The following is a 72,089-nucleotide window of genomic DNA, read 5'->3' as shown; positions in this document are numbered from 1 at the left end:
CTGTTCGCCGGACCCGCTCCGCGGGTCCCGCTTCACGAGGGAAGCCAGCAGGGGCTGCGGCGGCTCAACGGGGCTGCGAGCATGACGGCAGGGACTCCATTGACCAGGAGTCCCTGCGAGGCCAATTGGTGACACCTGGCCCGCTCTCCCCGGAAGCCACGCCCACAGCGCACCGGACCTGAGAACACCATCCCTCCTCTGTCCAACTGGTGGGACTCTTCTGTCTTATTGCACAAAACAACCGGAGCAAGGTTCTCCTGACTTGCACAAACCTCCTCCGCCCCGCTTCCTGACACCTGCGGAAACTGTTCGCCGGACCCGCTCTGCGGGTCCCGCTTAACGAGGGAAGCCAGCAGGGGCTGCGGCGGCTCAACGGGGCTGCGAGCGTGATGGCAGGGACTCCATTGACCAGGAGTCCCTGCGAGGTCAATTGTTGACACCTGGCCCGCTCTCCCCGGAAGCCACGCCCACAGCACACCGGACCTGAGAAAACCAGCCCTCCTCTGTCCAACTGGTGGGACTCTTCTGTCTTATTGCACAAAACAACCGGAGCAAGGTTCTCCTGACTTGCACTAACCTCCTCCGCCCCGCTTCCTGACACCTGCGGAAACTGTTCGCCGGACCCGCTCCGCGGGTTCCGCTTCATGAGGGAAGCCAGCAGGGGCTGCGGCGGCTCAACGGGGCTGCGAGCATGATGGCAGGGACTCCATTGACCAGGAGTCCCTGCGAGGTCAATTGGTGACAGCTGGCCCGCTCTCCCCGGAAGCCACGCCCACAGCGCACCGGACCTGAGAAAACCAGCCCTCCTCTGTCCAACTGGTGGGACTCTTCTGTCTTATTGCACAAAACAACCGGAGCAAGGTTCTCCTGACTTGCACTAACCTCCTCCGCCCCGCTTCCTGACACCTGCGGAAACTGTTCGCCGGACCCGCTCCGTGGGTTCCGCTTCATGAGGGAAGCCAGCAGGGGCTGCGGCGGCTCAACGGGGCTGCGAGCGTGACGGCAGGGACTCCATTGACCAGGAGTCCCTGCGAGGCCAATTAGTGACAGCTGGCCCGCTCTCCCCGGAAGCCACGCCCATAGCGCACCGGACCTGAGAAAACCAGCCCTCCTCTGTCCAACTGGTGGGACTCTTCTGTCTTATTGCACAAAACAACCGGAGCAAGGTTCTCCTGACTTGCACTAACCTCCTCCGCCCGCTTCCTGACACCTGCGGAAACTGTTCGCCGGACCCGCTCCGCAGGTTCCGCTTCATGAGGGAAGCCAGCAGGGGCTGCGGCGGCTCAACGGAGCGTGACGGCAGGGACTCCATTGACCAGGAGTCCCTGCGAGGCCAATTAGTGACAGCTGGCCCGCTCTCCCCGGAAGCCACGCCCACAGCGCACCGGACCTGAGAAAACCAGCCCTCCTCTGTCCAACTGGTGGGACTCTTCTGTCTTATTGCACAAAGCAACCGGAGCAAGGTTCTCCTGACTTGCACTAACCTCCTCCGCCCCGCTTCTTGACACCTGCGGAAACTGTTCCCCGGACCCGCTCCATGGGTCCCGCTTCATGAGGGAAGCCAGCAGGGGCTGCGGCGGCTCAACGGGGCTGTGAGCGTGACGGCAGGGAATCCATTGACCAGGAGTCCCTGCGAGGCCATTTGGTGACACCTGGCCCGCTCTCCCCGGAAGCCACGCCCACAGCGCACACGTTTATATCCTGACTCACACCCGCGCACGTGGAACGCACGCGGGACGAAGCGCGGAGCGAAGCCCGGGCAAAGGGCAGGCCGTTTGTGGCCGTTAGAGACCGAGCGAGACCGGACCGGGCCACCCCTCTTGGTTTAGAGCTTTGTAATATTACTATTGCCCTGACCTTTTTAGTTCATTGTGGGAATCAAGGAACAATGTCCATGCGTGAAAGCAGAAGCAGGGCAGCTAAAGGGAAGCAGTTAAATGGGACCCTCGATGATTTTATAACCAGGACTAATACAGCTATAGATGTGGAGATCAACAAAATGCAGCAGAGAGTTTCTATGGAACTTGATGCAGCTAGAAGAATGTCCGAGGAGTTGACAATGGCTAAGAAATCCTCTTTAGGTCACATTGCATCTGTTAAAACCCCCGAGCGTCGGACTGGCCCAGTATCAATTATGACGCAGGCGGATGTCCATCATACCTTGGTCATAACTTCCCCCTTGCAAGTCCCTAATTTGGGGTTACCCCATCCTTCTACCAATCTAAGTCCATCTGTGGGTGGGGTGGATCCGTCAATGGGAGTTCCCACAGAGAGAACCCCTAAGGCAAAGGGGGCGTGTGGGAGGAATCTGTGTGCTATCAAAGAGGGTGCTATTCAAAAATGAAAGTGCAACACTACATCTGCCTACTCTAGGAAGAAGGCTAAAGTAGCTAAGGCCCAGTATTTTATGGGCGGGAAGCCTACTGTAGGAGGGGGGTGGCTTATTTCTTCATGAGCCCCCAGTTATTGAAACAAACAGTCCGAATGCCAATGAATCTAGCCTAGTTGCAGCAGAAGGGGAGCAAGACTTAGTAATTGAAGGTGAGAATGACGGGGTACCAGTGTGTGTGGTAGAGGGAAGAGATGTGGAATTTTTGAAAATTGTTTGGGAAACGTTAAAAAAACTCCTAACCCCTCTGGAAGTTAGATTGTCGCGCATAGAAAACCAGCTGCTCGAGGCAGAAAAGAGCATTCTAATATTAGCAACCCTTAGTATAGTGGAAAACAAATCTAATAGTACACCCAGTGTAAATAAAACCACACCAGCACCCCTTGTTACTCCATCCACAATACCTCTGATTAAACCCATACCTAAACCCCGGTCTAAAGCCTACGAAACCAAAGTTAATAACACAGCAACGGAGGTATCTAAACAGTTGCCTGCACAATCTGTATTAACCCAGAAAGATACCGCTGCCCAGAAGGTTAAAGAATCTAAGACACACCAACATAATCTACAGGGGGTCAAATATAGTGAGAAACAGCGTGGGGGTTTTATAGATCATCCCCCAGATGTAAGGCCGTATGTAGTGGTGCTAACTGGAGTACCGGAAATTGCTAACCACTACCAGGAACATTTTGGGTCATTGAGGAATAAGGTAGTACATTGGCTGGATGAAAACAGGCCGCTACCCAATCATCTGAGAAGCAAAATTCTAATGGTGCGAAGGGTACCATGGATAGGTACCTCACATAAATCTATTCCAGGTGATTGTATTATTGTCTCATTTGAAGACCCAAACACGGTACACCATATTTGCTCATGGAACAACTATGGGGGGAACTCGCCCATCGGAATTAGACCACTTACTTTCTTTTATCCCCCGTGAATACGCTGCAACTACGGGGGGAACTGGGCATCGGCTAGAAACTATGTGCGGGGTGGGACTGGAAATGGCTGGCAGGACAATCAAAGTTGGTGGAATGGGGCACCAACCTACAATAGATTTAGCTGCCTTGAAGAAGTAGATTGACTCACCCAGAAGATAGCTTGTTCAACCTCCCTTGATGGCACCTTCTCTACATTCTGCTCTAAACCCACGTTCATTCCATGTACCCATGAAAATAGTAATCCATCTGCTAGTATGGAATCGATTACAGGGGGGGAGCTTCCAATTGTCTAGATTTCGATATAGTCCCCAAGCACTCCAGTGACAAGATAGGCCTGGTAGTACCAGTCGAACATGGTGTGAAGGGTAATCTCTCCCAAAGGGAGGTGGATGAAATATGTAGATTGCCCCATGATGAGATCACTTTTCCGGTGCTACCTTTATCGGATGTAGCCACCCGAAATGAAGGATCTCCTGGCAGCAATCCCAACCCGCTATTCTTGTTGAGTAGGAGGGGGAGCCTGCCCGGCCCCCCTCGGAGGTCCCTGAGGGGGAAGCTCTATCTTTGATCCAGGATGAGGCCCCTATCATTGTTTCTGACCCTTATGCGAGTGATCATGTGCCGGGTCTGGGAGGAGTTGGTGGCGAAGCCATGAAGGTGCTTAGCTGGAACATAGCGGGCCTTGCAAGGAATATTGACATACCCGATTGGAACTCATTTGTTGAATCCTTCGGGATTTGCTTATTCCAGGAAACCTGGTGCTTGGAACCACGCCATAAGGTGGGCTATACCACCTACTTTGTGCCTGCGTTACAATCGCCCGGAGGAAAGGGCCGTCCCTCTGGCGGCCTACTAATTTGGGCGAGTATCTCCCTGGGTCTCTCCATTAGGCCTATAGCCACCAAATCGCCTGACCTACAGAGAATCTCAGTTAGAGGGCCATGTGGGGGGAGGAAGCTCGAATTTTTTAACATCTATGTCAGAGGAACAAGGAGTGGGACCTCCACACAGTCCCGCACGGGCATTGTGGAGGGTCTTAGTTCTTGTGGTTCTGACTCCCTCGTCATACTGGTCGGGGACTTCAATTGCACATTTGAACCCCTGGCTAGGGAGGATATATTGGGCACTAGGGAGCATGATGCTAGGAGAGGTATCCCCCCCCCTTATACTAGCCCCTATCAGAAGCTGGACACAAAATGCCATTGACCTTAATGCCCTCTGTTTGGAATATGGCCTCAGGGCAACCAATGGCAGATCAAACTCATATTCCACAGGGGCACATACATTTAATAGAGTGGGTCACTCCTCGCGAATTGACTTCATTTTTTTTAACTATAGTCTTTGGGCTCACTTGATAGACATGGTGGTTTTACAGTCCACTGTCAGCGACCATAACCCCTTATCTTTGTCTCTGTCCTCTTTATGGACGGATGTGACTTCAGCCCAAACCCCACATGTGTGGAAAACAATGCATGAAGTATGTCCCTCTAATTGTGGCAGGCGCCTAAAATGGAATACAATTGCTGCAAACGAGTGAAAGATCCTGGGTGTAAAAACCATAATGTCTAATACTGCATTGCGATTAGACTCCCTTGGAGTCAGCATGCATTAGGTTTCAACTTTGTTTGCCGAAACAATAAACGCGTTAGGCGAACTGTTCATGGTTCCGTCTCAAGGCACTAGGGCCAATGCAATAGGTAGACCCATGGGTAATGTCGGCTGGTTCTCCTCTGCCTGCCGTATTGCCAAAAGGGAGCTAATCAAAGCAGTGAAAGCAAAGGAGGGGGGCCAGATTAGCATCGCTAGGAGTAACTATAGACGGACTTTGTCGAAGGCAAGGGCCGAGCATGAGAACCAGTTTTGGTACGATTTGAAGGTGGCAAGCTCAAGGAAGGACTCCAAGGGTTTTTGGGACCTAATAAGAGCTAGGGACAAACCCGCGGACTCTCTCATAACTTGCAATATAACTGAGGGAGTGTGGTTTGATCATTTCTCCAAACTTTACACAATGATCGCGGGTTCTGAGGCTACCCTGGTGGAGCAGCACCCCATAGTTCGCACAGAGTTTGATGAGGAATTCCTATTCACACCTAAGGAAGTAGAAGGGGCGATTAAGTGTCTCATCCCCAACAAGGCAGCGGGCCCTGACGGCCTTCCGGGAGACCTGCTCCGCGTTAACCCAGTTGAGTGGGGGAGACTTATTGCCTCCTTAATGAATGCTGGCTTGGCAGGTGCGTCTCTCCCGGATTCATGGAAGGGCGCAGAGGTCGTCCCGATCTTTAATAAAGGGAGTCGGGACGACCCTGCTAAGTGTCTCGTCCCCAACAAGGCAGCGGGCCCTAACGGCCTTCCGGGAGACCTGCTCCGCGTTAACCCAGTTGAGTGGGGGAGACTTATTGCCTCCTTAATGAATGCTGGCTTGGCAGGTGCGTCTCTCCCGGATTCATGGAAGGGCGCAGAGGTCGTCCCGATCTTTAAGAAAGGGAGTCGGGACGACCCTGCTAATTACCGCCCTATAAGCCTCTTGGATTCCACACAGAAGGTGGCAGGCAAAGTGGTTTTAGGAAGGGTCTTGCAGTGGGTTGAGGAGAACCATATTCTTTCAGACTCTCAGGCTGGTTTTAGATCTGGTATGGGGACGATCGAGCAAGCATTTCGGCTAATGATGCTCTTCTGGAAAGTGGTTGTACTGGGCAAAGGCAGTTTGTACCTTGCATTTATAGATCTAAGGACTGCCTTTGACTTGGTCCCACGTAACCATCTCTGGAGTGTACTCGATGCATTAGGTATTCCCCCATACTTACTAAATATGCTGATAAAGTTTCATGCAGACAACTTTGCACAGATCAGGTGGGGTAATCAGGGACAAAAAACAGCACGAATACCTGTAAATAGAGGTGTCCGCCAGGGCTGTGTGCTAGCTCCCACTCTGTTTTCATTGTATGTTAACGGAGTGGTGGAACATTTGCTGCAACATCCAGCAGACGCACCATCCCTGGCTGGCAGAAGAATACCCACCCTCTTATTTGCAGATGATACCCTCCTGATCTCCAAATCACCAGCGGGCCTGCAAAGTCTCCTAACCAGCTTTAAGACCTTCTGTGACTCAAGGGGACTAGTTATAAACACAGGGAAGACTAAGTTCCTGGTTCTAAATCCCCCGAAGAAGTCAGTTAAACCACCTACCCTAGACTCAGTTCCACTCGAGAGGGTCAATGAGTTGGAAATCCCATCACCAAAAGATGCTGCTGACCCACAAGAGGGTGGTGGGGGCCCACCTTAAGGAACAACGTGCCTCTTCCCTTAAACCCATTGCACCGGTTCTCGATATCTACAGGGCACGCGGTGCCAGTGCAGCTCTTTATGGGGCAGAACTATGGGGTGTACAGAACGTGGACCAGTTGGCTCGCACTGAAAGCAAATTTCACAAGGATCTAATGGGCCTTCCTCACAGCATACCAACTCTTCCTCTTCTTTCGGATATGGGCACCCGTCCCATTAGTGATCAGGCGAGGTTGCGCCCACTTCTGTTGTGGGCACGTATTTGGAGAGTCCTAGAAATGTCCAGCTACGCAGAAGGCTTAAAAGAGATCCTCCTAATGCCTGGCTGGGCTAAGATCCATTGGCTAAGGGAAGTTAAGCGCCTTCTCATAGATATGGGCCTTGAAGATGACTGGATTGCCAGAACTGCCCCGCCCAAGTCAATTTTGAAGAAGCTATTTTGGAGTTAGGTGATTGATGGCAGGAATAGTAATGCCAACTTGTGCAGGTCCACGGTGGAATTTCTTTTGGTCAAGGAGGTGCACTTCTGTGAGCCGTATTTGGACACTATCAACATCACCTGGGACAGGGCTCTATATTTTAAATTTAGGGTAGGCTTACTTCCAGTGGGGAAGCTCACTGCCAGTTGGAATGTCCCGGCGCAGACAACTCCCTTTTGCCCTTGCTGCCTGATTAGAATAGAGTCAGTCCCGCATCTATTGTTCGAATGCCCGGCCTACGCAGTCCCTCGCCGTAGATGGCTGAAGCCACTTTGCAGAGAACTTGGGACTAGATCCCATAAGGAGGCCTTAAGAATTTTAAAAACGGACCCACGGCCCCTGTTTGCAAGTGGACTGGCAAAATCTTTAGGCTGGGCATGGCGTATTAGATCTAACAGGCTTCTGTACCTTGTCTGATATGTATTTTAGATTGTTTTTATGCAACTTCTTATGTAATTTGCTGTATGAATTGTATGTTATTACTCATGCATTTGCTTTTATTGTTTTTTAATGCAGATGTATTGCTTTTATGATATGAACTATATCGAAATAAAGCTTATTACTTACTTACTTACTTAAAAAAGGATAGGGAATGGAAAGAAAATAGCATTGACAGAATAAACAATTGCGAGCCCTTGCAATGAAATAAACCTCTTTTCTAAGTAGAAGAAAACATGTGATCAGGCGAACTGCTGTCACTCACCGTGCAACAAAAACAATAATAAAATGGGCTGACCACTGCTCTATGCTGTATGCTGTAGGGGTTGAATCAGATGTGAATGATAATTAAATAGACTGTGTAGAACATATATGTATTTGTAGGAAGCTGACTCTATATAGGGAACTAAATCAAGTGCATTGTGCAGAGAGTCAAGTGGATCCCAGATTGGTATATAGAGGAAAAAGTAGATAATACTAACGCTCTATTTGTGGTAGTGTGGGGGAGCAGTTGGGCTTGTCAGAGGGTAGTGCTAAGCATTTAATGTACTCACAGAGGCAATAAATGACAAAAATACCCAAGAATACATCCAAGACCAATTTGGAAAAATAATACAGTTTTTTATATCATTTAAAGACCAAGAACTTCATTCACAGGCAAGTACGTTTTAAGCCATGATTTTTCAAAGTTCCGAAAATATTGCACAATTGTGCGCAATTACGATCAATTGAAGTCTATGGAGAAAATCACAAAATGCATATAAATCCTACAGTTGGTTCTCAGAATTCACCTTCTGGATTTAGTATAGCAGCAGGCCAAGGTCCAATTTTCCACTAGCAGATCATTGGGAATGTCCTGGATTCGTCCAAGGAAAGGCTGCTAAGGTTGTTGGTAGATGGTGCGCTACGAAGAAGGGGGCCACCTCAAAACAGGTTGGACAGGGGGACTTGCAGGTAAGTTCGGGAAACCCCAAATGAGAGATCAGGTCACGAGGGCCTGAGGACCACTGGAGCATAGCTGTTTCATCTGTACTCAGGCTGGTAGGGCTGGGTGCAGAACAGGCAGGTCAGGCGGGCTTTGCACATCAAGGCTGTCCTCACAGTCAGGGGAAAGCAGGTTTCAGGGATGATTTCCAGACAGCTGGGCCACTCACAATTGGGTCTCATGTGTTCTGATGTCCGTTGACTGGGGCTTCTTTCCTGGACAGTTAGAGCCCTTATTGGACTCTTAGCAGCGGTGCAGGTTTGGTATTCCAGGTATTGGTATGGTACAACTCCAGTAGGTTTTGGTGTCTTCACAATTACGGCCCAATTCTGATCTCGTTTGGAAGTCCTTCAGATTGGTTCAGTAACAAAAAATCCGATTCGGAGCCTATGTTTCTGACCGAATCGTCACCCATTTTGAAGGACCAAGTACGATGCGAAGATCTCGTCCACGCTGACTGAATCCTTTCCGAACCCAATCCTGTAAGTCTGACTCATTTACAGCCGATTCGTGGCACGCAATGAAGTTGGCTTTCAAACGAGCCAGTACGATGCACGATTTGAATAGCCGTATCGACTCGGTTTTGTCGGGACGAAACTGATGTGGGATTTGGAATTAGGAGGGCCGTGGCAGGCCCCCCTTCACCCGGGCCCATTGAATCTGTTGCAGGGGGGGTACCCATGGGTCCCCCCTTTCCATGCATGCACAGTGTGGCGGGCACCATGGGGTGCCTTCCACAGGGTGCACGCTTTTTCCCACCTATACCTTTTTGCAATCGGAGCCTGTGTATGTGTTCAGTACATGGGCTCCCATTGAGTTCAACCGAGTCCGTCACTATATGGACACATCAGTATTGGTCGCTCGGCCTCCCAGAGCACAAGTCATTGTGCAACCTCTCTAGATCCAAGTCTTCCGGAGGGCTTTCCAATCGAGATCGGAATCGGGCCCATAGAGGAGGAGACAGATTTGATGCTCTGGAGCTGGTGTTCCACTACTGGCTCGGTTGCTGCGTCAGCATCGTATCGTTTTTCAGGGGACACCTATAGGGTGCCCTGTGTGTGCATTTATGAATAAATCTGACACTGGCAGTGCAGGTTTATTAAGGTGACATGTTTGGTACCAAACTACTGTGGGTACAGTAAAGCCCTCATGGAGCTGTGGAACTCGTAATGACAAGTGTCCAGCCCATGTACTCTTTATTGTTTCCCTGTGCACTTATAATCTCCTAAAATGGACTCAGATATTACAGGGTCATAACTAATCATGCAGATAAGTCTACACATGGGGTATATTGCAGCCTGCCTTAGTGCTGTAGGGGTGCCTTACATATATCTCACAAAGTGTCTGTAGGCATGGCACACAGGGATCTGTGCAATTTGACTCAGTTTTGTCTGTACCGAGACAAGCAGCCTACAATGGCAGTGTGCATGCTCTTGATGAGGAGTCTCTGTGGTGGCACAATTTGTATTAGCCCTGGAGGACCCTCTTCAGTTCCAATGGCTTAGGTACCAGGGGTACCACTTACTAGGGACTTACAAGAGGGACTGAAGTTGTTCCAATTGTAGAATAGTTTTAGGGAAAGAGCACTGCTGCTGGGGACCTAGTTAGCAGGGATCCAGCACACTCTCAGTCAAAGTTGCATAAGGTACCAGGCAAAACGTCGGGGTTACTACAACAACAACCCAGTTTCCTACACAAGCCCACCACCCCAGCCAGCATGCCAGGAGACTCAGCCAAACCTCAGAGAGTCTTCCTAGTCTGTCCAGCGAGGAAGAGTAAAGAAACAAGCTGGATTGTTGCAGGGTCTACCATGTCTTACATCCTACTGTCCAGGCCATTCTCTCTGGGGAGCTGGCCTACCTCAACAGTGTCAGAACACAAGATAGGATGCACTATGTCTGCTTCTGTATCTTCCTTTCCTGTTCTTTTTATTTTGAGATAAGAGGTATCCACCCCTGTGAACCTTATCTTAGCCAGGGCAACCCCCAGCTTACCCAATGAGGTTACCCACAGCTTGAATAACCCCATCATGGCCAATAGGGTCAGGGTGCCTAGCTTGCTATTTGACACGGGGCGGACCACAATGCCAATGTCAGTGCAGCCATAAAGGTTAACACCCAGCAGCGGCCACTGACAGCTGTCAATGCCCAGAACAACACTCTTAGCTCTTTACTGACAGGTGAAAGGGCTAACCTACATCCTTCTTTGGGTTCAGGGTGCCTGACTGGTGTTTTAGAGTGGGGGGTTCATACATTCTGGAGCAAACACCCTTCGTCCATTCTCTTTACTGTTAGCTGAGGAGCCACCAAGCCAGGCTGAACAGTTGCCTGACTAGTCAGGACTTCTTGTGGGAGAGGTAGGGCTACACCAGTGCCAACTTTGGAGTCCTTCTCTACTGGTGAGAATCTCTTTAGCTTACTGGAACTTTGGCTAAAAGTTGTCCACCTATCCTACACTTCCTCTTGTTCTTTGGGGGCTTACTTGCATTAGCTGTAGGTTCAGCTCTCCCAGAATCCTTGGGTGAGGACTGGCAGTGGGCCAGTACCTTACTTTGTCTCAGACCAACCTCTGGGTGGTCGTTTCCAAGGAGACAGTCTTTACTGACTACAACCCTTTTCCAACTAAGGGACACATCTATTTCTAGAGGCACTACAGCCACAGGCCTTATAGTGACCTCCCCTGGGAAAGCCAGTACTATTTTTGTCTTACCTGGGATATACTGGTTAGAGAGTACCATACTGTCATGCACAACAGAGTGACTGACACAGGTATCTCTCAGGGCTGTGGCTGGGATTACATTCACCAGGAGGTGGTGGAAGTGTTTACTCCCCTCTGGAGTCTTTATCTCACCTTTTGGGTCTACTTCCCAGTTAAAGGCTAAGAGAACTTCCTCATATGAGAAATCAAAGGTCCTCAAAGGCTACACTGGCAACCCTTGGAGTTTCACTAGGTGTTTTGTTTTTAGGACATCAAGGGTCATTGGCTAGGTGCCCTGTCTTGATGCAGTTAAGGCACCAAGTCTTCTTGGGGTCCCAGTTCTTACCCTGATACTCTCTTTTGTTTCATGAAGTATCTCGGGCCTACCCTCCTGGGCAGGTTTTTGGAGGCCTACAGATGACTCTATACTTTTATTGTATTTCTGCAAAGTGGTCCACTTTCTTTTCCTGGGGGGATGGGGAGGGGGGGCTTTTTGGCCTCCTTCTTTGGTCTCCCCGACCATGTCTAATTTTTGACAGTCTGGTTCTCACCCAATGATCAGCCTTCTTTCCCAACCTTTGGGGATAGACTGGCCCCAGGTCCACCAGGTATTGATGCAGCTTTTCTTGATCACAATTAGTCAACAGATGTTCCTTCGTGATTAAACTGTAAAGTCCATCATTATTGCACATTGTTACCATTCCGCCAACTATCTATTGTTTTCACTGGAAAGTCCACAAATTCACCTCAGGATTGACTAGGGTTTTTCCAGTCTTCCGGAATATGATTCTGCATTACTCAGTGGTGAGTCTAAAACCCTCAATCAGGGTACCCTTCATGAGGTCATAAGACTCAGCATCTGCCTCATTCAATGACAGGATTCTATCCCTGCATTCACCTGAGAACAGTTTCATGCAAGAAAGAGCCCCAGTGCTTTTTGACTACCATTCTACTGATGCAAGCTCTCTCGAAGAAGTGAACCACTGGGCAATATCATCACCTTCTGCATATTGGGGAAAACTCCTTTGAGGAGTTTGGGGTCAAAAGTTATGGATTTTCAATGTTTAGAAAATAATGCATAGTTGTATGCAGTTACGCACAATAGAAGTCTATAGAGACAGGATTGAAGGAGGCAAGATGGCGGTCGCGGTGGACACCTGAGCATACCTCTCTTGCGGGACCCTGGTAAACCGAGCCCTAGGATGGAGGAAAAGGCGCGGTGGATGCTAGTTCTTGCCGCAGGCGGATCCAAGCAGGAAGCGGGAAACATTGTATCACATTGTATCACTATCGACAGCTGTGGCGGTTTTGAAGCGCGTTTGGATTTTCGACGTGGAGTGAATCAGAGTGAAGCTGCTTTTGTGTCGCGGATTTGCTGGTCCACGCTCCGGTCATTTGAGGCAGCTGCCACTGGATCATCACGGCGCAATTTGAACTTATAGAAGGAAACTCTTGAAGCGAGGAGTGAGGGGAAGCCCAGCGGCATGTTGGTTACCAGGATGCCGCCGAAAGGTTCTCGGAGCAAGCCGCGCGGACACGATGAAACTGCAGCTGAGGCCACCGGAAATGCTGGAACGGCCGGCCAGGTGAGGGGGAATGCGGCGCAAAGCACTGAGGCTAACGCGGCAGTAACAAAATTTAAAAAAACGGCAGAGGCGGCGCAAAATCAGGGGGTCAGCGGCCAGGAGAAGGGGAAAGCTACTGCTGTTGAAGGTGGAAAGAAAATACCTGCGCTTTTCGTGAGTACTGCAGAAAGGCAGAAAGAGAGGGAAAAAAGGAAAATTAAAGAAGGTGAGGGTGCACCAACGGAGGGTGCATGAAGTAGTGATTAACATGGGGGAATTTGGCGAACCTGATTCTGGCAGAGACTCTTGTATGCAAAAGGGGTCAGTTGCTGTTCCAGTTGCTATTTTAGAGTGTACCATGGATGAGAATCTGCTTAATATAACGACCACGGCGGCTTCAGGCAGTGGTTTGATTATTGAGGAAACTGGGTATGGAGCAGTAAATTTGGAAGTGGATTCTGGAGATTTTTACTCTCTTTAAGAGCACTCTGGCTCTTCATGCGAGGACCTGGCTATACAGTATTCAGTCCAGCTTTCTATGATGTATGGCAGTGACTACGACAGTTCAGTATTGGAGGAACTCGAGGAGTCGGAGGAAGGCTGGCTCAAGACGGTGAGGAAGCTGGATTTGTGTGCCAAAAAAGATATTACTGTGAAACCTCCGAACCAAGAGGCTCAAGTGGGTTTGGATGGGATTGAAGGGGAAGAGGTTTCCTTAGCATTAATCTACCGGTCCATTATGCAACACAGAGATAAAACAAGGGAAGAGAGTCAAATGGTCCAGAATTCATGTCGGAAGCTGCAGAACTCTGTTTGACGCTCGGTTAAATCGCACGGAGACTTTGTATCCCGATTTAATGAGGTAGAGGCAAGGGTTTGAACATTGGAAGACTAATTTGCACACCAGAAAGCAGCTGTGGAACGGAGTTTGGCTACGAAAGAGGACATGATTTGGAAAGTAGCTGACATTAAGAATCGCGCACGGCGCAATAACTTGAGGATTCTTCAGGTCCCTGAGGGGAAAGAGGGGCAAGATCCAAGGGGGTTTGTTGTGGGTCTGTTTAAAGAAGCTTTTCCTGGTTTAACCCAATGGGACTGGGATCGTGAAATTGAACGCGCACACAGATTACCTTTTAAGATGCGGCTGAGGCCAGGTCAGGAAACTAAACCTAGGGCATTGCTAGTATCATTTAACAGTTTCCTGGCACGGGAGGAGGTGTTTAAGCGTGCTAGGCCTGATAAGAAGGGGAAGGCTGGGGATATGGAATTTTTTGTACGTCCTGATTTGTGTCAACAGTCAGTAGAGCTACGTTGGCAATTTCGCCAATTAATCCTGGAGTTACAATCCAAAGGGGCTTCAGTCTTCTTAATGTTTCCAGCTAAATTGAAGATAGTCTTTAAGGACCAAACCCGTTTCTTCACTCAGCGACAGAATTTGTACGGTCTATATAGTTTAGTTATCTATAGAGGCGGAACATGATGAATTAGGGAATATGTCTGTTTAAGTTTATAAACTTTAGGGATAAGGCTAGGTATTTTGCTTTCTTGGTACAAATTTAGTCTACTGCCCCTAATTACTGCTTTTTTTCTTTTAATTACATTTTTGTGACTTTGTTAGTTTAGGACTCGGCAGGGGAACGCAAGAGGTTGCGGTAAAGCTCGCATCTACAGGACTATTATTCCTAAAGCCTCGTTAATGGGGGAGGGGGTTTGAGGGGGTTAAAGGTGGGTGGATGGTGGGCTTGAGGGGAGGAAGGGCTAGGGGGCAAGGGGAGCTGGGTAGCACTAAGGGGGAGTAAAAGGGGAAAAAATTTCAAAGCGACAAGTATAAGGTTTAGTTTTAGGATACAAGGGATAGCTCTGTTAGTGTTAAGCGGCAGCGTAGATCTTGATTTGGAAGGTTTTAGTCAGTTAAGTATCCAAATAAATTGGAATGTTAAACGATTGAATTAAAATCTGCTCGCTGAATGTGTCTGGTCTTAATAATGTGTTAAAACGACAAAAAGTGGCTGCAGAACTACGACACATTCGGCCAGATTTAGTATGTATACAGGAAACCCATATTCCATGGGCAAAGAGGGTTTTTTTGAGTGAATTGGGATTTTCTTTAATTGTTACATCTGGCCAAATTAGCATGATTCAAGGGGTAGCTATTCTTGCTAGATGAAATTTTGTAACTGCTGATCGCAAATTAATGGATAAAAATGGGCGGTGGGCTATAGCAGAGTGTGGCTTTGAAGGTCACAAGATTACGCTCTGTACCATCTATGGATCTAATGTTGATGATGCAGGGGTCTTAGTTGAATTAAATGCTGAATTGGCTAGATAGCCGCAACCAGTACTTGTCTGTGGGTATATAAATATAAATTTGACTAATCAAGCCTTACAGGATGGCCCTGAAAAATACACTGGACGAAAGCCCAAAGTTTTTAAAGCACTTTATAATTTAGTTAGTGATCAAGGATTGGTGGATGTGTGGGGCAAAATGAGGGACCATGATAGCGGCTTTACGTTTTATTCGCACCCACACAAAAAATTGGTAAGATTAGATTACTTTTTTGCATCGGCTTCTCTATTGGGGGGTGCGTCAATTCATGTATACCCAAGGATTTCCTCGGATCATGCTCCAATTGTTCTTGAATTGGCCATATTCAGGAGGAGATCTAAACCCAATAATTTTACATTTGATCGGAAATTATGTGTAAATGACGAATTTAAGGACTATATGGGTAACTGGATCAAGAGTTTTTTTGGAAATAATAATGGGACAGCACCTGTTAGTATAGTTTGGGAAAGAAAAAGTAGGGGGGAGAAGGAGGATAAACTAAACCAGGTCGGCCTCCTAATCAACGTTACAGAAAAATGAGAATCCAAAATATAGGATTCAGAGACCTAGTTTGTATGTTGGTCACTGAATAAACTCTTTCAGTACAGACCAGTTGAGAAAGAAAAATTTCTTTCTAGTGTCCCCTCACTAACCGGGGTTTCCCCACGGTGACATGCTTCATCATTGGGGCCATCCCAGTTCTCTACGAAAAGGGGCGTGCTGCGACTAGCGAACTACGCAGGAGCACTTAAATCGTGAAAGACTATGTGTGGTGTGAAAGTGAGATAGTGACAGAGTGGGTGTGTGTGATGTTTAAAAATACTGTGGCCGTTAGTTAGGGCCAAATCAGATTTGGCCCAACTAACGGCTAAATTGCAGTGTTAAACCCCTTTTAACATACCAACCTAGGAGCTAAATAAATCTGTTGAGGCCCACTAGCACGGTATTTTTAAACATCACACACACCCACTCTGTCACTATCTCACTTTCACACCACACATAGTCTTTCATGATTTAAGTGCTCCTGCGTAGTTCGCTAGTCGCAGCACGCCCCTTTTCGTAGAGAACTGGGATGGCCCCAATGATGAAGCATGTCACCGTGGGGAAACCCCGGTGAGTGAGGGGACACTAGAAAGAATTTTTTCTTTCTCAACTGGTCTGTACTGAAAGAGTTTATCCAGTATAGTTTGGGACACATTTAAGGCTTGTTTTCGGGGGGAATGTCTTAGTTTTAGTTTATGGCAGCAAAAGAAATTCAAAGCGTAGTTGGTAAGGTATTATGAGGCGCTGACAGAGGCAGAAGGCTCTCTAACTAGGGGATTGCCTTAGGTAGGAATGATATTTCTTACCTAGAGAGTAGTGTGGCTAAGGATCGAGCTAATGTCCTTGGGTTTTGGAGCGCTGAGAATGCCAGACAATATTTGATCTCTAAGCGGCAAATTCATGAATTTGGTGAAACTATTGAAAAACGGTTGGCTGTATGATTGCGAATGAAGGAATCAGCTCGAAATATTCAAGCATTGAGGGATTCGAATGGGATGTTGCACTCTGATCCTCATCAGATTCTTTCAATTTTTCAATAGTTTTACTCTGATTTGTATACTCAGCAGGGGAGACCGGAGGGGGAGGCGGATCAGAGAGTGATTTCTGAAGAGGGCTTGAAACAACTAGATTCCGCTCTTGTGGAGCAATTGGATTCCTTGATCTCTATGCTCGAATTAGAAACCGCAGTTAAAAGCTTAGCGCTAGGGAAAGCGGCAGGGCCAGATAGGATTCCGGTGGAAGTTTACAGGGTGTTTTTTTAATATAATTAAAGATGAAATGCTGAAAGTATTACAGTTGGCACAGTTAGGATACCCTCCTAGATCTTGGTCAGATGCTACGATTGCAGTATTCTGTAAGAAGGGTAAATCTCCGGATTTAGTAGGAGCATATCGCCCAATTTCTTTATTGAATAGCGATAATCAAATTTACTCTAAAATCTTGGCCAATCGATTGGCTAAAGTCATTACACCTCTGGTCTCACGATATCAACATGGTTTTATTCCTAAAAGGGGTACAGTGGACCATGTGAATAAAGTAATAACTTTGTTTGATATTGCAGGGACAGGAAAAAGGGATTTAGCGCTGACCTTACTGGACGCAGAGAAAGCGTTCGATCGCGTCCAATGGGATTATATGTGGCGACTGATGGATAAAACTGGGTTTGGTAAGAAATTTATTGTAGAATTACAGGCGCTATATACGGCTCCTATGGCTAAGATATCGGTAATGGGAATGCTATCGGATGCTTTGAGCATAACCAGAGGAACTCGGCAGGGGTGCCCTTGCTCCCCTCTTTTGTTTGCCTTATGTATTAATCCTTTTATAGAACAACTGTCTTATAATGCATCCATTCCTCCATTTCGGGTTTTTGACTATTGTTTCTCTGTTTTCGCTTACGCATACGACATAGCGGTAGTCACAGAGAATCCTTCTCTTGCGATTAAAGAGATAGAGCGCTTAGCTAAAGAATTTGGTAGGACTACGGGCTATAAACTTAACGAGTCAAAAATGCAAATGTTATGCTCTGATAGTGTATCATGGCAGGATGGGCGGGTTGTGAAAGAGGTGACTTATTTGGGGATACAAATCCAAGCTTCTATGTCTGAACTTATGGATGTTAATTGGAATGTGCTTGTCCATAAAGTTAAAATTTCTTTAGACAGGTGTGATTGATTGTATATTACTATTATTGGACGGTGTAATATTGTTAAAATGAATGTACTTCCTAAAGTTCCCTACCTATTCCGGTCAATACCCTTGGAAATATCCAAGTTGAGACTACAGCACTTACAATCAATCTGTGGGAAATGTATATGGAGCCCGGGGAGACCTAGACGAGCGATGAGATTCATGACTTTGCCTCTTGAAAGGAGGGGTTTGACTGTACCTGATTTTTTACTTTACTATGTCACATGTTTTCTTTTGAAAATGCGGGTGTTAATTACGGGGGAGATTGCTGCTAATACTGCTATTGCTCCAACAATGTTTGAAATTTTACTAGGCCCAATTGCAAAACAGTGTTTATTTATAGAACTGGATGGCAGTTACTTTAAACGAATACGATTTAAAGTCTTGATCAGTGCATTTAAAGTGTGGAAATTGACTTCTAAATCGAATGTAATGGGGAAGATCTCATATTATACTCCTTTTAATGCATGTACGCTCTTACCAGGAATATTTGGGGATAATATCACGCAAAGTTGGAAGAGGAAGGGGGTTAGATATTTAGGCGATTGGTATTCTGATACTGGGATATGTAAATCATTTGATGAATTAACCACTCAATTTGGTTTTCCCAAAACTCATTTTTTAAAATTTTTGCAAATTAGAGATTTTTTAGCTCGTACTAATGTTGATATGCGATCTAATGCTGTGGTAGAAGGGGTTAGAAGGCAGGTTAAAATTGCTGCTTGGGGACAGGCCAGATGATCTTGAACAATTTAGGTCTAAATGTTCTGTAGTGTTGGGAGAAACAGATATTGTGATTGAAGATCTTCTTATGATGTCTAGAGAAACACTAATGTCAGCAAATTTGAAAGCTCAATTTTTTAAGACCTTATTTGATTTATATTATACCCCTGCACGGATGGCTAAATGGGGGTGGGTACGACGGGAAATGCTTTCGATGTGGGGAAGATAACGCGGACAGCGTTCATATTTTTTTTAGATGCAACAAACTGCATAGATTTATTGCAGATATAGAAACATTTTTGTCCTTGGTTATAAACCTGCCTCTGCTCATCACTCCTGCTATGATGGTATTGGGGAAGATTACCGCAAATAGATTTACTAATGGATTACATCAATATCGATATATATATTTTTTTTCAATGACGGTAGCCCGCCTGTGTATCGCAGCGGAATGGTGGCGAGCAAAAATGTATAATTTATATAAACTGGAATGGGGCTTATCCTCGGTTAAAAGGTCCTAGGAAGCGACTGATGGGTATAAACATATGGGGAGCTTTTCGTGATTATTTTGAGGTTTAATTTAAAAAAATGGAATGAATTGAGTGTCAGCCAAATATTTGTTATTTTTCCTTTTCTCTTACACTGTATTGTGATTGATGATTATGATCTAAGCTGCCTTCATGTCTTTGTTTACATTTATGTATCTATGGTTTATGAATTATATAAGGATTTATATAATCGTGTTGCTGTGAAGCTATAAATAAATTTTTTTTTAAAAATGAAGTCTATAGAGAGAAACAAAAAAATGCATAAAAAATCGTAGTCAGTTCTCAGGATTCACCTTCTGGATTTAGGGTAGCAGGAGGTCAAGGTCCAATGTTCCTCCAGCAGATTGTCGGGAGCATCCCAGATTCACCTGGGAGCAGGGTGTGAGGTTGTTGGTAGCTGGTGCGCTATGAAGAAGGGTGCCACTTCGGAACAGGCTGCCCAGGGGATCTTACAGATAGGTCCGGGGGGCCTCAAACAACAGGCCTCGTGACTACAGGAGCACAGCAGGTTTATTGGTATTCAGGCCGGGCGAGTTGGGTGCAGAGCAGTTAGGTCAGCTGGGATTTGCACGCCAAGGCAGTCCTCACGGTCAGGGACAAGCAGGTAGCAGGGATGATTTCTGGACAGCTGGGCCACTCACGAAGTGGGTCTCTGTGGTTCTGATATCACTTGACTGGTGCTTGCTTCCTGGGAAGTTGGTGTCCGAATTGGACTCTTATTCTTGGTGCAAGATGAAGGGGTTGTGTTACCGTGGGAATTGGTACAGCATAGTTCCGAAAGGTGCTGATGCCTTCAGACTTGGTGGGTAGACAGATCTGGCCCTCTGGAGCTGTTGTACCACTTCTAGTTTGGTTGCTGATTTGACGTCGCCAGGGAGCTGCAAGTTGATAAACCAGTCTTTGCAGGTTTGGTGCCTGCTGACAGTAGTGGAGTAGTTCCTCCACCCTAAAGGAGTGACAATTAGTGAAGAGCTAGAGGTGCTCCAGGCTTCCTGAAGTCCTCATAGCAGCAGGATAAGTTAGCACACCATTATTGTCAAGTCCTGGAGGTTAACAGGCAAGGGTTTGTGCCAAAAGTCTGCAGCAGGTCTTCAGTATCTCGGGTCAAAAGCTCTTCTTTGTAAGTTTCCTTTGTGTCCATCAAATCTAAAGTTCAGGGTCCAGGGGCCCTACATATTAGATTTAGGGGCATTACAGGGGGAGAAAGATAGAAGCCAATGGGCTACCTACCTTTATGGCATCTACCCTCTCTATATGACCACTTCCTGTAGGAAGTGGGCATAACCCTGCCCCTGATAGGCTAATTCTCTCCATCACAAGATTGAAGAATCTGAAAATGGGGGTCCACTTCACCTGCTCCACCTGAGGGGTGGGTGGTGCTGGCTAAATGTGGACACCCCTCCTAATCTTACAGATTTTCCCACCTATCTTCCTAATCTTCCTACTGAAAGTGGGGTCAAGATAGAGAGGTTGGTATCTCCGTCTAACAGGAAAGGCCTGAGTTGCATTTTGAAGGCAGCAAGGCCTTTGAAGCTTCCTGCCTTGGATGGCAATTCTTTCTCTGAGGAAGTGTGAAACACCCCCGCCCAGAGCATGCATTGTTCCTGGCCTCTGAGAGGGAAGGCTCTCACCCCAGAAGGCCAGAAACATGTCTAATGGTGGCCGGCTGGCCAGAACCAGTCAGCAACACTTTAGTAGTCTGTAGGTTTTTAGGGGCACCTCCAGGGTTCCCTCTGTGTGCATTTATGAATAGATCCCACACCAGCATCAGTGCAGGTTTATTAAGGCAAGATGTTTGGTACCAAACATCTGTGGGTACAGTGAAGTCATCATGGAGCTGGGGAATTCGTAATGATGAGTGCCCAGCCCATGTACTCTCTATGGCTTCTCTGCACACTTCCAAGAATGGACTTAGATATTGTAGGGTCATATCTAGTTATGCAGGTATATCCATAAATGGGGTATAGTGCACTCTGCCTTAGGGCTGTAAGGCCTGCAGTTGGGGTGGCTTACCTGTATCTCAGGCAATGTCTGTAGGCATGGCAAGCAGGGATGTGTGTCATGTCAACTCTTTGGTTTTGACCAAGATACCCAAATTGCAATGGCAGTGTGTGTTGCCGCCGGATTCTTAACTAGATTTTACCTTACCAATCTTTTGAATCCTTGGTCGACTGGACCGTTGTTGTCTGCTGGGAAGTGTAAAGGGAAAAACATCATTTTCATAATAACTTTGTATACGACCAAATTAATCCACTCTAAAGGACCACTTACTACGTAATCAAATTTTTAAAGGTTTATTGCAAAGCCAAAAACAACTGAACATACAGAAACCTCAGCAAGAGGTTCAGGAAATAGACCGGCTCTAATACAAACATGATTCTATGCAAGAGTCTCAGACGTCTCGATATGAAGATTAGCGTAAGCTTCAAAAGCATCAGGCAAACGATGACAGTTCCTGCTTGAAGCCTTGACTGCATTTACCCAAAAAGAAAGAAAAGGTTAGTCTGTCCCTACACTAACTATAAAGTGACATCCTTACTTAGCATCCCTCCCAGGCAAGGGAAATGGTGTCAGCAGTGAAGACTTCCTAAGAAGTAAAGTCACTTTCCACAGGTAAGTAGCCTTAAGCTACAGAGCTCGTTCTAAGATGCTCTCTCCAGTTTCCCTCTCCTCAGACCCTGCTATTCTGGCCTCCTCCCTTGGGGTACTGTCCCTAATACAAAATCCCAAAACAGTAAACACACCCCTTCAGGCAGGTTTTCACTCCTGGGTTTTTCCATCGAAACTTCAGCTTCATCCAAAAACCGTTGCTGTGTCCTTGGGTCTCAGGCTTCTTCTCTGCCAAATATATTGTTTATGCATTCCACTATACACCCTCAATACTCGACTCTGCCATCCTAACTCCTTATCAAAAGGTTATTCTACCTAATGAGTTATGTGTCCTTGCACCTGCAACAGAAAGCTTGTGAGAAAACAACCTTGCACGCACACAAAGCTACAATTCAAAATCGACTGGGAAAAGGAACCGTCCCAAGGAAAATACTTTTCTGGCCTACTATGTGTGGCTAACATAGAATTTCACAATTAGGCCTCTTCTGTCTTTTCATGTTTCAGGCCCTTACACGTTTAAATGCATTTCTAATAATAAATCATAAGCATTACATTCAAAGTCATTCTAAAAGCATTACATTCTATTTCATTTCTAAGCATTACATTTCTCATTACTAGGCATCCCTACTCGTGCAACTTTAATATGGCACTTTTAATCTTAATGCAACATTTGATACGTGAAGCAATCATTTCTTCATTACTTAAGGCATATTCTTGTTTAAAGCAATACATTAGTCTTCAAATAATAGGAGCACACTTCTACACATTGCAATGTACTTGATTTTAGTACTACATTTCTATTGATCACACGTTAATACAGTCCTCTAAATATGCGGGTGCTAACTACTCGTGATTAAGATGCACCCCTACAAATTTCAAAATAGCATGAGGTCTAGCAGTCCCCCCTTTGATGACCGGTGTCATCACCAAACTTCACCATCTTTGGGGACAGAACCAACTTAAATTGAACTTGTTGCCATCCTTTCTCTCCTGAGCAACTCCATGTTTTTAAGGTTCTGATATGGACTGTCCTGCAGTCTCGCCATCCACCTCTCTTGCACTCTCAGTGATCTCTCTATTCTGTTGGACTTATTCCGTTTGTAAGCCCTAATCAAACCCCACAATCCATTCACACACGCCACAACTATAATAAGAGGTTTCAACACATAGCCAAAGTACCCTCTTCCTAAGCTCGCAAACCAACCTCCTACCTTGCTAAATCCCTTGCCAACTTTTTTCCACACACCTTCTTCAGTCAAATCTTCAATCTCATGATGGATAGTAGTAATGTTACTTATATACCTCTCCAGGTTCTTGCTGTTATCTGGAATATAAGTGCAGCATTCCTGGACCGTCAAACGTTTACAGACTCCTCACTCTTTTGCTAAAAGAACATCTAAAGCAAGGCGATTTTGCAAAACCATGGTCCTTGTCGATAACTTCTCTCCTTCAACCAACACGAACGGTTTAGCTGTATTCATCGACATTTCATCCACACCAGTCATCAACCTTCGAATCTTCACATCATTCAAGATCACTCCCACTCCTGGTATCATTGCCCCAAAAATATCTCCAACAATTGCTCCCGCACTTTCACCTCGTTTCACTCTTACATGCCGTTCTCCTTCTAGGAGCTCCAAATCTTCCGCATGATAAATCTTAGGGAAAATGATAGCTAAATAGCACGTTCCATACCATTTCGCAGGCAACCTCATATAGGCATTCCTTCCACAAACAAAATACATACTTGGTATCACTTGCACCACACCTTGCAAATAGTCCTTGGCTGAATCTTCTATAGTGAAGACATGATCACACGTGGTCTGTCCCACCGCAACATTCTCATACTATGTCTGTGGAAGCCTTATGCAAAACTTCCCCTTCTGTGCTTCATCCAGTGCTATCGGACCATAACTCCCCTTCGATTTGTGCAACTTTTCTTCATCCGTCCAATCTACCTTACCTTGTCCTGAATCTCGCAACTGTTTTTGTTTCCTGTATCTATCTTCTACCTGATCTATAAATGTCTTCTCTACAACCGACAACATGCACGTAAAATTATGGCGATGAGCATAAGCTGTATCTAACTCTAAAGTAGGTATAAAATATTTTCCAATCCTATCTTCTGATTTATAATAGTCATACTTATTCAAATGCTTATAAGCTGGTACTTCAGGAAGCACTGCATCATAATTCGAAAAGAAACACTCAAAATGATTTCATCCATAGAAAATGCTTAGCAATAAACTACACGAAATACCATACGTCAATGGAAGATGATGATATCTAATACCCTCATCCATTGAGGCAGGCAATTGCATACACACATAACAATCCTTTGCATCCATTGCATCAATATACTCATACAACAACTTTGCATGCACATTAAGCTTAAAGTCACTCCTAGTTAGATCTATGTGAAATCTATGACTCTCTTCTAGTAGCAAAGCTCTTTTGTCTCCTATTTTGACCTCTTTCTTGCTAGGAGTAGTAGGTGTAGGTGTCCCCTCTACCTCCACTGCCTGCTCATGTGGTGCTAAATATGAAACTACAACCAATAGAATTATGAAGAGTATTACTCCTCCTACAAGTGTACCTATTTTACACCTAGACCTACGATTGGGATTTCCAACCTCTGTGGTCTCAGGAATATTTTCAACTCTTGGTCTGACAACAAACACTCAAAGTCTCTTTCTTCTTCAGGTGCTTGTGAACCAATTCGAACCACAACTTAGAAATCTGGAAATCCCCTTTTTAATTTCAGTTCCTTATTTACACCATGCAAAGGACAACCTTAACCCTTCTCCGTCCTCAGTGGGAAGTCCCTAAATTTCTTCTTCTTCCACTCGGACCTAGGTTATCCATTCCAACTTATTTACAACAAAGTCTCTGTTAATCCAAAATAAGATTTGCTCCAACAGCTTCTAAAATATGCTGCAAAAGTTCAAGACAAAGAATCATAGATTCATGAAATGGCACTTCAGTTCCAAACATAGGAAATATCAGTCTGTTCAAAATCAGGTTACAAATTCTGCTTAGTATTGGGGGATTTGGAACTGTGATGGTCAGTACCCCTTCGATTTCAAGTCCTGGCACCAACAACACCACATCCAACTTCATGTTAGGGCTGTTACTAACCACTGTCACTGCCCTCAGTCTTCCCGATCTCAGTACTCCTGGCCTCAGTCACAAAGTATGACTACTCTGGAGCTGCGTAATTCCAGCAAGGCACTCTTGTTCATCTTGATTTCCTCAGACCTCCACAAGCTTGCCCTTCTTCACCTTCACCCGATTCAGAATCCTCAGACACTGGAGCAAGATCCCTCTCAGAAACCAGTCGCAGATTCAGCAGCCTCTGTCTTTCTGGCCATTGCTCTTCTGCTCTGCTGGAACTCCTGCTCTCTCTTTGCCCACTCTGCTCACAACTTCTCCCTACCGGGTCTGATTCGGACCACTTTCGCAGCAACTTCCTCTTTCTGAGGCAGTTTCAGAGTCGCTGTCGTCGTGACCCTTCTCAGCTTGGTCTGGTGAGCAACCAGCTTCGTCAGCCACCCTCACAGCTTGACTTGTCCCCTCCTGTGGTCCTGCCACTTCAGCTGGATTTTCATTAGGGAGAGGAGCTGTTTCTTCCAAGGGTGCTGAAACTCAACGGGTGTGAGAAGCATGTACCCAGTTCGGCAATCCTCCACACTTCACTGCAGTGTTCGTTACCAGTATGACCTTGTAAGGACCTCTCCAACGAACATCCAAACAGCTCTTTCTCACGTGCTTCCAAACCAGCACACAGTCCCCTGGACTCAGGTCGTGGCAGAGATCACCTGAAGTTGGAACCACAGCAGCCTGCCCCTGATGGGACACAGAATAGATGACATCAGCGAGTCCCTTGCAATAATCAAGAATCAGTTCATCTGTGATGCTTATCAAGGCTGTCAATTGCACTGCTGGTAATCTCATAGCCTTCCCCATCAACACTTCATGAGGTGAAAGACCTGTTCTCCTGTCTGGGGTACTGTGAATACTCATCAACACCAGAGGCAAAGCATCAGGCCACTTCAGGGACATGGATGAACACACCTTCGCCATTCGAGCTTTCAAAGTGCCATTAATCTGCTCCACTATCCCAGAAGCCTTTGGTCGATAACTACAATGAAGCCTCCGATCAACATTCAGTGCTGTGCAAAGCATCTTCATGATTTCACTATGAAAGTGTGTTCTTCTGTCCGATTCCAAAGAGGTCAGGATCCCAAATCGAGGTATAAGTTCCCTCAACAAAAACTTAGCCACTGTGAGTGTGTCGCACCTTACGGTCGGTAAGCCTCCACCCACCTTAAGAACACACATACCACTACCAAGATGTATCTTAGCCTGTTGCACCTAGGTATCTCAATGAAATCCAACTGCATTCTATTGAAAGGTCCCCCTGACTTCCCAATGTGACTCATTGTAAACACACTCTTCTTTCTAGCATTAATTTGTTAGCAAGTAACAAACCTCTGACACACAGCTTCAGCCACTGCGTGAAATTGCAGATTGTACCACGTTTGTCTGAACACTCGCACCATCGCATCTCTTCCCATATTTACCCCACCATGTGTCTGTCTTGCCATTGGGTTCAACAAATCATCTGGCAACACTGCTCTCCTGTCACTTGAAACCCAAATGTCGACATCTCCTCTCACACATCCTGACTTGATCCACACACTTTTGACCTGTTCTGAAACTTTTTCCTGCAGGCACTTGAGCTCATCCCAAGTATCTGCCATGGCTAACATCATATTGAACTCGGTTCACTCTTGGTTCCCTTCTACGTGTCTCTCATTAAAAGAGCAACCTTGTTCGGCACAGAAACGTGCAACTTCGTCTGCATAGCGGTTTCTAAGGGACACAAAATCTGTCCCCTTTCCATGAGCCGTGCACTTGACAACAGCTATCTCCTTTCCGTGTTGTAAGGCCTATAAAAGTAGCCTCACAACTCTCCATTCCGGATGAGTGATCCAGATGATGCCATGTAACCTCTCCGGGACCATAACTGTCCGAAATCATGAACCACACCAAACCCATACTGGCTGTCCATGTAAATGGTTATTCGAATCTGGTCTGCTGCCAAACATGCATGAGTTAAAGCAATGATCTCAGCTACCTGAGCAGATTATACTCCCTCCAGGCATGCAGCTTCAACCACTCCCGTAATGGTGCATACAGCAAATGCTGCTCTCAACTGACCGACACTGTCCCTTATGCATGAACCATCAACAAAGAAAATCTCATCAGGGTCAGGCAATGGTACATCAACAATGTCAGGTCTCGGCTTGGTGCAAAGTTCAGTCACATCAAGACAATCATGGTCCGCACAATCTTCATCAAGTGTGTTTGGCAACGGCATCAGTGTAGCAGGATTCAAAACAGAACACCTCTTAAGGGTCACATTCTCTGCAGCAAGAATAACTTGTTTGTAGCGTGCGAGCCTATTATTGGTCAGGTGCTGTCTTGGTCCTTGTCATCAACAATTCAACAGAATGAGGAACATAAACAATTAGCGAATCACCCATGACAATACTTTCACATCTCTGACACCCGTTGCAGCAACGGATTTGAAACATCCGGGCAACGCCGAAGCTACTGGATCTAAAGTAGCTGAGAAATAGGCTACTGGTCTACTGACACCTCCAGGATCTTGAGCTAAAAAAACTGATAATGCACATCCTTCTCGTTCACAGCAAAATAATCAAAAAGGCTTGTGGTAATCAGGCATCCCCAGTGCCGGAGCACGACAGAGGACCTCTCGCAACTCCAGGAACGCCTTTATACAGTCATTGTCCCAAGGTACCGGATCACTCACATCCTTGTGCGTCAGTCTCTGCAAAGGTTTTGCCTTTAACAAGAAGTTGGCAATCCACTGACTACAGTAGCCAACCATCCCTAGGAACATCCTGACTTCCCTCTGTGTAGAAGGCACTGTCATACTCATAATTGCCTCAATCCTATCAGGTGATACCTTCCTCTTGCCTTTCTCTATTCGATGACCCAAATAGTACACCTCATTCAAGCAGTACTGTAGCCTATTTGGTGACACCTTGTGTCCATTCTCTGCCAAATGACTCAGAAAGGCGATGGTATCAATACTGCATGCTCTTCCATTTCTGATGCTACAAGGAGGTCGTCTATATACTGTACAAGAACAGAGTTCTGCTGCAGTACAAGACTCTCAAGATTCTTTTTTTAAATCTGATTAAAGATCGATGGCTCTCTGTATACCCCTGCAGGATACGACACCATGTCAAAACATGGTTTTCCAGCTTGAACGCAAAAAGAAATTTGCTCTCTTCATGCAACGGTTTTGGCAAAGGTCAACCCCAGTGAACCACTCCGCTTCGCTTGGGATTTGGAACAGTAACACAGATGGATTCTGTACCACTGGACAACATGGAACAAGTATGTTATCGATCCTGCGTAGGTCTTGCACAATCCTAAATTTCCCGCTCGGTTTCTGCAATCCCATAATAGGTGAGTTGCATGGACTGCCCATTACTTCCTTCAGGATCCCCTGCTTAATCATGGACTCAATCATGGGCTTTCTCCCTGCAACTATTTCTGGTGTCAAATTGTACTGGGGCGTTCTTGGGAATTCAACATTTTGCTTGATCTGAATCTTAACTGGCTCAACTCCTTTGATCAAGCCTAGGTCCTCGCAGGTAAAGTCCCACACTTCCTGTGAAACTGAGGCTCTCAAATCGAGTGGAAGTTCCTCCACTGTCACCACGGGGTACCTTTCTATACACAAGTGCTGATTCGCAACCTTAACGGTAGCATCATCGTCATTGGTCTGCAATTCCATTCCCTTGGAGGTGCAATAGATGGTGCAGTTGAGTTTGCACAAAAGATCTCTCCCTAACAGGCAAACAGGCTCGAATCGCACACCACAAATTGATGTCTGTCTCTAAACGTTCCTATCTTCACAGGAATCGGTTCAGTTAAAGGATTCGTCATTTTCTTATTTGCGACACCTACAACTGGGATTGATTGTCCCGGCAAGGGTAGGTTGGGGACTACTGCATATCTTACAGTAGAACGGGTAGCACCAGTATCAACCAGGAAAGTAGTAGGGTGACCATCAACATCAGCTTCGACAAATGGTTCTCTCTGGTCTACCTCCAAGACTGCCCCAAGAGTGCAGTCTTCCTCCCCCCTCAGGCACCGTCATGCCAATGGGTCTAAGTAGCATTCGTCTCCGCCATCAAAAAGAGGCATCTGCTGGTAAGTCCTGGTCTCTTGCGGGATCCTCATGACTGAAGAACCTGTACTCATGGTGCTGACGCCCCCCCTTTCATTGACTTTGGCCTCATTACAGTCGTTGCCACTTCAGGCGCCTGCTCTACTTCTGCCTCCTGCTGCAACTGATTTGCAGGATTCAAGGAACACTCGCATTTCCGGTGTCCGTCCTGGTGACAAAGGTGACTCTCAGTGGTCTTTTTCAAAGTTGCCACATCTACTCTTTGTTTGGAGTCCTCTACATTTCCATTTCTCTTATTCTGGCCATTCTGTTTCCTCCCTAACGTTTCTCCATTCTACTGCATTTGAGCTCCTTTGTCAGCTGCTTGCATCTGAACCAGCATCAGTTTGTCCTTGGGCTTCCTATGTTTTGAATGTACCTCATCACTGCAATATCTAGCATACCTCAGTATCTCATCTATCGGTTTGTTCTGTCAACAAATCAAGGGTTGTTGGATCATGAGGCAAATCTCAGGTCTCAACCCTAAGACAAACTTAGAGACAAACTATCCCATATCCTTAGGGTCCATGGTATCTATCCCACTGTACTGCTTAAAGACTTGCAACAGTCTTTCATAATACTCATGCACCGTCTCCTTCGGTTCCTGAACAGTCCGATCTATCTTCATCCAGTCAAAACCTTGTGGTGATATCTTGGATTTCAACCATGTGATCACTTGTTCATACTTTTTCATGACAATCGGTGATGGACTATTTGTGACAGCATCTCTGCCCGGTTCAGAAGTGGGCCATTCAACAGCAATCTTACAGGCTACCCACAAAACACCCGGAACCACTATGCCGAACAGTGTATTCAAATCAATCCATAATACATCTTAACAAACCGCTCAACCTGCTTGTACCACTCAACTGGGCTCTCCCTCAACTTTAGGAAGTCATTTGTGAATGCTGCTAAATTCCTTCGGCTCCAAGGTACGTGCACATACCCTCCACTAGTCACTTGTCAAGCCTATTCCATGCTCGTATCCCTATGATCAACTCTTTAATGTGAGTCTTTAGTACAATTACTCTCTTTTCCTCCAAATCTTGATCAGTGTACTGTAACCTGCGACTATCTTGTAACATTTTCGTTTTAGACAGATCCACTTCATATCTGTTTGCCAATTCAGTTAGTGTCAACCTTGCTTTGCGAGTAACATCTTTTGCTACAAACAGCAGCTCGTCTGGCTAATAAAGTTCCACTGTCTCTAAGGACAAGTTTCCTCTGGCTATCTCATTTACTTCTGCTTTCAAGCGCATCACATCTAGCTTCCTTGCCTTTATCACCGCCTTCAGAGTACCTCGACTAGATGCACCCCTCGACTCCCTGCAATCACTGTCCTGTTCTCTGCACTTGTTCGCTTCGGGTGCGTCCCTAAAAGCCATCCTGTCCTCAGCACTCCCATGGTCCCAGTCCTCTTTTGGCCTGTCACTCTGAGTCCCCTCGACCGATTCCCATGTTCTCAAATCTGACCTTAGCTCAGCAAAAGATTTTGGTCTCAGTCCTCTCAGATCCATCAGACCTCTCGACGAATCTGCTGTAGCTGGTAACAGGGTACTCGATTCTACAGGCCTTGGTAAATGGATCAATCCGCCAACTACACCGTTCCTTCCAAAGCTAGCACTCCCTTCCGTTCCTGTCTGTGATGGATTTCCACTCCTCGCCTCATCTGGGTTGTACACTGACACTATGGGACCAATGGTAACCGGTACCGTAGGAGCATCCGCCAACCTCTGAGGATCGGCACTTTCTGAATTCTGCATTCTCATCCCTCCTGTTGAGAGTTTCCCCACTACTTCAGTACTAGGTGTAACTGGCGGTTCCCTAGCTCCTTCCATCGGGGCTGATTTCTCCCCCTCTGTCTCTGGGTTGTATGGAGGTGTTCTTTCAGATAGCAGCCTTTCTATCAAGCTATCATCGGTATCACTGTTGTCTTCCTCTTTGTTCCTTTTCTGTGTGCTCCCTGTCTTAACCAACAATGGGAACAACTTGTCCCTCTCAATCGTCTGTACTCTCCATCTCTTTTCCAATGCTTCCCACCTCGCATTTTGGAATCCCCTAACCGACCTTTTCACTCTTTCCTGTCTCCTGTCCCTATTCCTTTTGTGTGCCGCCCTAATCCACCCATGCAACGCTTTGAACTGTGTTGGCCTAGGCAAAGGTCGCAAAGAAGCCATAAACGTTTTCAACTGATATAACACTTCCAATCTAAAGGTTCCATATCGGATTAAGGTCAACTATTCATTTCCTTTAGTCATTTTACACTAATTTTCAAGCCAAAGTATGGTATGCAAACCCACATTCATAGCCATGTAATGAGCCGATGTATCCTCGGGCAGAGCCTCTTCTCTTCCCCGAGTATCCAGCTTATTTAAAACATTTCATGATGAAACCAACGTTTCTCTTTTCGTAGCACTCTTCTACTTCCTGATGACAATCCACCAATACCAGCACGGCTTCACACCGAGTGCCCTATCCCAGCGCGTCACCTTCTGACGTCACTTTCCTCTGCTCGCAGCAGTTCTCCTCCTTTACAATTTGCCTCTCACTCACGCATGCATCCCATTCATATGCTGAAATAACTGCTTGTACGTCCAAGCAATCACTTCTCTGATTGTACGTCCACAGTCTGACTGTACGTCCACAGTCTTGTGTAATTTTCTACCTCAAACTGGCAACTGTCTTTTCACGAAACAACTTAACAATCACCTCAACTGATAGGTTACAATCGCTTAATGTTCCATATACAGCAACCTACGACCAGCGTCAGTTACTCACACACTCACACATTCTCTCCCCTTATCTTGGTCCAAGCAGGCAGTCGATGGTACCTCACAACTCCTTTAACAATGGTCGACAAACTCTGGGTGTCTGCTACACCCTGACCACTTAAGCTACTCGTTGAGCCTAAGATTTTCCCAGGCAGCGCCCGCACACAGCCTGATCTTGCAATCACACAACAGACATTCGAACTCGGCAAGACATCCGAACATTAAACACCGCAATCTAACAACCTACCTCTGTTTATACTCACTCTCCCATGAACTGCAGCTTACACTGCACCGTCACTCTCCATCAGTCTCCATGAAACACCGTCTTCCGCCGGTAATCCACTGGACAATCAGCACCTAAATTCTAGGGGCCTTGGGAAATTCTTATCCTAATCTAGATCTCCCCTTACTCCAGAGACAACCATCCTCAGTTGCTACCAATTGTTGCCACCGTATTCTTAATTAGATTGTACCCTACCAATCTTTTGAATCCTTGGTTGGCTGGACCGTTGTAGTCTGCTGGGAAGTGTAAAGAGAAGAACATCATTTTCATAATAACTTTGTATACAACCAAATTAATCCACTCTAAAGGACCACTTACTACATAATCAAATGTTTAAAGGTTTATTACAAAGCCAAAAACAACTGAACATACAGACACCTTGGCAAGAGGTTCAGGAAATAGACCGGCACTAATACAAACACGATCCTACGCAAGAGTCTCAGACGACTCAATATGATGATTAGTGTAAATTCCAAAAGCATCAGGCAAACGATGAAAGTCCCTGCTTGAAGCCTTGACTGCATTTGCCCAAAAAGAAAGACAAGGTTAGTCTGTCCCTACATTAACTCTAAAGTGACATCCTTACTTAGCATCCCTCCCAGGCAAGAGAAATGTTGTCAGCAGTGAAGACTTCCTAAGAAGTACACTCACTTTCAGCAGGTAAGTAGCCTTAAGCTACAGAGCTCGTTCTAAGATGCTCTCTTCTGTTTCCCTCTCCTCAGACCCTGCTATTCTGGCTTCCACCCTCGGTGTACTGTCCCTAATACAAAATCCAAAAATAGTAAACACGCCCTAAACACATCCCTTCAGGCAGGTGCCCACTCCTGGGTTTTTCCATCGAAACTTCAGCTTCATCCAAAACCGTTGCTGTGTCCTTGGGTTCCCAGGCACCTTCGCTGCCAAATGTATCGTTTATGCATTCCACTACACTACCTCAATCCTCGACTCTGCCATCCTAACTCCTAAACAAAAGGTTATTCTACCTAAGAGGCATGTGTTCTTGCACCTGCAACAGAAAGCTTATGAGAAAGCAACCTTGCACGCACACAAAGCTACAATCCAAAATCGACTGAGAAAAGGAGCCTTCCCAAGGAAAATACATTTCAGGTCTACTCTGTGTGGCTAACATAGAATATCACAATTAGGCCTCTTCTGGCTTTTCATGTTTCAGGCCCTTACACGTTTAAATGCATTTCTAATACTACATCATAAGCATTACATTCAAAGTCATTCTAAAAGCATTACATTCCATTTCATTTCTAAGCATTACATTTCTCATTAATATGGCACGTTTAAGTTGCATCAGGTACCAACTTTGTTCTATAACTGCACTTTGGCAAATTAAACATTCCTGCTCACATCCTGAAAGAGAGGTTTTATTTGCTGAACATCGTTCTTCGATTTGCAAACTGTGGTGCTTGTTCTGGCTCACCGCTTGCCTGTGGGGTTAAGCGAAGAACAAAAAAACACACTCTCTCTCTCTCTCTCTCTCTCTCGCGTTATGGTTAGGTGAAGATGTTAGTTAAAAAATGCCATTTCAAAAACTAAATCCACCAGTTATAATTATCTCAAGTAACTATATCTTGCGCCCCTGTCACACACAGTTTTCTCATACATAATTTCCTTGCAAATGTTGCAGTGATTTTATCAATGATGTCATAGATGATGCCAAGAGTGATGTAATGTGTGGGGTGCTTACCAGTGCATGACAATGTTGTGAGTTATAGTTGCCTAAGAGGACGGGAAATAGGAACATAACATAAACATAGGAATTCCACAAACCTAGTTTATACATAGCTGGAACTGGTCTGATGGACAATTTCTTCAATTTAATGGTATTCAGCTTTGAGAAGAGCCGGAAAATTAACCATAAACTCAGACACTCAAGATATTTCTGTTCCACTATTGAGCAAGCAGAAGCAAGTAATACTCACATTTTTGAATACACCACTAGCTACGTTTTAGGAGATGAAAACAAATATCCATCTGCGTATGGTCCTTTCCTGACATATTTCCTCATTGTTGGCTTTGTGTGGAGAATGGAGGAATGAGTTAAGATCATCAGTACTTTGTGAATCATTCTTCAAACCGAAATCAGGTATATTTTTATATTTATGGATATCTATTCAAAGAATAACCATATCTTATGTACAGGGAATATTTCCACAAGACTGTTAACTATCAGTTTTCAGGGTGAAGAGGCTGAAGTCCTGTTTCAAAAAATATATTTTCTTCTTAAATGAAATAGAGAGAATAGTTTATCCACATAAGATACTAATATCTTCTCCCATATGAGGCATGCTGCTTCTCAAGCTCCATTTGTAGGGTTGCATGCCGGGACCAAGAAAACTAACGATACATACGAATGACCCACAAACAGGATCTAAGAGGTGTCGCAACAGTCTTGTCTTGGAGAAGAAAGCTGAAGATGAACGCTTGACCTTCAAGAGCATCTTGTGTCCTGAAGATTCCATGGGTGCATGAGACCACCACAATCCCCATTGCTACACTACGCAATAGACGCCACACACATAACTACATATGTTTAGTCATGGGAACCCAAAATGACACCACTGGCAGCACCAATATTGCAACTCTAATTGCCCTTCAAAGATCCCCAGCTTAAATTCTTCATGAGCCAGCCATCAGCATTTGGCACACATGTAACGAGTGCCTTTACTGGTTAGCAAAATGTCTTTCTTAGGTCGATACCTGTGCAGGAGAAAATTGGATAGTGTGAGCAGCTGTTGGTAATAAATATGAATTAAACATTACTGATCGATGGAGCTGTCACTGTCAGGAGATAATTGACAGCCTTATGATGTTTGCTCGTGATGCAAAACAAAGAGAGCATGAGAACTTAATATTTAGATGACACTTTATTCTCTAATAAGAAAACGTTTCAAACCTGCCATTTCCATGTGTAGAATAATAATGGAACGGGTGAACAAACTGAATAAGCAGACGGGAAAATGAAACTCGTTTTCATCTCTATTCTACGTGTGTGGCTAATGAGAGAAGGGCAATTACACCTCACGTCTACAGCAAAAATCATTTTTTAATTGTGGCGTTTGTCATAATCAGTTTGCTATATGTATGCATAATTATTTCCATTACAATAAACATAAAATGAAACAAGAAAATCATACTTGTTACAGTCTAAGACGTAAAAGAGAAGATATCCCTGAAGAATATTGTAAAATACATGCTAAAAAGTCATCGATATGGATATGGAAGATTCAGTGTAATTTTAACTACATCATATGTATGTCTAAAAGAAACAGAACGTTGTATTTGATTACATTATCCTATTACTTTGACGAAAAAGTAAACAAATGCAACTGCTAGACATCTTTTGTCATGGTTTCCTGTCTTTTTGCTTCTGACCTCCTTTTCTTGACTGTGTGCTGAACTTCATTTTCGCTGCTGACCTGTGCTAAAGTGCATGTGTTCTGAGGCTAAAATGCAATGGCATTTGGTTTCTCGATGATTAGCATATTCACAGGCTCAGAAATTAAACATTTTATTTATTTTATTATTCTTGCTTTCTCAAATTTGCTTGGAAATGCCCCATTTGACCACTCTTTTTTTTCCAAAATGTTCCCAGGGTAGAACCCCCCAAACTCCCCTTATGACAGTCGCTATGCTCACTCACCACAGGGCACTCATCCTGAACTTTTACACCTTACCACTTTCAAATAGCACCAGCCACCACTGCCTGGTTGTGAAAAACTGCTAAATTCGTTTTTCACTACAGCAGTGCCTATCGCTCCCATAGGGTAGCATTGGAGCTACCTTGTTACACTTCTAATTGGGAGCAGATAGAAAATTGGTGTTTGGTGTCACTGAACTCACAATTTAAAAACACATCTCTTAGTGAAGTTCGTTTTTAAATTGAAGGTCTGAAAATGCCACTTTTACAAAGTTCTCATATTCTTACTTTAACCCTTCCGTGCCTTTGCCTGTCCCTAAAATACACTTCTGGGTCAGGGTGACAGCTGGGCTTTGCGAATTCCCATTAGAAAGGCACACACAAAGGGAGCTGAGGCGTGCCCTGCATATCCTGATGGCCCATCACCAAGCTGATGGGTCTTCCTGAGCTAGAAAGGTGGGAGGAGTTGACACTTGCACCTGCATAGGGTTGTGCCTGCACCCATGCAAAGAGCTGCATGCCCCCGGTACTGTGTCTAGAGCAACAGACAGGAAGGGCAGGGCCTTGTGCACTACAATGTATGTATGTATGTATAGGCATTTATATAGCGCACTACTTACCCGGAGGGTCCCAAGGCGCTTCGACCGCTGCGAAACCCTTCCTGGCTTCCCTGAGAGATGGTCCCTTAATGGGTATCTCCAGGGTGAGACCAGGCATCCCCGGCGGTCTGGTGGGGCCGTTAGTGAAGATGAGGCAAGCTAATGCCCAGAGTTGCCGAGTGTGATCGCTGATCAGAGTGGGCACCGAGGCGAGAGAATTATCGAGTCCGCTGACCCTGGTCCAGAAACCTGCCGCGCCGGGATTCGAACCCTGGTCCCGGGCCGTCCTCTGCTCTCGGGTCTGCCGCCTCTAACCAGTGAGCCACACTACTTCACCAAAGTGAAGACCTGTCTTTGAAGTTTCCCTACTTCAAAGGCAAAATGGGTATAAGTAGTGGACCTCTCTGACACCATATACTCAGAACACTTCTGGACTGAGGATATTCTGCCAGGAAGAAAACTATTGTGCTGCCAGGAGGGACTGCATGCTTTTCTGTGTTGGCCTGCTACTTTTTGCCTGGAAGTGAGAGAACTGAGATTTAATATCCATATCCTGCATCTAAATGTGCTCCGAGGGCTTGACTGCGCTTGCCTCCTGTTGCTCAAGTCCCAGGGACAACACATTTTGCTAACAGCATCTGGGCTCCTCTGCTGTAAGCCCTGCTTTGCCAAGGGATGCCAAATCCAGTCCTGGGCCCTTGCAAATGAGTTTTGGTGCTGCAACCTGAGGTTCCGTGATTTTCGACTTCGCTACGTAGTCAGCTGCCATTTTGTGACAGCCGCCATTTTGTGTTGCCCTCACTCAGGCGACACGGCGAACATAATGTTTTTGCCTTTTCAGCTGCTCGCCTCTCCTGTTAAAAAGTAACCCTTTGTCCTTGTTTAAGAAACCGATGTCAGGGACTGGCCGAGTTAGTTAATCCATGTCTAAACTGACTGATTCTTGTCTTAGTTGACTGTTTGGGTCTCACCATTCTTTCTTTATTTTATCTTGTTTAACTGGCCTTCACTATTCTCTCCGTGTATTCTCTTGTTACACAACTGTCCTTTGAGGCTCGCAAATACGTCCTACCACCTGCAAATTGAATTACATGCACTAGCATTGATTAACTTGAGGGGAGGGAAGAACACGGGGTCTGAAAGAAGGGCGTATACAAGATACTCGATAGCTTGTTTTCGAACTTTTCTCATTTGTCAGTTCTGTATGTTTTGGAAGTGGGTATTGTAAATATGTATGGTATAAAAGACTGTTCGCCACGGAATGAAGTGGCAGTCTCCTGAGAATTTACCATTGGTGTACTTCTAGGACCACTGTGCTTAGATGCAGCTAATAAACCCGATTTTCTACGCCTAACAGAGTGTCTCGTGTCTCTGTCGGATAAGGCAGGTGAACCCGGAGATATCAGGCGTTCCCTGCACCGCTCGGGCCATAAGGCCCAGTTCTCCAAACCAAGAAATCAATGCATTGACTCAAAAGCATAATTTTGCAAATAGTGCATTCCTGTGATATCGCTGCATATACTGAAGACTTGTTCCCCGCTCGCCGAGTGTGTGACGCATCAACCACGACTTACAACGCAGACCTAAATCTACTGCAGTGCCTTCAAAGAACCAAAAATATGTGAGTTTCAAACACTGGCTCACTGAAGTCTGTGTGGCACTGTTCCAATGCAGTCTCGCCCCTGCGTGGCTTAATACTGATGCAGCACCTTCAGCTAGCAGTTCAGCATCAACGCCAAGGAATTGATGCATTGTGCTCTTGATATCGACGCTTCATTGATGCTTCATCGCCTTAAGGAATCGAGGTCCCGCATCAGCAACAGACGCATCACGAGCGCTGTGCATCGCATCGTCCGCGGGTGTTAAAGTTTCAATGACCTTGCACCCCCCTCTGGAACCGAGTCACCATCCGCATCCATGACACCTCACCTCCTCTGTGCCTCAAATCGTCTTTGACTTCTAAAAGCACTGTCCGCAGGTCTGCGTGACTCCTGTTTCTGGCCCGTGCTCCATAGCAGTCATACTGAACGTGTGGATTTTTCCAGGTGCGACCGGACATGCCCCAGTTGTAGCTTTTTGACTTCTAAGCACTGCATTTTGATTTAATGTTGCAAAATTCATATCTTGACCTGTGTCTGGTGGATTTTTGTCATTTTGCTCTTGTTTTACTCAAATAAATATTGGTATTTTTCTAAACCAGTATGGAGTACTTTTGTGGTGTTTTCACTTTGTTACTGTGTGTGTGTGTGTGAACACACATACTTTATGCATTGCCTCTTTAGTCTAGGCTGCCTGCTCTGTGCCAAGCTACCAGAAGGTGAGCACAAGAAAACGTTTGGTGGGCACTATACATACCCTGACTAGAGTGTGGGCCCTACTAGGGCAGGGTGAATACCTCTACCAACTAGAGACCACATTTCTAACAGCAACATTTTGTGCATTCCTATTATTTCCTTTTTTTATATAAATCTACATATGAATATGCATGCACCTACTTATATTGGGTACTCTCAAGCATTTTCCAGGGAGCAAAAAGTTTGGTCTTTGGTGTGACCAAGGGCTGCAATAATACCAGCAGGGTGGTGGTGGACGTTGGGGCATAAAATGGGAGTAGGGGAGAAGAAACATGTTCATCTAGAGGTTAAACTGAATTACACAATGTAGAACCATAAAGCCTGGGATGAATCCCGGCTTTCCCACTTGGCCACATTTTATGATCCTGGGTAATTATTTTATTTCAATTTTCCTCCTTTTTCTTCATTATCACATATAAAAGGACCTATAAATACATGACTTCAGGATACATGCTGTACAAAACCTTCTCCTGTGTTTGGACTTAATCAATAACGGCATTCTTGTCAGAGTGGGGTGGGATGCATGAACGTTTCTGAATCCATGTTTGAAAACTATCATTTAAAAAAAAAAAATACTTCTGAATGCACTACTATAATCTGTTTTACTAAGGTTAAACAGTTCTGCATGTTAACGAAATACATGTTTTGAATTCTGAAGAGACCTTATCATATTTTGATACATTGTCTTTCTTCAAAAATGAAGGTTTTTCCTAAGTTAAGGGGTGCAGTGCACCCTAGTTACTTCCTTTCTTTACTTAAGTTAACCTTTAAATAAATGATTGCTGTTTATTTAATATTTTTTGAAGGCTAGTTCTGAGTTAAGTAAACTGCAGCCCAGTGCGTCTGTTGCTTAGGTGGCCTCATGTAAATGCTAGGAGACCCGTATGAGGCCTCAGGCCATATTTTGAGTATCACTGCTAAATGTAAACATTTATATATATTACACACACACATAAAATCATATATATTTCCTAAAACAAATTGAATTTGAAATGGAGTTCAAGTAGACAAATACGTTTATAGTGGTTTTGTCATAAAAAGATTATAAATTCCCACAATAAGGTACTACTTTCACCTCATGTCCTATGTCCATCAAAGTAAGTCAAGCCTAGTTCCCACCCCTGTTATTACTAAATAATGGATCTATTTATAAGTGTGTTATAGGTTCTATGATGGTGTCGTAATGTTTGTTAAGTGACAAACATGTACAATTATGGCTCTGTGGTGCACAATGGTTGATGTATTGGCATGTTATGTTGTGTTGATTTGTATAGCGCACTAATCACTGGAGAAGGTGTTAAGGAGCTTTGCAACAATGTGTAGGTGTGTGGTCTCAAGGTGATTATATGAGAGCCCGGTCTTCAATTTTCTTGCAGAACTCAATTAGTTGAGTAGGAGGCTTTGATGTGTTGAGAGAGGTTGTTCCATGTCTTGGGTGCGATATAGGTAAATCCAGTGTTGCTTTTGTGAATACAGGGAGTGTGTGCGAGTGAGAATGAGGCAGAGCGTAAGTGTCGGATAGGTTGGTGAAAGTGTAAGAGGCAGTTCAGGTATTCTGATCCTGTGTTGTGTAGGGCTTTGTATGGGTGTATAAGAAGCTTGAATTGGATGTGCCTGTGTATGGGGAGCCAGTGAAGCTTCCTGAGGTATGGTGTGTTGTGGGTGTAGTGTGGGAGATTGAATATGAGTCTTGCAGTTGCATTCTGGATAGTCTGGAGTCTGTGTGGAGTCATTTGGAGATTTCAGCATAGAGAGTGTTGCCATAGTTCAGCCTGCTGGTGATGAGTGCTCATGTGATGGTTTGTCTGGTGTTCTGACGCAATCATTTCAAGATCTATGGCAGCATGCATAGGATTTAGAAGCAGGAGGTGCACACTGCATTGACTTGAGCCTTCATGTTGAGCTTGTCATCTAGGATGATCCCTAGATTTCTTGCGTGGTCTGTGGGTATTGTTCCTAGCTTTGATGGCCACCAGGTGGAATCCTATGAGGAGGACTTGTTGCGAAAGACCAGTACCTCCATTTTGTCAGAGATGAGCTTCAGGACGTTGGTTCACACCCAGTCTGCTAACATGGTCATTCAGTTGGTGATGTTGTTTCTGGTAGTGTTTGTCTTGTCTGTCAGGGAGAGAATGAGTCGGGTGTAATTGGCATAGGAGATGGCAGTGATGTCTTTTGCTCGGATGAATTTGGCAAACGGTGTCATTTATATGTTAAAAAGAAGGGACTGAGGGATAAGCCCTGTGAGACACCGTATATCAATTTCTTGGTCTTTGATGTGAAGGGTGGCAGCCTGACCCTTTGGGTTCTTCAAAGAGCAAAGAACAGATCCATTTAACAGCGGATCTTTGTATACTAATCTCATGGAGTCTTCTGATGAGGGTATTGTGCAAAACAGTGTCGAAGGCCACAGAGAGGCCGAGCAAGTAAAGGGCCACTGTTTCTCCTCAGTCCAGGACGTTCTGCACTACCTAGGACAGATAGAATCTTCACCCGCCCACTGATAGACTAATTCTGTAGCCTGGAAGTATATATTCAAGCAGCTCGATTGCCATCCTTGGAAAAAGACACAAACTTCTTAAGAAGCAAAATTCTCTACAAATGGTAATTTGGAGACCTGAGAAATTAAAAGGACAGGTGTAACACAAGCCTTCTTGCTGCTCTGTCACTTAGTAATATTGTAGATCTTTTCCTTTATCCTAATAGAGAGAAACAACAGCATCACAATTTATTGAAGAAAGATGTGGGGACACAAGAATGCTAATGCTCCCACTCTGTCCACATCAGGAATTGACTCACTCAGAATCAATTACCCACCAAACTTATCCAAATATGGTGCCCAAAAGTTCACACACAACAGACGCACTGGGAGCAGCCATGAAAAACCCATATCTGTCTCCTATATTTGCTCCTCAAAAGGATCCATTAGGACAGATCTTATCTTCCACATGAGATGCACAACAAAATGGCAAAGTATATTTTATTCCTCGAAGGCTTTCATCACCACGCAGAACATCGCCTAGGTGATAAAACTCATATTATCACTATCCCACGCACTCATATTGAAAACCTACATCTCAATTTACAAAAATATCAACATCCTTATTCAAGCAGTGGACGATGACCTACAAACATTTGACTCACTTTTTAGTGACCAAAATACAACAAATGGCAGACCCAGCAAATCCGATTAATTACCCGCTGCATACTCCGTCACCTAACCTTTACCCTAAACCAACTAACACCACCCTAAAAACCACACCAAAGGTGAATCATATCCCTGCAGGCTGCACAACCCCACAGAGTTCCCAACTAAACCTCTCTACAATCAGCACTCCCAGCTCAAGGAACTAATACCTAACAACTGGAAGTGGATCAGTAACCAAACCCCCCCCCAGACAATGAACAGGAGATAATAGCAAAAACCCAGATAGGCCCAGAAAATGAACAAGAGATAGAAACTGTTGCCGTGACACAGGGCCCATTTACTTTGTATCCCTTTATCTCCTAACACTACACTTTAAGTTCTATGATTTGGTCCTCCGGTGGATCTTGGACCGTGCCGAGAGGGGTCAGACATAGGGTTTAGCAATAGGGGATCCAATGCAGTTATTCATGAAGATTAGAAATTGGGTAATTGACCTAGAAACTTGTAATTAGATTTTTCTGTATAACTCTCAAAACTAAACTATACAAATATAGCATTATCACAGCTAGACCAAATCTCCTGAAGAAATTCCTGTCGAACTAAGATTATGCAGACTGATAATTGAGTTAAAGCTATGCAAAATAATAACAATAGAGTCTGCAAAGAAGAAGCAAATGATTTGTCTCTCAGTTCTCGAGAAGGAGCAGCAGCAGCTGTGTCGTACCTTTCCGTCACACCAATGTATAACATGATCCTCAAGTTCCGGTGCGACACCTCCTGTGGCACCTCATCTGGTCAGACCACTCAGTCCATTGGCCAGGTCGTATAGGGTCATTGTCATGCAGCATAAAGAAGACACTTGTTATAGAAAAGAGGTGGTGATCACCACCTAAGTCCGTCGAGATATCCAGTGTACATAACTTTCTGCAATCGTCCTTTAGCAAAAGCACAAGAGCATTCAAGAGGACAGATTCTCACTGTAAATGTTCCCAAAGTAACAAAATTGTTTCGAACAGTTCTAGTATGCGAATGGCAACATCTCTCTATTGGACACAGTCTTGCTTAACATTGCAAGTTCACGAAGCGTTTCCATGAGTACAGAATCAAGGAAAGTATGGAAAATGCAGGCCTAAATTGAATCCAGTTCATGAAATATAAAATATTAACTAATGGAAATATAGATTTTAATTAGAACCTTTAGGGACCCTATATATTTCTTTCAACTTATTTGCAGTCACAAAGCATTTTAGTTTCATTGTGAATAGCACGTGTAGCTATGACATACTACTGAATTTTCAAAGTACCAATGAGTAAAATTCTTTCAAAACATAAATCTTAACACTTTCCATGCTCATGACGAGCTCAGCTCGTCATGATGCACGGTTGAGCTGTGCTCATGACGAGCTGAGCTCGTGATGACCGTTGGAAAGTTCACACGCGAGGATAATTTCCCCGCTGTGCTGAACGTTCCAAAACGGGTGTGGTTGTGACGAGCTCCGCTCGTCATGAGTGCTGCTCCACTGTGCCTCATGACGAGCCGAGCTCGTCACAAGCACAGCATGGCCGCGCGCGACGCCCCTCCCCCCACACAGCAGGTGAAAATGCCCCGCAGCGAAGGGGTTAATATAGTTTCTGGGGATTCATATTAGTACATGGATGAAGATTATTCCTTAAAAGTTTCAGAGCATTTGGGTTTCATATAATGTGTGCAGCACCCTCTTCTCCTTTCTCATTTGGTACACAATTTCACATATGCAAAATATGGACTTTTAGAATGAAACCTTTCAATATCACATGTAAATATCTCTATAACGTAAAATGTAATTGAATTCTTCATACACATCATTATTTTGTTAAGAATGGCTAGACATCTTATTACATCTGAGTACATCACATTTACCTTTTTATTGATACACATTGAATTAGCAAGTGAAACGTGTTAAAGTTTGAACCTCTATTACTTAATATATATGCTTTCCTTCTTTTTCTTTTCAAATAATTTATTTCAGTCAGTATACCATAACAGTGCATGTGCAATGAAACCATACAGTAAGTTAAAATAATTGTGTAAATATATGCTTTTATCTATCCTACAATTTGTCAGCCTGCTTTTACAATGCAATAACGAAGTATTTTCTTAATATGGTTCTCATGTTTCTTCAACGTATAGTTAGCACTGTTGGTGCAAGTCTTGTCATTTTTCTCTCAAGTGTGCCATTATCGATTGTGTGTGTCAGTTTAGGGATTCAACAGATTAATTGCTTCGTCAAAATAAAACCCAGATAAGTCCTGAAAATTCTCAAATACACACACAGATCGATAATGTAGTTTGATAGTGCCTAACACTACAGCTTCCTGTAAATCAGATCAATGGCAACTTACATTTACTCAGGGAAGACATATATGGGGTAAAGAAGAAAGTCACCACACTCCTCCTTACCCTAGAAAAGCTGTGCACGCCCACTACCAAGGGGACAGACGACCCTGTCAGCAGTAAACTTATCTACAACAACAGACTCACAACTCCCCGAGACAACAAGCTACACTGACCAAGAAGAATGAACAATCACCTCCTCAGAAGAAGAGATAAGCACTTTGCTACTACACTATCATGGCTCGCAGAAAACCTCAAAGGACATAACATCAAACATCCCGAAAGTCAAAACATCCAACTACATAAACTTGAGATACAAATCTCTACAACTCAATCACAACAACTTGATCCAGATCGCAATGAGCACAATGCCCTCCACTGTAACTCACAAATTACTCATAAACCTGAAATGCATGCTGCACAATTGCAGATCAGCTGTAAAACACGTAGGGCCCGATTCACAGAACTAACTTAAGACAAATTCCTAAACTTACTACTTTTGGTATTTACAGAAGTTAGGATTTTGTCTTAAGACAGACTTAAGACAGACTTAAGACAGAATACTAACTTAAGTCTGTCTTAAGTCTGTCTTAAGTCTGTCTTAAGACAAAATCCTAACTTCTGCGAATACCAAAAGTAGTAAGTTTAGGATTTTGTCTTAACCGCATGCGTGCGGGCGGAATTCCGCCCGTACGCTGGGTTTTTTAAAATCGCACTTTACGTGACGAGCTGGGCTCGTCATGAGCGTGCGAGGAGGCTACCTCATGACGAGCCCAGCTCGTCATCAGCGTCGAAGGGGTTAAGTTAGTTCTGTGAATCGGGCCCACAGTGGATATAGCAGATGTGATCTTAACACACAATCTGGACATTCAATTCCTAACGGAAAACCTGGCTTAACCCAAGAGCAGCCCCAATTCTAGATCTCCACATTTTCCCAGATTTTGCCATATTACATCTAGACAACACAGGGAAACAGGGATGATGTCTCAAAATAGTCTATAGAAAGTCCCTAACCTTAAACTCACTCTATCTAGTAGAGACAGCATCATTTGAACTCTTAGGAGCTGAAATCAAGCTTGACAAGAAACTGCTAGCAAAAACAATACTCTTCTTCCATTCTCTAGGTAACAACACAGTCTTCCTGGAGCAACTTTTTAAAACTTTTTTTATTTTAGAGTTTTATAGAGCGCAAACTAGACCCGAGACATCGGGTATCAGAGTGCTTTATATGAGCACCAGTTTCATTACAAATGGACACATTCATTGGGGAGATTAAGGGCCAGATGTAGGTAATGAAGATTTACCTATTCTAAAATAACGAATTTTACCGATTCGGTATTTTAGATTCGGTAAATGGGATGTAGGTATTTATTTGGTAATTATTACCGAATCGGTACGATTCGGTATTTACCGAATCAGTATTTACCGATTCGGTAATTCCCATTCATTCCTAAGGGCCTGGAGGCCCATAAAAATGAATGTGAATTACCGAATCAGTAAATACCGATTCGGTAAAATAGGAACCATTCAAGTGTGGCTGGGTGTCACATTGACACCCTGTTGCACCCCTGAATGGTGCTTGTGTGCACAAGGGGCACACATACTGCCACATGGCACTGTAGAAAATGCACCGATTTGCATTTTCAAAGGTATTCGGTATTTACCACCAACTAATAGTTGGTAGTAAATAACGAATCCTTAAACCACATAAGCACTCTTAAAAGTGCTTCCTACATGTCATTTACAGATTCGGTAAATACCGAATCGGTAAATAATGATTCGGTAAATACAGAATCAGTAAATACTGATTCGGTATTTACCGAATCATCCACTACATCTGAAATGGTTCAATACCGGTCGGTAAGCCTGAAATGTACCGAATTTCAGGTTTACCGACTGGTAATGGGCCACCTATATCCGGCCCTAAGTGATTTGCCCAGAATCCCAGTATGTTGATCGTCATTGCCGAGACTCGAACCATGTTCCCCAGCTTCGAGGTTGACCGCGCTAGCCGTAAGACTACATCCTCTCCCCTAATCCTCTCTCCCGCAACTAATGGAAATGATGACAATAAATGCTACCTCGCTCTCTGATACAATACCATTAGAAGATTTCAACCTGCATTGGAACAATGACAAAGACCCCACAGTGGCTGCACTCAGTAACCTACTTAAGGACCTTAAAGTGATTCAAGCATGAAATGGATGAAGCCACAAAAAATGTCTACACTTGACCTCATCATCAGCAAGTTAAGGTGAATAAACTCGCTAGACATCACCCCAACAGACTGGTGTGACCACCATCAAATTATTTTTCAAATATACACACAAGAGGCTAAAATCAAGGGTCAAAAGAGAACTATGTCAAACCTCTTTGGATCCTAGGATGGACCAAACATTGGTTCATGAACTGACGCACCGCTACAACAGAAGTAGGACCAGCATAGTTCAGTAGGCTGCTTCATTACATCTAAAAAGGTTAAAGAAAAAACCCTCAGCCATGGTTCAACCAAAGTATAAACAATGAAAGAAGAAAATTAAGACATCTAGAACGACTTTAGAGTAAGGATCCTAACATCACTCATCTCGTACAGTTAAGAAGGCATGGAACTGCATATAAAAAAAGATTTTTGAATGCCAAAACATCAGCGATCAGATCTCAACTAGACAAAGCGAAAAACAGACCAAAAAAACGATTTGACATAATAAAACAACAATCAGGAAATCTTAAAGAACCCACAACTGCAAACTCCTCACCGGATATCTGCAATGCCTTCTCCACTTTCTTTAATGAAAACTTTACAACCATAAGCAACTCTATCTTCAGCCAAGGAAGTACACAACCTGGAGAATCTATCAACCCCACTCTCATAGCACACTGCAAGAAGTCTGACCAACAGTATCCAACCGTCTCAGGTAATGCGGAGCATTCTGGAGCAGCTTCATATCTCTAACTGTCATGGTTCCATACCCTGATGTCCCTATCAGCACACATAAACGAGCTAATGTGGTACGAATGCAGCAGATGTTTGAAATCATGATATTCCAGTCCTTACCTATCGGTTGTATGGTGAGGAGATACGCCGATCTCTGCAAGACCAGCTGCCTATCCAGACTACTTCCGGTGTTACGAAGGACAAGGCAGGTCGGGTTTTGACTTCCGGGTCATATGGTATTTAAACACGGGTCAAAGGACCAGACGCTGCTTTGTCTTAAACACGGATACCAGGAGACACTTTTGTAAGGAGCAGTTAAGGAGTTGCTTTGCACTGCAACCCTCTACAGTTCTTTCATTGTACAGTACTCTGGTACCATGATGGTAATGTTTGCACTTTATAAATCACAATAAATAAATAGATTCTAAATTGCAGATTTGCAGCCATATACCATCTCTTGAAACCTCCCCAGGGACTGGGTTTTTTAAGAGGTGATAAGTAGATTCTGCTCATAAATTATTTAATTTAGCACCAGAAAAGCAACGTTCCATATTTCAAACTATACAACATAAGGCAGATAGGCCAAAATTAGCTAACGATATGGCCCCGGAGGAAAACTACATTTAGGATTTAAGTTTGATCTCATTAGATACCACTGAAGACTAATTAGTGAATTTGATGTATTATTTTCTTTATATCAGACAGACCCAGGACCAGTGGCAGCTGGTAAGTACAGCTTAAAGTGCCTGGGGGGGCCCACACACACAGACACACACACACACACACACACATGCGCACTCGCTGTGATATCCTGAGCACTTCAAAGTTCAGCTCAGGCAGCCAGGAGGTTGCACATTCAGTGCATGTCTAGCTCTTGGAAGCTTGACCTGAAATTAAAGAGTGCCTGTCAGGCTGACCATTGCTCAGCCTGATTGACAATCTTTTTGTCTAAATGCCCTAGGTGAATATGCCACAGCGATATTCTCAGAAAGTGTGCCTATGTTTTGGAATGCTATTCCACTTTCTCTCTTTTGGTATTTAACCCATTCGCTGCTAGGCCTTTCCCCCGTGCTAAGCCTTTATTTGGCTATTTGGGGTATTTTGCACAGAGTCCCCTGTAACTTTTTGACCACATAAGGTATCCACGCCAAATGTGCGTCCTTTTTTTCAACATCCTAGGGATTCTATTGATACCCAGGGTTTGTGAATTCCCCCGGAGGCGACCCCTTAAATTATCCAAAATATAGCAAACAAAAATTGTGGGGGGGGGATAAATGGGAACAAATTGCTGCAAATTAAAGCATCTGGGTTTTTCCCTGCAAATGGTATCAAAAAAGGGTTTGTGGGGCTGTAATAACCATGTTCCCAGAATTTAGGGAATGAAAGACTTTTGTCAGAAAACCAACATTTTTTACACAGTTTTGCCATTTTTCTGGGACATAGCCTATTTTTGCTATTTTTTGTGCCTTCAACCTCCTTCCAGTTAATGGTATAAATGGGTAAAAAAAAAAAAAATGGATCTTGGAAAGTTATACATTTTGGAAAAGTAGACAGAATTCTGAATTTAGCAAGGGGTCATTTGTGTAGCTCCATCAAGGTTTCTTTATAGAAACTAACAGTTAAATATAGGAAAAATTGAAAATTAGTTGAAAAAAACAGCCATTAGTGTCAACGTTTTCACCTGTAACTTCTTCTAATTATGACAGCTGTTTAAAAGCAATATACCGTTACATCTGCTGAACCCTACTGGTTGTGGGGGTATATAAGACTTGTAGGTTCACCAAGAACCCGACGAACCTAGAGCCAAAAACTGAGCAGCAACTTGCAATGTTTTTTTATCATGTACCGGGTATATAGCAATTATTGTGGGAAAATGTATACATGAAAAAATCGGTATGAAAGACACCTATGTATTTCTGAAATGGGAACAACATGTAGAGTTTAGAAACAGTAGATATTTGCACATTTCCAAAATTGGGAATACTCATACAAGCATGAGAATAATCGGTCATTTTTCAAAATGACTTCTTTTTTACACATTGTCTTTCATTTGGAAGGCAGAAATGCATCAAAAGTCAATAGGTAATAACAGTTGCTTTACAAATCTAAATTTCCCTAAGTCTCACGATAAAAATGGTACCTCACTTGTGTGGGTAGGCATAGTGCCCATAACAGGAAACAGCTCAAAACGCAACGTGAACACGACACATTTTCACAATGAAAAATTACCCTTTTTTGGCAAAGTGCCTAGCTGTATTTTGAACCTTAGCTCTGCCGGCACCTAGGGAAACCTAGCAAACCTATACATTTTTAAAAACTAGACACCCTAGGGAATCCAGGATGGGGTAACATGACTGGATCCCACCAGGTTCTGTTACCCAGAATACCTTGCAAACCTAAAAAATTGTCCAAAAAAACCACATTTTCCTCACATTTCTGTGGTGGAAAGTTCTGGAATCTGCATGGATCCTAAAATTTCTACCCACCCCGCATTTTCCAAAGTGTTCCAAAAAAAATGGTACCTCACTTGTGTGGGTAGGCCTAGTGCCCGCGACAGGAAACGGTGCAAAACGCAACGTGTACACACCACAATTTCACTGTGAAAAATGAACTTTGTTTGGCAAAGTGCCTAGCTGTTGTTTTTTAACCCTAGCTCTGCCGGCACCTAGGGAAACCTAGCAAACCTATACATTTTTTAAAATGAGACACCCAGGGGAATCTAGGATGGGGTGCCTTGACTGGCTCTCACCAGGTTCTGTTACCCAGAATCCCCTGCAAACCTAAACAATTGTAAAAATAAAACACATTTCCCTCACATTTCTGTGGTGGAAAGTTCTGAAATCTGCGGGGATCCACAAATTTCGACCCACCCCGCATTCCCCACAGTCTTCCAAGAAAAATGGTACCTCACTTGTGTTGACAGCAAAGGGCGCAAAATGCAACTTGGACATACCTCAATTTCACAGTGAAAATTACCCTTTTTTGGCAAAGTGCCTAGCTGTAGTTATTGAACCCTAGCTCTGCCAACACCTAGGGAAACCTAGCAAACCTATACAAGTTTGAAAACTAGACTCCCAGGGGAATCAAGGGTGGGGGACTTGACTGGCTCTCACCAAGTTCTGTTACCCAGAATCCCTTGCAAACATAAAAAATTGTCAAAAATACATATTTTCCTCACATTTCTGTAGTGGAAAGTTCTGAAATCTGCGGGGATCCACACATTTCCACCCAACCCACATTCCCCAAAGTCTTCCGAGAAAAATGGTACCTCACCGTGAAAAATGACCCTTTTTTGGCAAAGTGCCTAGCTGTAGTTTTTTAACCCTGGCTCTGCCGTCACCTAGGGAAACCTAGCAAACCTATACATTTTTCAAAACTAGACAACCAGGGGAATCCAGGATGGGGTGACTTGAATGCCTCTCATTAGGTTCTGTTACCAGAATACCTTGCAAACTTAAAAAGTCCTCAAATTTCTGTGTGGGAAAGTTCTGGAATCTGCGTGTATCCACAAATGTACTCCCATTAAGCATTCCCCCAGGTCTCCTGATACAAATGGTACCTCACTCGCGTGGGTGGGTCAAGGACCTGCGACAGGCAAGGGCCCAAAACCTATTGAGGCAACATCAAAATTACCTATCACAAACCAACCTGGTTTTGCAAAGGGGTTCCCATGAAATTTTGGCCCAGGGCACGGCGGCCATCTAGGGAAACCTTTCAAACCCACACATTTCTGAAAACTAGACACCCGGGGGAGTCCATCGAGGTATGGCTTGCATGGGTCCCCCGACAATCTCCTACCCATAATTCACTGCAACCCTCAAACGTTGTTTAAAAAAATCACTTTTTTCTCAAATTTCTGTGTGGGACAGTTCGGGAATCTGCGTGGATATAAAAATGTCCTCCCACCCAGTGTTCCCCCCGGTCTCCCAATAAAAATGGTACTTCTCTTGCGTGGGTGGGTCAAGGACCCGCGTCAGGCAAGCACCCAAAACCTATTGAGGTGACACTAAATTACCTATCACAAACCAACCTGGTTTTGCAAGGAGGGTCCCATAAGTTTTTGGCCCAGGGCTCGGCAGCCTTCTAGGGAAACCTACCAAACCCATACATTTCTGAAAACTAGTAACCCCGGGGAGTCCAGCGAGGTATGGCTTGTGTGGGTCCCCCAACGTTTTCCTACCCAGAATTCCCTGCAAACCTCAAATTTTGCAGAAAAAAACACTTTTTTTCTTAAATTTCTGTTTGCGAAAAATCTGGAATCTACGTGGCTCCACAAATTTCCTACCACCCAGCGTTCCACCAGGTCTCCCGATAAAATTATACCTCAATCATGTGGGTGGGTCAAGTACCCGCTAGAGGCAAGGGCCCAAAATGTATTTAGTAGACATCAAAATGACCTATCACAAAACAACCTAGTTTTGCAAGGCGGCTCACCTGGGTCTTTGGCCCTGGAGTTCGGTGGCCATCTTGGAATCTGTGTGGATCAACAAATTTCCACCCACCCAGCGTTCCCCCAGGTCTCCCGAAAAAAATGGTACCTCACTTGCCTGGGTAGGCATAGTGGCTGCAACAGGAAAAGGTCCAAATCGTACGGTGGAGTATTTAAAATAACCTATAGCAAAACTACCTTGATTTTTTGGGGGGGCACCTGAGTTTTTGGCCCGGGGCTCGGCGGCCATCTTTGGAAACTACCAAACCCAAACAGTTCAGAAAACTAGACACCCGGGGGAGTCCAGTGAGGTATGGCTTGAGTTGGTCCCCCAACATTTTCCTACCCAGAATCCCCTGCAAACCCCAATTTTAGCTGAAAACCCCCCACTTTTTCACAAATTTCAGTGTGGGAAAGTTCTGGAATCTACATGGCTCCACAAATTTCCTATAATCCAGCATTTTCCCAGGTCTCCCGATAAAAATGATAGCGCACTCCCATGGGTGGGTCGAGTACCTGCGACAGGCAAGGGCCCAAAACGTATTGAGGAGACATCAAAATGACCTGTCTCAAAACAACCTGGTTTTGCAAGGGGGGTCACCTTGGGTTTTTAGCCCTGGGCTCGGCGTCGATCTAGGGAAACCTACCAAACCCACACAAATCTGAAAACTAGACAGCCAGGGGATTCCATCGAGATATGGCTTGCATGGATTCACCAACGTGTTCTTACCCAGAATGTCCTTCAACCCTCAAATAAATTTAGCTGAAAAAAATCACTTTTTTCTCAAATTTCCGTGTGGGAAAGTTTTGGGTCCTTGCCTGTCGCAGGTACTTGACCTACTCACGCGAATTAGGGATAATTTTTATCCGGAGACCTGGTGGAATGCTGGGTGGTAGGAAATTTGTGGATCCACGCAGTTTCCAGAACTTGCCCACACAGAAAGTTTAGAAAAAATGATATTTTTAGCTAAATTTGAGGTTTACAGGGAATTCTGGGTAGGGAACCGTTGGGGGAACCATGCACGTCATACCTTGCTGGACTCCCCCGGTTGTCTAGTTTTCAGAAATGTGTGAGTTTGGTAGGTTTCCTTGGATAGCCGCCGCCCCGGGGCCAAAAACTCATGGGACCCCCCTTGCAAAACCAGGTTGTTTTGTAATAGGTAATTTTAAAGTTGCCTCAATAGGTTTTGGGCGCTTGCCTGTCGCAGGTATTTGCTAGGTTTCCCTAGCTGCCGGTAGAATTAGGGTTCAAAATCTACAGCTAGGCACTTTGCAAAAAAAGGGTCAGTTTTTACTGTGGAAATGTGGTATCCACGTTGAGTTGTGGGCCGTTTCCTATCGCGGGCACAAGGCCTATGCACACAAGTGAGGTACCATTTTTCTCAGAAGACTTTGAGGAATGCGGGGTGGGTGGAATTTAGTGGATCTACGCATTTTGAGGTTTGCAAGGGATTCTGGGTAACAGAACCTGGTGAGAGCCAGACAAGTCACCCCATCCTGGATTATCCTCGGTGTTTAGATTTAAAAAATGTATAGGTTTGCTAGGCTTCCCTAGGTCCGGCAGAGCTAGGGTTCAAAATCTACAGCTAGGCACTTTGCAAAAAAAGGGTCAGTTTTCACTGTGAAAATGTGGTGTGTCCACGTTGTGTTTTGGGCTGTTTCTTGTTGTGGGCATTAAGGCCTACCCACGCAAGTGAGATACCATTCTTCTCACAAGTCTTTGGGGACTGCGGGGTGAGTGGAATTTTGTGGATCCACACACATTCCAGAACTTTCCACACCAGAAATGTGAGGAATATGTGTTGTTTTTGTCAATTGTTTAGGTTTGCAAGGGATTCTGGGTAACAGCCAGTCGAGACACCCCATCGTAGATTTCCCTGGGTGTCTTGTTTAAAAAAATTTATAGGTTTGCTAGGTTTCCCTAGGTGCCGGCAGAGCTAGGGTTAAAAAACTACAGCTAGGCACTTTGCAAAAAAAGGACAATTTTTCACTGTTGAGTTTTGCGACATTTCCAGTCGCGGGCACAAGGCCTACCCACGCAAGTGAGGCACCATTCTTCTCGGAAGCCTTTGAGGAACGGGGGTGGGTAGAATATTGTGGATCCACACAGATTACAGAACTTTCCACCACAGAAATGTGAGGAAAACGTGTGTTTTTTGACAATTTATTAGGTTTGCTAGGGATTTTGGCTAACAGAACCTGGTGAGAGCCGGTCAAGTCACCCTATCCTGGATTCTCCTTTGAGTCTAGTTTTTAAACATTTACAGGTTTTCTAGGTTTCCCTCCATGCCAGCTGCGCTTGGGCCCAAAATCCACATGTATGCACATTGCCCAAAAATAGTCGGTGCCTAGTGGGCTTTCTGACGCCTTGGTGGGGAATCAGTGGAGGGGGGTTTCACCCTGATAGGTCCCCAAGCGGGCAGAAGGACTGGCTATTTTTTGGGGGGGTTGGGGGCATTACTATGGACCCCGGACTGGTGGCCGGTGGACCTAGGGTGGGGGCATTACTATGGACCGCGGACTGTTGGCCGGTGGACCTAGGCAACCCCCCGCCCCCAAGCTCAGTGTCAAGAACCTAGGCATTCGTCTGGACCAGACTCTCACTCTGAAGGAAAATGTAGCTCAGACCGCTGGCTCCTGTTTCCAAATGCTGGGCCTACTACGTCGAGTCTTTCCATTGCTTCCTGGCTCCACTCAGAAGACCCTGACGCAGGCACTAATTCTGAGCCGTCTGGACTACTGCAATGGCCTCCTGGTCTCAGCAAATAAATACTCGCTATGCAGATTGCAGGTAGTTCAGGACACAGCGGCGTGACTAGTCCTAAATACCCCCTCCCGCACCGCCTCTCGTCCTCTCCTCCATCAAGTACACTGGCTCCCAGTGCATGAGCGGGCCAAGTTCAAGGTCTGCTGCACGATTCACAAAGCCTTAAACAATCTCGGCCCGCTTATCTTGCTGAGAAATTTATGCCATATACACCTTCGAGATCCCTCCGCTCTGGATCCAAATCTCTACTTGTGGTCCCCCGTGTTAGGAGGGCCAGAATGGGAGGAAAGGCTTTCTCCCATCTCGGTCCCATCTATTGGAACCAGCTCCCCTTGTACTTGAGACAATGCCCAAACCACCTCCAATTCAGAAAGCTTCTAAAGAACTTCCTCTTCCATCTCTGATCCTGATCCAGGTCCTCTGCTTCCTGATGCATGTCTGCAGCACAGAGATACCCCTTTGGGGGTCGATTCAAGCGATATATATATATACATAAATAAATAAATAAATAAATAAATAAATAAACTCTTTCAACAGTTTCTGCTAATTAACCTCATTATCTTTGACCTGGAGCCTGCTCATACTACCACAATACCTTGTTTATAGGCATACTCTTTCCATTTTATCAGCCTATTCTGGCCTTTATAAAATTCCCTATCATAGTGTTTTTGTTTTGGACACCCTGTATATTCGGTAATTATGACAATAAACTCCCTTGACCATGGTATTTTATTGTGAACAGAGTTGTATATCTTTGTCACCTTTCGGTCACAAGAAGGGAAGGAGCCAAGACTAGAGGGCGACTGTTTATCTAGTTTATTGCGGTTTACAGATAACAAAACAAAGTCTTTCAGTCAGACACGGGGTCGGTGGTAGGTTTGTGATCCTCGGGGCACTTCCTGGGTCGGGGTCCGGGACACTCCAGCACATGGAAGAAAAGAAAAGAACGTGGCTTTTAGTGGGCTGTTCCGTTTACTAGAAACTCTTGTAATAGGGAGGGTGTGAGGGATAAAGCAAAGACCACCACCACATTCAGTGAGCTATACACGGCTTTGCTAAACGAGGTGCCCCAGTGTTTGCACGGTCCCCTATCCGGTCCCTCCCTTCTTAAAGTTTAACAACGAACCCAAACGAGCACGCACCTGGGAGAGCCACGCGTCCTCCTTTGCGTGGCTGGGCGAAACGCGGTGTCGTTGGCCTCCTGGCTTTACAGCTGCCGCCGTCCGCTCCTCTTCTGTTCTCGGTCCGGCACCTTCTCTGCTCCTGGTGTCGTCCACTTCCAAGGAATCCGTCCCCACGGTGCTTTCCGTCCTCCCGGTCGCGTGGTTCTCCTGGCGTCTAACTTCCTCCTCCCACGACGAAGACACAGCGTCTTCCGGGTCTCTCCTCATATGGCGAGACGCCACTCCTGATAGGTCCGAAAAGTCAGGTGGTTCCGATGCGAAGCCTCCGTCACGTACACAAAGGCCATCCTTAAAGGGCCCGTAGTAATCCGCCTGTTGAGGAGACGGACATTCAGTTAGCCCTGTCGGGGCTGAGCACGGGACCCCCTGACAATCTTACATTTTTAATTACCTACCTGATATAATATTTCTTTGTTATATGTAATGGTTTCTTCTCTATACTCCCTTTTATGTAAACATTCTGACTTTTGGCATATGAAGGTCTCATCTTTGAATGGAAATGGCAACTGCACATGCTTGTACCTGCATCTGCATTCTCACACATGCAATGGCCAGCTTGCCATGGTTTAAAAGCATTTTAAAACGGTCACATGACTATGCAGCAGCAGGTATACCAGGGCTGAGGGTAAGCGACAATTGAGGGATAATTTTTAATAAAGAGAAGAGGGTGTGGGAAGGTGGAAGGAAGGGGGTTAGCACGAAGTTGGAGACAAAGAGTCCCAGACATTAACTGTGATGCAAGGCTGACGTCAGTAGTAGATTGATACCTGCCTCCATCCAATGAAAACCTAGTGAGAGAGAAATTCTTCTTGGGTGGAACAAACACAAGACTATGAGAAAAGCCATTGAATCAGGAGCAGAGAAGTAAGGTAGACAGCGGCGGTTTCTTTATGAGAGCAGGGGAGCACCGCCTTTCCAGCTGGTATGTGCCGCCCGAAGTGTTAAAAGGAAAATGGTAATGAAATGATTTCATTGCCATTTTATTTTTTAACCAAGGCATGCCTCTGAGCCAGGAGTATTTACAACAAGGGGTGGTGATGGACAGAGTCTCTGAATTAAGCAGAGTACTCTCACCCAGTCAAGAGATCAGGGCTAGATCCAACACCGTTTTTTAGCTCATTGCACCATCCCAGTTTCAGAACCTGGCTGTATGCAAATTAGTCTGTCCCTGGCCCAGTGCATCATGGGAACAGGGCAGACCAGACTACAAAAGCCAATTCTTACACTGGGAAGGAAACAAGCTTCCGGGGACCGGTTTCTGCCATTTCAGGCGTCTTCGGCCCGGCTTGCTTGAATCCTGATGGTGCAATGAGCAAGGGACTCACATCTGAGTATACCCTTCCACGCTTAGGGTGGACAAAAATATTTACAACAAGGGGTGGTGATGGACAGAGTCTCTGAATTAAGCAGAGTACTCTCACCCAGTCAAGAGATCAGGGCTAGATCCAACACCGTTTTTTAGCTCATTGCACCATCCCAGTTTCAGAACCTGGCTGTATGCAAATTAGTCTGTCCCTGGCCCAGTGCATCATGGGAACAGGGCAGACCAGACTACAAAAGCCAATTCTTACACTGGGAAAGAAACAAACTTCCGGGGACCGGTTTCTGCCATTTCAGGCGTCTTCGGCCCGGCTTGCTTGAATCCTGATGGTGCAATGAGCAAGGGACTCACATCTGAGTATACCCTTCCACGCTTAGGGTGGACAAAAATATTTACAACAAGGGGTGGTGATGGACAGGGTCTCTGAATTAAGCAGAGTACTCTCACCCAGTCAAGAGATCAGGGCTAGATCCAACACCGTTTTTTAGCTCATTGCACCATCCCAGTTTCAGAACCTGGCTGTATGCAAATTAGTCTGTCCCTGGCCCAGTGCATCATGGGAACAGGGCAGACCAGACTACAAAAGCCAATTCTTACACTGGGAAGGAAACAAGCTTCCGGGGACCGGTTTCTGCCATTTCAGGCGTCTTCGGCCCGGCTTGCTTGAATCCTGATGGTGCAATGAGCAAGGGACTCACATCTGAGTATACCCTTCCACGCTTAGGGTGGACAAAAATATTTACAACAAGGGGTGGTGATGGACAGAGTCTCTGAATTAAGCAGAGTACTCTCACCCAGTCAAGAGATCAGGGCTAGATCCAACACCGTTTTTTAGCTCATTGCACCATCCCAGTTTCAGAACCTGGCTGTATGCAAATTAGTCTGTCCCTGGCCCAGTGCATCATGGGAACAGGGCAGACCAGACTACAAAAGCCAATTCTTACACTGGGAAGGAAACAAGCTTCCGGGGACCGGTTTCTGCCATTTCAGGCGTCTTCGGCCCGGCTTGCTTGAATCCTGATGGTGCAATGAGCAAGGGACTCACATCTGAGTATACCATTCCACGCTTAGGGTGGACAAAAATATTTACAACAAGGGGTGGTGATGGACAGAGTCTCTGAATTAAGCAGAGTACTCTCACCCAGTCAAGAGATCAGGGCTAGATCCAACACCGTTTTTTAGCTCATTGCACCATCCCAGTTTCAGAACCTGGCTGTATGCAAATTAGTCTGTCCCTGGCCCAGTGCATCATGGGAACAGGGCAGACCAGACTACAAAAGCCAATTCTGAGCCAGGAGGGCATGTCTTCTGCTGTTGATTGGCAGCAGGAGGTCTGGACTTGTGGTGGCCGTGCACTTCGAAGTGCGCATGTCATTTGTCTTAGACAGCTGGGTGGAGAGCAAGCACAGGCCTCTAGGGCCTGAATGAGCTTTTGGCCAACCCACTCCATCCAATCCTGGTGCTTCTCTCATGCAGCATGAGAGCAGCTCGAGGATTGGTTGGGGAGTTCTTTTGTTCTACAGGTTTCGAAAGACAGGGAGGAGGACCCGGAGCTCAAAGGTAAGTACACATTAGCTTTATTTAATGAACGTAACGTGTAATTCAAGTAGTTTGTTTAATTTTGAAGGGAGGGGGTGTTTTTATTTGTGCTTTTGGTGGAGGGTTATTTTAAGTATCGGAAAATGTGTTTTTTTGGTGGTGGGACACTTCACTCACCTCGCCACTTTGAAAGGTCACCAGCCGCTCCTGGAGATAGAAAAGAAAGCCAATAAATCATGAGCAAGTTCACTCCATTTCATGTATTGATCAGAATAGGTATCTCACAAAGAACAACCAAAACTGTCTATATCGAGATCAACAAACCGAAAGATCCAAATCGAGCAAAACTAGTGGGAAAAAAAGGTAAGTGATTTTTCTACAGTACCCTCTTGCCAACTAATGTGTGACAACTTATTTTAGTCAATCTGGTTTGGTACATTGCCAGTAAGGGACCACGAGTTCTAATCAGTGAGCTGACACTTTTGCTGATCATGGTAAAATATTGACTCCATATTTCTTAAAGAATTTCTAAATATTTTCAAGAATTATATCTTCATAGAATGTGTTAACACTACTTCCTAAAACAACCTGATATTCAGAACTGCAAATGTGTGGTCCTGTCCATTGCTAGTACCTAATCACTGTGAGTTTATAAAGTCATCTGCATAGTTTGTTTGACAATTCCGTCCTATAATGACATTGTAGAACACAGTGCCAATGACCACCATCTTGCTTATTCCTCTTGGGAGGAACAGGAAAGCATTACAATCATGCTATTCAGTCGCACAACTACTCATTCTAATTTCTGTCCTCCGTTTCATTCTTTTGTTCACTGTCACTGGTCAGGCCTTATGCTATTTTAGATAGTTGCTGTCCCTAAAACATCCTCTTGTTATTCGGTGGTTGTAATGAAAGAGTGGTACAGAATGAAGCACCTTTCTATCTATTTGTACTTTGGAAACATTGGTGCACCTCGGACAGCTTCCTGGCTGCCATCCTGGTAGGCTGTGCTAGTGGTGTAGAAGCAGGGGACTAGAGTGAACAATTAAAAACTGTTTGGAAGCATCCTGGTTTTCCCACATCAGGATATTCAGATAGATTCCGAGTGGTTACAGGTAATGCTCCCCAATGCTTTGTAGTCAGGAAGAACAATGGTCGACCATGTTTAACCTTGGACAATGTACTGGCAATTCCTGGGTAACGCTACATCGATTTTATGTACAGTAAACTTTTTAACCCCTTCGACGCTCATGACGAGCTCAGCTCGTCATGGAGTTCCCATTGATTTCAATGGAAAGTCAATGGAGCTCCTAGAACATCCCTTAGCATCCAAGTGGTTAAGGTGTTATTCTGGACTAGCCCTCTTTTAGTTACATCACTTAGGGCCGATGTAGGTAGGACTTATTTACCGATTTTTAATTACCGAATTTTACCGATTCGGTAATTAAGAATCGGTAAATAAGAAGGGGGGTATGTAGGAACATCCAGATGTTCCATTTACCGAATCGGTAAATATCTGTATTTACCGATTCGTTAAATACCGACCGGTAATGCTCCATTCATTCCTATGGGCTTTGAAGCCCATAGGAATGAATGGGGCATTACCGGTCGGTATTTACCGAATCGGAAAATACAGATTTTGACAAGGGTGCAGGGGGTGTCACTTTGACACCCTCTAGCACCCCCAAAAAAGGTTCGGGGGCCATGTGGCAGGCATACCTGCCCTAAGGGCAGGTCTGGCTGTCATATGGCACAGGTGTGCATGCACACATGTGCATGCACACCTGAATCGGTATTTTAACATCAAATTGAATTTGATGCTAAAATACCGAATCGGTAAGGCTTGTGGGACTCAGAAGAGTCCCACCTACATACCAAATTTACCTAATCGGTAGAAATACTGATTCGGTATTTTACAGAATCGGTAAATTTACCGATCGGTAAATTTACCGATTCTGTAAAATATGTGTCCCTACATACCAAAGCTCAAATACCGGTCGGTAACGGCCGAAAATACCGATTTTCGGCCGTTACCGACCGACCTACATCGGGCCCTATGTGAGCAGTATATTGTAGTATGGTTTATGGGCCTCTTTCTGCGTGCATGTTAAGTTAGCATGGCTTGTTCGAAGCTTAAACGCCATTTTTCCTTCTTGCTATACATGAGAAAAGGTTTGTTTTTGACATACATTGTGTCCCCAGTCTGTACAGAGAGTGCTAAGCCGCCAAGGTTATCATAACATGCAAGCCTGTTTATCGGCGTGTCCGTGAAACACATTCTAGACACAACAATTTGGCAGCTGCAAGCCGAGTAGGATTCTGGCGCCTTTATCATAGCACACTTGCCAGAATTGAACACACTTGGAAGATTCCAGGCATGCAGAGAGACTAACCGGTCCTGATGTAATTTACACTTACTGAGCAGACCCCCTAAGAAAGCTCAAGAGACCTTCTATACTTTTATAATACATAGGGCCAGATGTAGGAGCCCTAATACCGGTCGGAAACGGCCGATTTCGGCCGTTTCCGATCGGTATTAGGGTTTTCAGATGTAGGGGGCTGAAAATTACAGAATCGGTATATTTACCGATTCGGTAAAATTACCGATTCGGTAAATTACCGAATCGGTAAATATACCGATTCTGTAATTCCAAATGTAGGTGGCACAGTTTACAGTGCCACAGGCCCTTAAGAGTTGGTATTTTACCACCCAATCCTATTGTGTGGTAAAATACCGAATTCAGGTGTGCATGCACATCTGTGCATGCACACCTGTGCCATGTGACACACAGACATGTCCTTAGGGCATGTATGTGTGCCACATGTCACACAAGCCTGTACTTGGGGTGCTAGAGGGTGTCAAAGTGACACCCCCTGCACCCTTGCAGGATTCGGTATTTACCGATTCGGTAAATACCGAATCGGTATTGCCCATTGATTCCTATGGGCTTCAAGACCCATAGGAATCAATGGGCAATACCGATTCGGTATTTACCGAATCGGTAAATACCGAATCTTACAGATTCGGTATTTCTGAAATCGGAATTACCTACATCTGCCCCCTTCCCATTTACAGACTCTTAAATACCGAATCAGTAAAATTCGGTATTTAAGAGTCTATAAATGGGAATGACCTACATCTAGCCCTTAGTTCCTAGATAGGGAGGGTGCTTTAAATAGGAGCTTTTTATCACTTGTTTGCACGATCATTGTAACATGATTCCTCCTTTTTTATTTTATGGAATTGTAATCATACTGTCCATATTATTATTATCCATATGTATGCTAATGTTGATTAAAATACTGCGCTTGAGATCACGTCGTTAAAATAAACATTTTAACCTTACCGTGTCTCTATTTTACTCCTGTTGTGGACTGGTATGGATGTATAACAAAAGAGTGTTCTCACTTCCCACCATTCCTGAGATGGTCCTAAGTCGCATGTTCTAGGTTGTCTAATCATTGGTTTCTTTTCTATAGGACAAAGGGGGAACAACCTTTACAACAAAGGTTTTACAACGCGGTACCTTTACCACGCATCTTTTGCAACGCAAGTCGTTATGACGGCTTGCGCTGGGGGGCGCTCCAGGATAGTAAATAGTTTAATTTACTATCCAACTCCTTCCCTACTATCCACGGGGACAGGAGTTGGAATAGTAAATTAAAAAATGTACTATCCTGCGCCCCCCAACGCAAGTCGTTGTAACGACTTGCGTTGTAAAAGTTGCGTAGTAACGGCACGCGTTGTAAAAGTACGCGTTGTAACGCCGTACATCCGGACAAAGAGCTAATGTGACACTGATTGCTAGTCTGGTAGGGGATTTGGGTACTAAGGTGAATTTTGGCACACCCTAATTCACTGATGTCCTAAGTCTCTGTGCACAGTTCTGTGTTTGTGCAGAATCCCTATTACATGACGCCACCAAGAAGTGTGGTCTTATTGTGAGACACTTGAGTAGTGCTTTTATCAGTCTACAACCCCCTCACTATCGTTTCCGGTTGACGGTAGTGATGAATAAAAAACCTACCTATATTTACATAGGTTGTTTCAAGCTTGTTAATTCTCAAAGGTTTCTTCTTTGGATTACAACCCAGTTGTGCTTATTAGTATTCTCTTGTACTTCTCTCTTACTGTTTCGATATGGCTGCGGTTGATATCCCGGCTCCAAGTCATGTAGCTGTGCGTAATCATTTGCAGGAATACTTCATTTCTCTTGAGGGACAGGCGGTGGTTTTTGTGGTCTCTGCTGACGTGGCGCACCCGTTTGAGTTGTATAACTCATGGGTCACATTTCCTGCAGTGGATGCTGTTTCTGGTGTTTTGCACTCGTATACCCCCGCTGATGCTCCTGCAGTGTATGCTCCATATCAGACAGTAGAAATTCTGATTTCTGTTTGGCAGCATGCTGTTTGGTTTAATGGTTCCCTCCCACACGTTGTTACAGCGGTCAGACAAGGACCGTTGTCCATTCCAGGCACTACTTGGCCAGTGTTTGCTGCTTACATTCCACATCCCCAGGCGGGAGATTTGACAGCTGTACAACTGGGACCCCTGTATGCCTCTTCGGTAGCAGTTATCATGGGTCTGGTTCACTACATTACTCGGGACCTCCCGAGTGGGGCCCCGGCTGGTGCAGCGCATCCAGTTGGCGGTGGCGGACTCACACTTAGTCCCGTCATGGTTAATGCGGTCATGGGCAAGCGTCCCCAAGATAAGGAAGAAATGCCTTTTTGGCTTGCTGAGAAATTTGACCAACTGGAGGCAGTGTTCCCGAATACTAGTCCTGTTGAGCAACACGAGATTCTCACCGTGAGTTTGCAGAAAGACTTAGTGCCAGACGTAACTGAGTGTACAACTTGGGGGGTGATTTTTGCAGCAGTCTACACTAGGTGCTATGGCACCCCGTCAATGACTGTTTTGCCCACTGTGATCAAGAGTGTTCAGGATGAGCATTGCCCAGAGGCAGCAGTGGAGTTGGGAATGCGCCTCGTGGGAGCATTTGATATGGTACATGATCTAGTCCTTGCTAATGTCAAGGGTGATGCTGTAAGTTTCCAAGTCTCTAATGCTCTGCGTGAGGTACCCAACGCCGACAAACCCCGTCAGTTTCCAAAAATTATTACGGAGGCTTATAAGACCGTGGCCCGGAATAGTTTAGGTGTTAAGCCTTTCGCGAAGAAAGAAAAGCAACAGCAAGCTCAGCAAGGGTCATCTGATAAGGATGACCGCCCGAAAGTTCAGAAACAAAATTGGAGTAAGAACAAAAAACAGGGGAAGCAGCAGCAGCAGAAACAGGGTTCCAGTCCCGCTTCGCCTACACCTGCCCCTATTGAGCGTAAATATGATTTGCGCGACCGCAGTACTATTAAGTCACCTGATAGGTTTCAGGTTCCTGAACAACGTTCTCCTCGCTCTTTGCAGGAAACATCGGTAACAGCCACCAGTGGAGGAGGCGGCGGCAGAGGCCAAGGTGTCCAACAGAGCCGTGAGCAGCCTCGTAAGGCTGACAGAAAAGGCACCACTTCAAAGACCCCAGTTTCAGAAGAAGAAAGTTGCTGCTGTAACAGCGAGATATGTCACAGATAGTGAGAACGCAGCTTCGGAATCTGACATGCGCTCTGACCCTGCTGGACAGCGGGGCAGAGATTACCATCGTTCGAGAGGCGCTGTGTTCACTACTGAAGGTGACAGCGACTGACACCTTCGTTGTAGTTGAAACAGCAGACACTAGAGTGGCTCCCCCTGACAGACTTTATGAAATAGTCCTTGTAATTGAAGGTGACATAGAACGTACCATAAATGGGGTCTTTTGGGAGAATCTGATGACTACTTATGATATTTTGTTGCCGGAGGTCGACTGGCCCCCACCGTTTGTCTTGGCCGCCCCACAAGGGGAGGAGGTGATCCTCCCTGCTTTCGCGCACACTGTGCTGAAGGAGCAGGCACTGCAATTTGCAGAAGATTGGGCTAAGGCGCTTGCGCCTGCGTTGTACCGTACTCAATGTGGATGGGACAAACTTTCCCCTCAACATGAGATCCCTTTGCTGTTCGATGCCACAGCCACAACCCCAATACCCCATACGGCGTGAGGCGAAAGCCTCTGTAGCTGAAATCCTTCAACAATTGGAATATCAAGGTGTAATTGAAACATCTATGTCTCCGATGAATAACCCGCTTTTTTCTGTGACCAAGCCAGATGGCTCGTACCATTTGGTATTGGATTACCGCCACTTAAACTCACATTGTCGTACGTGTGCGGTGCAGAATACTCACAGCTCTGCTTTAGTGGATAGTCTAGTGCGTAAAAGGTTCAAAACTACGCTTGACATTTCCAATGGATTCTTTGCCCATAACTTGTACCCACTTAGTGAACAGTGGACGAGTTTTACCTGTGGTGGCAAACAAAGCCAAGTTCTTCATTTACCCATGGGCTACAGGAATAGTCCGGGAGTTTTTGCTGCCCGCATACTCTCTCTGCTTGAGAGCCTCGATGCAGATGCATGTTCGTATGTGGATGACATTTATCCCACAGACGACAAATTATGGCTGCATCTGTGCCGCGCTGACCGCATAATTTGTTGTTTTGCGGACTTTGGCTATAAATTCAATTTAGCGAAATCGCATATTGCAGAATTCACAGTGTTGTTCCTGGGGTACGAGCGCACTTCTTGGAGAAATGCGCACTTTCGCGCTCCCCCACAATGCTGAAAAAGTTGCAATCCTTACTGGGCTTTCTAAATTTTGGATGTACATACATTCCAGAATATGCCCAGCGTATCAAGCCCCTTTATGCATTGATACAACCTACTTTTTCCAAATCGTGCTTGCCAGAACATTCAGCCGTCTTGCAATCTTTGCAGGCTGACCTACTTGAATCTAAGTTCTTGTCGACTCGTGATAACCACACAAACCTGGTGATAAGAATCGTGCCTGGGGCGGTGGGTTTCACATACCTCACTTTTAATGAGGGAGACACAGTTCCTATTGCTTACAAGTCACACCTGTACACTTCAGCCGAATTGCGGTTTTCCTCTGTGGAAAAAGTTTTGACAGCAGTGCAAATGGCGATTCTTAAGGAACGTGCACTGTCGCAGGAAAAACGCATTGTGGTTGTTACTCCGCATCCTGCCTTGGAGGCAGTGACGAAGGCCAGAGTACCAAATTCCAAGGCTTTGCACCCTTGGTGGATACAATGGGCTACATCTTTGACAGCTCCTGATGTAACGTTCATTTTCGATTCCTCTTTGTAGACTCAGGAGTTTTTGCCGTATGAGTTTGTTCATCCTGCTCCTCTGACTGGAGGATTTTCGCTGTATCATTTACACTGATGGAAGTGCTCAAGCGGCTACGGGTTCTAGAAACGCATATTCCGCGGCCTGTGCAATCGTGGTTGGTACAATGGTGGATGGTGAATTCAAGCCCGATGTTGTGCATACACATACATTAGGGGTCTGTTCCCCTAATTAGCAGAACTACGTGCTCTGATGCTTGCATTGGAGTACGCGGACCCCAGTGTGACTACTCTTATTGTAAGTGATTTCTACTACTGTGTACAGTCTTTCAATGACAATCTACCCTTTTGGACTCAAAATGATCTTCGTGACTCCAAAGGTCACACAATAAAACATAAAATGATCTGGTTAGAGTGGCGGAACTTAAAGAACGTCTCCCACTCGTGTTTGTAATTCATACTCTGGGTCATCAGCGTGTAGGAGTTCACGCTGTTGGCAACTGTCTCGCGGATGAAGCTGCGAAGACAGCAGTAGCAACATTTGCAGTGGCAGCGGTTACACGTTCCAAAAGTAAGATTGATGATGACATCTTGGCAGCTATTGCCGCGACTGAGAAGGGAGGTAATCATCCTAAGGGTTTCCCTTCGAAGTACTCTTATCACTTGAGTCCCGATAAAGTTCCTTATGTATTGTATTGTATTGTATTGTATTGTATTGTAATTGCATTTATATAGCGCTTACTACCTCTGACAAGGTGTCGAAGCGCTTTTTCGGCGAGTAGCACGCTACTCTGGGACCCATAGAGGATTAGTGTTGAATTAGTATAGGGAAAGATGCAAGTACATTTAAAGTGGTGGATAGGTTAGTCAGTTATTTGGATTTGGAATGATAGCAGAAGGATAGAGGAGGACAAAGGTTTGTATTTATATAGCGCTTGTTGACGCACGCGATTCAGGAAGCCTACAAAGGATTAGTGGTGAATTAATATGGTGAAATACGAAGTAATTTCAGTGGTGGATATTAGTTAGTTACTTGGAGTGAGAAGGATAGCAGAGGGATAAAAAGGGGAAGAAATATTTGCATTCATATAGCACTTGTTACCCCTGATGGGTGTTGAAGCGCTTTTCTGGCGAGTAGCACGCCACTCCGGAACCCATAAAGGATTAGTGTTGAAAATTAGTATAGTATAAGTATGAAGTAATTTGAGTAGTGGATGTGTTATTCAGTTATTTCTGTAGTATATTAGTATAGTTGAATATGGAATTTGAGAAGTGAACATGTTAGTCTGTAAATTTTGATTGAAAAGGATAGTGGAGGGATAAAAGAGTGAAGGATTTTTTTTTAGGTCTTAGCAGTAAGAGGAGGATTTTGGATGAGTAAAAAGGAGTTTTGGAGGGGAGGAGTCAGAGGGAAGAGTTTAGAAAGGTTTGTTTTAGGGGATCGGTATAGTAAAAAGAGGTGTCAGATGATGCAAGGAGGGATAGAGTTTGGCGATCATAGAAGTGGTATGGGGTTTGGGTTCAATGAGAGAGTGGATGTAGAGGATGTATTGATAGATGTATAGGATGAGAGATAGGGTAGTGCATTGTAAGGAGTAGTAGAAAGAAGTTTGAGATGAGTCAGAAGGTTGGGCTAGAAGATATATTGAGTGCAGTATACGCTGAGAAATAGGGTAGTGCATCGGAAATGCTATCCTATACCACTAACCAATACACTCATCACTAACACAACGCCAATCAACACCATACATATCTACATCCCATTCAGACACACTCTCCCTGCTGTAATTACACCTAACAGACCACCTTTTATCACTAACAAACATATAATCATCCTTCCATCAGTTTTCCAACAGACACCCTCCTCTCCCTTCTACCATAATACCACTAACGCACAACACACACACTGTACACCACCACACTTTGTAACTCTTGCAACAAACCAGTCTAAGATAAACACTCTCACCTCTACTTCATTCCCTCCTACACAAAACATACACTCTACTCATAAACACATCATCACCACCCCCTCTATTTCACAACCTCCTCTCACAAACAATACATAAATGGGCAGCATTTCTGGCCCTAGTCCCGACCAGTCTGGAACAGGCTCAAACATTTAACTGCCCTTGTTCTCTTCGCCCTTAGCCTCGACGCCCGGGCTAAGACGCCCTAACCCTGGCCTTTTTTATAGCCCTAGTAATCAGGTGACCCCATCAGCCAATGGGAACCCTAGCCCTAACACTATCCAATCAAAACACTTGCCCAAAAATCTAGAACCAATAGGAGACCAGGACCTTACAGCCAATCTTAGCCCTAGTCCAAGCACCGAATCAGTGCAAAAACCCTGATCTCTACGTCCAATAAAGGCCCTAGCCCTACCAGTAGTCCCAACCCAAGCCCAAGCAACCAATGGCACAGGTAGCCCTAGTCCCTACTTCCAATAGAAAGCCTAACCCTACTCTTCATCCCAAAACTAGTTGAGCAACCAATCAATTAAATACTTCCAATTAAAGGTCTAACCCTAGCCCTAGTCCCACCCTACTCCTAAAAACCAATAACATAAGAAGCCCTAGTCCCTACTTCCAATAGAAATCCTAACCCTAGCCCTAGTCCCAACCCAACAACGTTGGTGACAGACTGATTCCCAAAGCGGACCGCAGACAGGCTTTGATTATAGCAGCCCATGCGGGGATGGCTTCGGCGCATGCCGGCGTATCAGCTACGGTATCTCTCCTTCAACAACGATATTGGTGGCGGGGTTTGTATAAACAAACACGTGATTTTGTCCTTCAATGTGGCATTTGTCAGCAAATTAAGCCTTCTTCTGCTGCACGCGCGCCCAAACTCAGTTGTACATATCTAATATGCCACTTGCGTGTGTTTATTTGGATCACTGCGGTCCTTTCTCCTCTGATACTGCATATAAGTACGTCTTAGTAGCAGTTGACTCTTGCACGCGCTTTGTGTGGGTGTGGCCTCAAAGGAGCGCTGATGCCAGAACGGTCATAAGAGATTTGCATGTGTTTGTGGGAATTTTTGCATGTGGCACCTTCCATTTGGACAAGGGTCCAAGTGTTTGCCTCTAAGGCGTACAAGGATGCCATGGCTTCATTGGGGTCCAAGTCAAATTTTCGTCTCCATACAGGCCTGAGGGCAATAGTGTTGTGGAGCAAATTAACCGTGACTTAAAGCAATCATTGACAGCGAAGGTGTTAGGTGCTGGCAGAGAATGGCTCACCCACTTGAATAGCGTACAACGTGCACTTAATAATCTCCCTAGAAGGTCTCTGGGTGGGCGTACCCCATATGAAATGCTCTTTGATCAAGATGTTTGTTCTGGACCTTGACGGTCTAGACATGGCGGCGGGAGCTGCATCCTTTGATGTAGACGAACATTCTAATGTTTTGCAGAATCTACAAAAGACCAGAGACAGTCTTGCAAAGGAACACTTGCCCTCCACATCTGAAGCTGTGTTGCAGATTCCGGTAGTCAGCTGGCTACCCCAAGTTGGAGAACTGGTTAGAGAAGCGTGGCTCAGTGGTTAGAGGCGGCAGACCCGGAAGCTGAGATCGACCGTGGACCAGGGTTCGATTCCCCGCCTCGGCGGGTCTCGGGCTCAAAATTCCACGGACTCGACAATTGTCGCTCTGGTGCCTACTCTACTCACGGGTTCACACTCTGCGACTCTGGGCAATAGCTTGCTTAATCTCCACTACGGCCCCTCGCGGCGGGATGCCTGGCTTTCACCTTGTGGACACCCTGCCGGGGTTTCTCACAGGGGAATACCAGGACGGGTTCCCTAAGCAAGCGCCGGGACGCTTACGGGCAGCTGTGCGCTTTACAAATCCAGCACATTTACATTTACATTTACAGAGAGAAGATCGACAACAAAAAGGAATTTGGTCCTTCCTATCGAGCTCCAGTTGCCATGCTTGGTGTGCAGGGTACAAGAACAGTAATTTTACCTCCTCTTCATGGGCAAAAGGGGAACAGGTACATTTCAATTGGGTGGCCGATATTGTATATTATGGCGCCTGCGGTTTCGTGTCCAGCAAAGGTGCGACACTCTGTTTTGGCCCCGGATCTTACGAGTGGGCCTGATGTTGCCATTGAAATGAGTCCTCTTACGAATCCTATAGTGAATCTGCCTGCTGGTGATCCTCTTAACGATACTGAATATACTTACCCAACTGACTTGTCTATGTCTGATTTGGAGACCCGTTTGGCCCGTTTTGCATTTGACACTGGCTTATCCACATCAAAGACCCCTTCAAAAGTTTCAATTTTTGTTGCCTAGTTTAAAAAACATTTTTTGATCCCACCTTGGATTTACATTTGGCTGGTGCTGATTGCTATTTTTTTGTTCATGTCACTAGGATTTGTAGTATATTTTTTTCGTTTTAACAATGGACACTATGTTGAACAAAGAATGTCAATTTGAGTGATTGATTGAACTTTGGCTCCCCACTCCTCTTTGCACATCATGAAGAGGAGCCAGACATTTGTTAATATAACTGCTTGGCCCATTTTAGATGGGATTTTATGAGATGATGTAAAGTTCCAGATTCATGGCCCCACAGAGGTTATTAATGTTCCAATGTACTCTGTGTTTCTATGGGGGATGTGGTTAAATAAAATATTCGCTCTGATGATTGGGATGTTAAAGCGGTTAAAGCTTTATTTACTGATTTGAAATATTATGCTGCCTTCGATGCTGAAGATTTATATTTAGAATCCGCAAATTATGGTGATTTGTACTGTTACCAGCATTTTGGCAATCACTTTCTACATAAGACTAGCTCATTTAGAAACATGGTTAATTTCACGCAATGGGAACATTGTCCCGCACCAGTGGAAGGCAGCTCCAAAACGTTCCTGAAAAAGTTTTCCTATTTTACTGATTTTGATCAATCCAACCCTAGTGCATTTTATTTTAAATTGACTGGAGAGTCATTTTCCAAGGTTAGACTTACCCACACCAAATTACTTTACTCTAAGTCCTATATTGACCAGGTGGCTGTTTGGAGGCTATGAACTGTGGAAAGATACTATTGATCTTAAATCTGTTTGGGGTTCTAAAAGTTGGCAAGTGCAAGGCACTGAGGCTTTGCATCGTGCATGTCTCATCCCAAACCATATGTTGTTTCTGAAAGCTTCTATTTCACAAACAACATGCTTTGGATTGGCTACTTCTAAAACGTGAAATGCTCCTTCTTTTCCTGATTTGGGTGAATACCTCATTGGAATAATGTTACCAGTACTCCTCTGAGTGAGTGAAATTCAGGCACTGTTTGTTAATTCCTCCTTTAATGTTTCCAGCATTAATCCCGAAGGATGGTTGCTATGGTAAAAAAGTGCAGATTCCTGCCAGCACCACTTTCTAGGTCTGACCCCTGGCTACACGGCGATTAGAGTTGATCCCTGTTTCTAGTCTCACCATTCAGTCACCACCTATTCTGTAGGCAAGTTGTGCCAGATTTGGCTCAGACATTCATCCTTAGCGTCGGTTAAGTAGCATTTGTCTCAGCTCTCTGACATTGTTGATTTAAATGATTTTGTGAAAGGCCCTGCGGGTGGCAGATCAAAAAGATGGATATATGCTGCTTACAATGAAATTTGGAAAGTATCTCAAATTGAAGCTGCTTCTAGGCTTAGAGCTATAGATCAAGCTAATTTAGAAAAAGTGCTAGCTGTATTAGACAATAGCATTAACACCCTTTCTTCCCGAATTTACACTTTAGATAATATTGTGTCATCTATGGTTGATATTGTTCAAGAAGATGTTGCAGTGTTATATCATGGGCAAAATCAATTGCTTTCTGTTATGCAGTTTGCCTGGGATTTGCAAACACCTAAGAATGGTCGCGTTCCATGGGATTACATGAACACGAGCTTGTTATTTCTGCCTTGTAATTTGACTTTGAAACAGCAATTTATGCCAATGAAAGATGCCACGTTTTCCTTGTTGCATATAGAAAAATTAGAACCATTGCATTTTTCAGTAACGAATTCGGCTGTTTGGCTTATCCACGGGTTAATAACATTACCATTCTATCTTTTCAAATTCGAGAATTGCATGAAACACTATGCTATCAGCAACTTTGAGCCCCTGGATGGTGCGTTCCTACATGAAGTTTGGAACCTCCCATTCACTTACAGATGTTTGAGGGATGGTAAAGAAGTGTTTTTGAATGGCGAAGAATGTGTCTCTACACCCGATCATTCATTAACACCTTCGCCGCTCAGCACATTCCCCTGCTGTGCTGGGGGTATGGTGGATTCAGTGCATTCATGACGAGCTGGGCTCGTCATGAGCGTGTGAGCGCCCTGCTTCATGACGAGCCCAGCTCGTCATGAGCGTGGAAGGGGTTAACATGCAGAAATCTTCAGTTGCACGGCTCTTGCAATGTGTTTGCACCAAATTTAGCATGTGTTTTGAAAGGCACCCTGGTCCCGGCCATTACACCTACATTCACACTGCTTGCTAATGGTAGTCATTTATTCCTAAACA

This window comes from Lissotriton helveticus, chromosome 5_1, assembly GCF_964261635.1.
Source record: "Lissotriton helveticus chromosome 5_1, aLisHel1.1, whole genome shotgun sequence".
In the NCBI taxonomy this organism is placed as follows: domain Eukaryota; kingdom Metazoa; phylum Chordata; class Amphibia; order Caudata; family Salamandridae; genus Lissotriton; species Lissotriton helveticus.
This window is presented reverse-complemented; position numbering follows the sequence as displayed.